This window comes from Panthera onca, chromosome C2, assembly GCF_046562875.1.
Source record: "Panthera onca isolate mPanOnc1 chromosome C2, mPanOnc1 haplotype 2, whole genome shotgun sequence".
Taxonomy (NCBI): Eukaryota; Metazoa; Chordata; class Mammalia; order Carnivora; family Felidae; genus Panthera; species Panthera onca.
In genome coordinates, this window is record NC_138347.1 from 17,891,217 (window position 1) to 17,963,305 (window position 72,089).

General features: G+C 41.8%; 1 protein-coding gene and 1 long non-coding RNA gene across 2 annotated transcripts; one reads left to right on the forward strand and one right to left on the reverse strand.

Moving 5' to 3' along the window:
* Positions 1-4,996: 4,996 nt before the first annotated feature.
* Positions 4,997-11,714, reverse strand: LOC144617402 (uncharacterized). The gene is made up of 3 exons (XR_013557849.1): positions 11,302-11,714; positions 9,308-9,407; positions 4,997-7,589 (listed from the first exon to the last, which is right to left on the reverse strand). It is a non-coding gene; the product is annotated as an uncharacterized LOC144617402 (long non-coding RNA).
* A 119-nt stretch (positions 11,715-11,833) lies between these two features.
* On the forward strand, positions 11,834-20,718 carry ADAMTS1 (ADAM metallopeptidase with thrombospondin type 1 motif 1). The gene is made up of 9 exons (XM_060640335.3): positions 11,834-12,772; positions 14,439-14,785; positions 15,132-15,264; positions 15,553-15,720; positions 16,403-16,689; positions 16,938-17,124; positions 17,215-17,390; positions 18,319-18,494; positions 18,657-20,718. Exons 1-9 carry the CDS (start codon positions 12,088-12,090, stop codon positions 19,354-19,356), a joined length of 2,859 nt encoding a protein of 952 aa, XP_060496318.2. The 5' UTR covers positions 11,834-12,087; the 3' UTR covers positions 19,357-20,718.
* The last annotated feature ends 51,371 nt before the right edge of the window (positions 20,719-72,089 follow it).

Sequence of the window (72,089 nt, forward strand, 5' to 3'; positions counted from 1 at the left end):
AGGTGTCCCGACCCGGCGCTTGTGCTTAACAGGTGTGCTTCTGCCGCTCTCCTGCCACGATCTCTTGGGTTTCACCTGCTTCCTTTCATTTGATCTCTGATTTCGAATAAGAAGTATATATAGCTTGTGCAGTTGCCTGGAGTTCGGATGAACGTCAGTTGCTGAGCAAGTCTGAGCGAGGGTCACATTCTTCTTCTAAGCAGACAAGTCGATTTATCCTAATGAAAAGGTTAGCATAGATGTCTCCCTTCTTAGTTGCAACCTTCCCTTATAAATTGAGGAATGGCTTTTTGGCCAAGTTGTAAGACAAGTGAAATACACAGATCATCGTCTGTGCCTAGTAGTTATACATACTAGAGAGGAGGAGGATGTTGGCGAATTCCAGAAAAACACACTATATTTACATGCTCAGAGTCCAATATACGTACTAAAGAGTTACAAAGTCCTGAAGTCTTTATTTTATATTTCCTACCTCGGGGATACAATATGGGAATTTGGAATGCATTTCTTCTTCCTGATATGTAAATACATATATATATATAAAATATTTACATTTATGCAATGCATATATACATATATATATTATTAAAATATTATATTTTAATTAAATCATATAATCCACAAAGCGTAGCACTGAAGCTTTTTGAAATTACATTCCTTTATGCCATCAGATTCTCCAGTTCTTTCATTGGCTTAATTATGTAAGACAAAATAGTCTTATTCGATGTTTTACTTAATTGGTTCCTGACACTGGTGACAATAATACCATTAGCCACAGGGGCTTCACAGAACAAGAAAAAAGTGCGTCTGGGGCGCCTGGGTGGCGCAGTCGGTTAAGCGTCCGACTTCAGCCAGGTCACGATCTCGCGGTCCGTGAGTTCGAGCCCCGCGTCAGGCTCTGGGCCGATGGCTCGGAGCCTGGAGCCTGTTTCCGATTCTGTGTCTCCCTCTCTCTCTGCCCCTCCCCCGTTCATGCTCTGTCTCTCTCTGTCCCAAAAATAAATAAAAAACGTTGAAAAAAAAAATTTAAAAAAAAAAAAAAAAAAAAAGAAAAAAGTGCGTCTGACTTTCTAATCTGAACAACGTTCTAATCACGCCAAGATTTTATTGAGGAAGAATTACATCATCCAGGACACAGCATATAATAAATTGATTATACAACAGAGCTATACCATTAAAACAAATATACAGCACTTCGGACATCCATTGTCATTCAAAGTACTAAAATTACCTTAAAAGTCACAGAATATTTAAGCCGGCACTGTCTAACCTGCCCATTTTACAGATTTGAAACTAAGTTCTAAACAGCCTGTGATTCAGGTCATTGGGCAAGTGGTTGCACATCTGAAATTGGTTGCTCTCTTATTTTTTAAATTTTTTTAATGTCTATTTTTTTTTTTTTTTGAGAGAGACAGAGACAGAGCACGAGTAGGGGAGGGGCAGAGAGAGAGGGAGACTCGGAATCCGAAGCGGGCTCTGGGCTCTGAGCTGTCAGCACGGGGTTCGCAAACTGCAAGATCGTGACATGAGCCAAAGTTGCACACTGTACCAACTGAACCACCCAGGCACCGTGGTTGCCCTGACTCTTAACCCAGTCCTCTTTCTTGCATAGTCTCACCACCCTTAACAAGTTTTAAATAGAGTTGTATACCTACTGTGCTTGGTTGCATTAAAGGTTAAAAGAACAGATTACCTGACTCTATCAACCATTAGCTGTGTGAACTCGGCCAAATTTCTTAGTTTCCCTGTGCCTCCATTATATCATCTGTGAAACAGAGATAGTAATAACAATAAAATGACATGTGAGGCTTAATTAGCTTATATATGTAAAGTATGCATGGCATACAACGAACACTAAAGAAATAGCAGACATTATTGTCATGGTAAAACTTGAGAAAACATGAATTCAGATATAGTTGCATTTACAATGGGCTCCTTTCTCCTGCCTAGTTTGCTTGAGCAGGCTGGAGTTTTAAATTGAGGAGCGGCATGAAAAAGAAGGCACAGCCTAGCAGGGAACAGCAGGCAGCCACTGCTCAGAAAACAGGGAACTGGATATAGACGAGTCACCCCTCTACACACACACACACACACACACACACACACCCTCAGTGTTTGCCTAGCTCAATCTCCCTAGATCAGATAGGCAAACAAAGTTTTCTGGAATCATTGCTGCTAGCCTAGCCTAGAAATCTCAGACAGATGCCAGACAAGAACCATCTCCACTGATATTAATCCATAGTGGACAACCACAACCAATTCTCATAGAGTACTTGGGACGAGTCTGTTTGGTTATCACTTCCAGATCCCCAGAATTTCTTGCTAGCTAACTGCATATCCTCCAACAGGCCATATTATTAACCTTAAAATAATACAATTGTGCATTTTCTCTGTGGAGTTTTTGTGCACGATGGCAAAATTTTCACAACAGAACGATAAACTGTTCTATAATGTCATAAGAATAACCAAATTGTCTTCTTCTTGTCTTAACCAAATATAATTGGATGGTATTACTGTTAGCAGTGCAGTGCTTTTGACTAACATTGCTTCTACTCTCAGAATTTAGAACATATTTGGGAACCATAATTCGTGTGGCCAGTGTTTCTTCAAAGAATTTCTCCAGGAAATAAGAGGATAGAAATGCAGGAGGTGGGGCAGACGTTAAGGTGGGGAAGGGTCCTTTGGAGAAGCACTTGTCTCTGCTGAGAACTTTAGGGTCTCTTGGCGAGGGCCGGCTGTCGCAGAGAGGTGATATCTGCCTCTGACAATCTGGAGGGCTCAGGAGAATGTGGAAGTTCAAGATACTCAGGCTAATCCCCCCAGATGTCTCCACATCATGTCTCAGGCTCCCACATTTTTCTATTAAGACCCTGACCTTGGCATAGGGCAACTATAAGGTGATGCATTTTCAGATTTTCAGTACCATCTGCCCTCTGGCTGCAGGAGAGAAAGAGAACTTTCACGACATGCAATTAAGACTTAGGAAAAAAAAATCTCTTTAAAATGGTTTTCAAGGCTTCTAAAGCATGGGTTAACAAACTTTTCATAAGGGGGCAGGTAACGATTATTTGGGACTCGCGGGCCACGCGGTCCCTTTTGTACTTGTTCAATTCCACTTTGTCCTGCAAACGCAGTCATAAGCAACACGCGAACAAATGACAGTGGCTTTGTTCCAATAAAACTTGATTTACAAAATAGGTGGTCAGCCCACAGGCTGTAGTTTACCAACCCCTGCTCTGAAGCAACTACCAGAAGCCATCTGATCACACACTCTTTTTTCATTACTCTTTTCCCCATTCTGTTTAAGTGCCCTAACCTCCCCAGGCTACGCCACCCCACTTACCGCCACCAAAGGCTGTTTATCACCGTCTGATCCATGAGCGGACCATCTATCACATCTTCTGATACTCATTGTTTGAGATTTACTTGGGCCCCAGAAAGCAGCCTCAGAAAAACGTTTGTGTGCATGGAGTCCTTGAGGAGGTAGGAAGTGCAAGGAGCCGGTCAGCTAGTTTAGGAAGCAGGGGAGGGAGACAAACAAGAATAAGACGGAGAAGGGCCAAAGCCGATGCAAGGGAGCGTTGGGGACAGCAGGAGCTTAGTTCTAACAGGCCCCTCTGAAGAGACATGGAGAATGGGCTTCTATACTGTCTCCCAAGGAAAAGAAGAAAACTACAGAGAACAAGATGGAGTCACTCATGTCAAGCAGTGGCCTAAGTCAAGCGGTGACTCAAGCAGCTAAGGGCGTTGCAGCCAAGACCCGATATCGCTGGGGCCAGTGGTGGTGGGTAACACAGAACTGATAACCAGCAGAGCAGGGGAGGTCTGTAACGGCCCAAGAAGGATTAAATCCCTTTAAAAGGGGAGGATTTTTGCAGCAAACGGTCAGATTCTCCAGACACTGGCTCCTCCGTGTACGACCATTTCAAAAAGGCAGCTGCCACCAAAGGTTCTGCAGATTGATCTCTGAACGGAACAGAGATCCTCCACTGCTCGCACATAACCAGAGGTAAGTGCCGAGAGACGACCAGGACCGGACGACGGAGCCTCGACTCGACTGAGCGTGCACAAATGGACTTCACATTTGGTTCATTAACTTCCTGACCCCTGTGCTATCCCGTTTGTGCGCGACGTGTGCTTTGCTCCCTGGCATCTGTAACTAGCTAAACACGAAGTGAAGTTAAACACTGGGTTCAGAATCCGGAAACTGCTTTGTCCTGCTATTACGTTAACTTTGCCTTGTGGCTGCGCAGAGCTGACGCTGCGGAAAGACGCAACTTGCGTGCGTGCTTTCATGGTGCGCTCAGGACGAGGACCCATTTCCCACTGGCTCCTTTTCTGGTCGAGGGTTAACCCTGCTAAGCTTCCCAGCTGCACTCACTGCGAGACCGTCATCCTGCAAGTTGGATGGGCCCCAGGTGAGAAAGCATGTGGGACATGGGATGCAGGGAGGTTACACCAGCCCCAGAAGTGTTTAGTGCAGCAATGGCCAGAGTTGAGGGCCCAGAACGAGGGCCAGGAAAATGGGAGGCAGACAGCAATTCTAGGACTTTGAAGATACTCAAGGGGCAGTGACCTTGAGCTACTCATTCGAACTGCCCTAGTGAATTGCCAATAAACCATAGAACTTCACAATCCAGTCACCGGTTATCAATAAATTACAAAGGAGCGTTGTAAAGTCTTAAATCCTTCTTGTAGGAAAAAAAGCTTAGAAACCACCACGTGGCAAAAATCACTTCCAAAATATCTGGACAATTGATTTCTGGCCTTGGCTTCAATAGCTGTAGTTGGGGGGGGGGGGGGGGGCGCGGGAACAACAACAACAACAATAACACAACAACACCACAAACTTTCCATCTCGCTCTCTTTTCTAAATATAATTTATCGTTAAATTGGTTTCCATACAACACCCAGCATTCATCCCAACAGGTGCCCTCCTCAATGCCCATCACCCACTTTCCCCTCTCCCCCACCCCCATCCACAGTTTGTTCTCTGTATTTAAGAGTCTCTTGTGGTTCGCCTCCCTCCCTCTCTGTTTGTAACCCTTTTTCCCCCTCCCCTCCCCCCATGGTCTTCTGTTAAGTTTTTCAAGATCCACACATGAGTGAAAACATAGATATCTGTCTTCTCTCACTGACTTATTTCACTCAGCATAGTACCTTCCAGTTCCATCCACGTTACTGCAAATGGTCAGACTGCATTCTTTCTCCTTGCCAGTAGTATTCCATTGGATATATAAACCACATCTTCTTTAACCATTCATCAGTTGATGGACAGTTAGGCTCCTTCCATAATTTGGCTATTGTTGAAAGTGCTTCTATAAATATTGGGGTACATGCACCCCTATGCATCAACACTCCTGTATCCCTTGGGTACATTTCTAGCAGTGCTATTGCTGGGTTGAAGGGTAGTTCCATTTTTAATTTTTTGAGGAAGCTCCACACTGTCTTCCGGAGCGGCTGCACCAGTTTGCATTCCCACCAACAGTGCAAGAGGGTTCCCCTTTCTCCACATCCTCACCAGCATCTGTAGTCTCCTGACTTGTTCACCATCAGGTGAACCGTGAGGTGTGAGGTGACATCTCACTGTGGCTTTGATTTGTATGTCCCGGAGGATGAGTGACATTGAGTATCTTTTCATGTGTCTGTTGGCCATCAACCCTAAAATTTGTATGGAACCACAAAAGACCCCGAATAGCCAAAGTAATGTTCAAGAAGAAGACCAAAGGGGGAGGCATCACAATCCCAGACGTTAGCCTCTACTACAAAGCTGTAATCATCAAGACAGTATGGTATTGGCACAAAAACAGACACATGGGCCAATGGAATAGAAAAATGAACCCAGAATTGGACCCACAAATGTACGGCCAACTAATCTTTGACAAAGCAGGAAAGAGCATGCCATGGAAAAAAGACAGTCTCTTTAGCAAATGGTGCTGGGAGAACTGGACAGTGTCATGCAGAAGAATGAAACTAGACCACTTTCTTACACCATACACAAAAATAAACTCAAAATGGATGGAAATACCTAAACGTGAGACCGGAAACTATCAAAATCCTAGAGGAGAAAGCAGGCAACAACGTCTTTGACCTCAGACGCAGCAATTTCGTACTCGACACATCTCCAAAAGGCAAGAGAATTAAAAGCAAAATTGAACTATGGGGACCTCATCAAGATAAAACACTTTTGCACTGCAAAGGAAATAATCAACAAAACTAAAAGGCAACCGATGAAATGGGAAAAGATATTTGCAAATGACATATCAGATAAAGGGTGAGTATCCAAAAATCTATATATAAAGAATTTACCAAACTCAACACCCAAAGAACAAATAATCCAGTGAAGAAAAGGGCAGAAGACATGAATAGACACTTTTCCAAAAAGCTTCAATCTCAATCATCTAATCAATAAATTGTGAGCTGAGTGGGGAAAAATATTTAGTTTAAAATTTCTTATTCTGTGGTCTCATGTGCCTCCTGCTGACTAAAATTGTCTGCTTCTAATTCCAGAATTTATTAAACTAGAAATATTATGTTAATATTAATTTATTTCAAGTCATAAAAGATCCTCATAATACAATTCTAAATTTATGTGACATTTGGAAGTCACTTGTATTTGGGGTAGTCAAACATTTGCTTGAAGTACTCACACTTGAGTGATTTTAAATGTTATCGTTTATCACCACCTGGTGGTAGAACATTTTCTTATTTTCTTAGACTTTTGCACTTGACGTTCTTTTTTGTTGCCAAGGAAAATCTCTAAACGAAGCAAATGAGTTAACTTTAGCATTTAACTTTAGCAAGTATTCGACTTTAGTATTGATAGTCAAGTATTAACGTATACTGACCAGACTTAGGCACTTAACTTTTGCTTAATGAATAAATGAATTTTTATTTTAGTAAATTGCAATGTCTACGCTCTTTTCATTTGAACTGAAAAAAGTCCTCAAATGTGATGAATGAAAGTGACCTATGGTATTATCTTCTCAGAAGTAGTTTTCTTTTTTTAAAGGCTAATTGGTTTTTGGTTTAAGCTAATAGAGCTACATTGATTAAAAAGCCATTAAAAGCCATTGATTAAAAATAAAAAGGCATTTTATTATTATTTTAAGGATGTAAATACATTTAAGTTACAATATTTAAAAGATATTTTCCATGATGCCAAAAGGTAAGAGAAAATTGTATGAAAAATTATCAAATAGGATTGGAAAGATGTAAAAACTACACATTCCAGCCTTGAACTATTAAGAAAAAAACAAAAAACAAAAAACAAACAAAACAGCTGAAAACATCATTTGTTGTAGAACGTCGCCACCTCGTGGACCAAAAATGAAGTACTAAAGGCCGGGGATCTCTTAAGGTGGAAATTTTTTATTACCAGAAAATTCCTAGTTAGAATGGTTAAAATTTAATCATTGGAAACAACAGCAATCACGGATCTGACAGCATACTTACCTACCAGAGCAACTAGTTGGTTACAATTCCAAAAGGCATTTGATGAAAAATTATGAGCCAGAGTTATTTCTAGGTCCTCAGTTGGCTACAATGTAAGGCCAGTCACTTAACCTCTCGGAGGCAAAGTTCCACATCTGTCAAACAAGGGGAGTGGATTAGACACAGCACACTCTTTTCAGTTCTTGCAAATGCATGGCTTTGAGGTCATAGCTATTTTAAGTCCAAATGCAATTTACAGTAATTTTTCTGTTTTCAATAGTGGTGTATTTCTGGGTATATAACCGGCTTAAAATAGATGTTTTCTATCTATTTTCTCATTTATGATCAACTAAAATATCCATTTGTCCAATATTACTTTAGGCCATATGTTCCCCCCAAAAGCACGAATGCTAAACATCTTTCCTTTTCTACTTGGTAAATCCTGTGGTATGAAAATATGAATAGCATTACATGTTCATGAGCTATGTACATTAATTTTTTCTGTAGACAACATTTCCACTAAAACAATGCTAACAGCTCATGTATTTTACCAGATTCCTTCATTTCATGGCTACTTGTGGAATACTTAATTTGGTATAAACTTCTTGAAAATTATGAATAGACTATTGTGCCTGGGGTACATGAAAAAATGAAATACATACAAACATGGAAAGGATAAATAAAATTAATACTTGTGTATTTCTTTCACTTTAAAATGCACGAAACTTTTTTTTCTCTGTTAATAGAAGACGTGAATGCTTTGAAAAGGTCAAACTGTTAATTGTAAAAAATATTTTTCTGCCAAATATTTTAACTTTTGGGGGTCATCTCTGCAAATAATAAAAACTGGTTAAGGTCTACAAATTAGGACATACCAAGATTTATGTTTCTACAGGCGCATATATATGCTATAAGGACAAAACCAGATATACGGTAAGGGTGAATTCGGTACGTAAGCGTTGGGTGCGTGTTCAAATTAAGGACCAAGCATTTTATGGGTGGCGGTGCAAAGCTTACTGACAAGGAGCCACTATCACATGTCACTTTTACTAATGCCGTGTACAAATTTGATTCCTTTGGTCTTGTTTCTATAGTAAAGTATTTTTTCAATCCACAGTTTTGTTTATAAGCCTGCTTATGGGTTATATGTGCATGTTTGTGTAACACCACAAAGGCCTGAACGGAGTTCTGGTCTTTAAAAACAAAAAAGCAAGTAGATTAAATGTTCTCCTGAGCATGGATGGAGTTTTTCAAGCTTAGTAATTGGCAACATCTACATCCATGCCTCTGTTGAAGCGATTAAAAAAGAATCATTTCCCAGAACTACAGGTGCACAACAGATTGGAGTCATTATGCAAAAGAACAGAAATCTGGAGAGAGACCCAGTGAATAAAAAAGCCATGTTCCTGGCCATTCTTTTGCCGCTAGCTCTCTGTTTTTTCAGCTCTATTTGTATATACAACATGAAATCTGCAAAAATTGTAGTGGATTTGAAGTAAACCATTCAAGATTAGAAATGTATGCCTTGAATTAAACAGACTTCCAACGAGAACCCCACTGGAGGCAGAAAGAAACCAAAGGCCAAACTTGCACAAATATATTTTAAAAGCCAAGTTTTATGTAAGAGAGTTAAAAGTTGGAAATGCATTACATGATTTTTTTATAAAAAAAAAAAAAAAAAGACACATTTCCCATCCTGTCCCAGTTCAAGGGAATCACACTGAACCTGACAGATCTTGTACGTCTTTTATTCCTGGGCCACCTCAAGTATCTGAAATTTTCATCTCAAAACCAGTTTGAGGCCCCACCTTCTGATCACCACATATTGTTTCCAGAACCCTCCTCTATGCAAGGGGTATCAAAATTTACTTACGGCTTTGCCATCATGTTTTCATGATTCCATAGTCAATATCTTGCAAGTGTAAAATGACTTTTCCTCAAATGTTCTCTCAAGTATCTTACCTTTCTTCTGCCTAGAATGAAAGAACGAGTGAATTGAAATCATTAAAAGAGGGCACATTTAAAAACTACTGGAACAGAGGAGGGAAATGTAGGAGAAGAAGAAAGAGAAGAAGGAGAAGAGGAAGAAAGTCTAGACATCAAACCGGGGAGTAGGGATGTTTGCATGGGAAATGATGCCCTGAAGCAGAGTGAAGTGAATTGCTTAGTTCCAAGGTGAACAGAAAGGCTACACAAAGTAGAAACGAATGAGGCCGCTCATGAGTATAGGTGGACACTAACTTTGAAGGAGAAATGGGATGGAGGGAGAGCGGGCTGGGAAGGGAGGCTGGGTGAAAGGAAGCAGCAGGCAGAAAACACTGTCACATTGTTAGCTGGTGGGAAAATAGAAGAGCAAAGACAGGGTGGAAATTGGCCATTGACATACTTTAAGCTGCTAATAAAACATGTAATTCTTGAGTTGACCATTCAGCATGTAACTATGACCCTGACCTTAGGAAAGGAAAATTACATTCCAGAATGCAAACATTCCTAAGGGTGTAGGGCCAGCGGTTATTACCCTCTAAGAGTGAAGTGTTTCTGCTTCTCCTTGCCTTTCTTTCTCATGTGATCTTTCCTAAAGAGTGGCAAGCAGGGTTTTTGTGTTTGTGTTTGCTTTTTTTTTTTTTTTTTTTTTTTTTCCAGCAGGCAATCTAGAACTCGGAGAGTAGAGGAAGTTGGAAAGAATTCTGAAAGCAAAAGTTGGAAGAGGGGTGTGTTGGAGGACTGGGGGGTGGGGGGCGCTTCTGGCTGGGGCAGAATGAAATTGGGAAGGTCTGGGGAGGAGTGAGGAAGGAGCTGACACAAAACTTGGTGAAAATCGAGGGGCAGGGGCGGCCAGACAGGACACCGGGCGAGGAAGTGGGAGCGCGCGCGAGAGGGACACGGGTCTGCCCCGGGACTGCGGCGGCCGTTCTCACCATTGTCCCCTGGTTTTCCGCCTGTGGAAGCATTATGAAACATTTCCTTCCTCTGTGTCATTGAGCCCCTCCCTCCCTCGTTATCGATGGAAGAGAGGCTCAGCTTTTCCTTGGGACCTAAGGAGGTGGAAAGGCTCTGCAGCGCTTGCTTTCAGAACACGAATGCAGCCTGTTCCCTTCCTGGTGGGAAGAGGAGGGAGGGGGTCAGGGAAGAGAGCCAACTTCCTAATTTCCCCACAGCACACTTTGTAGCCCCGGCGGTCCCGCTGGCCCCTGGGTGGAAAAGTGGGGTTCCTTGACGTTTCCGCCAGCCTGGCCTACGTTCTGCAGCAGCTATTAGGGAAAAGAAGGCAGACTGGGCGGGAGTTGATTATTTGTGGAATGAAGAAGAGAAAGCCCAAGTCCCTCCCTAAGGCTCCAGGGAATTGAAACGCGTTCCAGATCACCTATTCCGGAAGTGTGAGCCTGGTCCCCAAAGAGAAGTCGCTAAGGCAGGGGATGGCAGGGTAGAGATAAAGGTCAATGAGAACGCATTTTAAAATCTAGAGCTTGGGAAGTGTCCCCCTGACCCCAGGCATGCTTTCCAGGTTGGCACTGACCCAAACAAGCTTACCCGAGAAATGTTGGGGCGAAGAGAGAGCAAGCTGCATAAACCCGCCCAGGAAGGCCAGGGAGGTGGAGGTGGGGTGAGGTATTTTTCTAGAAAGGGCAGTCCCGGCTCATCGTACAAACTGGGAGTAATGGGCTGCGGGAGGGGTTGGCAAAGGGAGGCGGCCCAGTGACAGCCCCCGGGCAGGGAAATCTTGGAGAAGGGACTCTGCCCTCCACCCCCACCGTCCCTTCTGGGAACTGCAGCCCAGCGCGCGAGCTGCGCTCCCGCACAAGGGCAGCGAGAAGGGAGGGTGGTCCGGGAAGCTAGCGAGGGGGAAGGCGCAATGGAAGGGAGTACCATCTCCCCGCAGCAACCCCAGACGCACAAAGTGCTGGTCACAGCGCCCCTCCTGCGTCTTCCGCCCCCAGATTGACGAGCCCTTGGCGCCCAGCCAACGCGGAGGCAGTCCCCCTCCCCCGCCCCGGCCCGCGGCGCTGAGCGCGGTTTAGCACCGACAGAGTTTAGGGGGCGGTGTCTCTGGGATGGAAAGGCGGCCAAGAGGGAGGAAGAAGGGGGAAGGGAGGTGGAGACATGTTGGAGACTATAAAAGGGCAACCCGGGTTGCCTGGTTCTTGCACTCGCTGGAGAGCGGCTCCAAGTCAGGGGCCACTGCAAAGCCAGGGCGCGCTGTAGGGCCGAGAGGACCTTGTGGTGCGCAGAGCCAAGCCCCGCGGCCAAGGCAGAGACCGAAGAGGGGCTCCAGGCACCGGTCCTCGCGTTGCCCGTTGCCCCCCTGGCCCGGAGGCGTCCCGGGGCACTTCTTGTCCCTGCAGCAGCCTCCCGGCCAGCCCCTGCCGCGCGGTGCCTCCAACTCTGCGCTAGAAGAAAAACTTCCCGCGCGCCCGCAGAACTGCAGCGCCTCCTTCCCGGGGACTCCGGGAGTCCTGTCCACCGCCGGCTCTGCGCTCCCTTTCAAAGAATAACAGTCACTGTAACAACCCAGAGCGAAGCCAGCAAGGCTCCGCGCTCCCGACCCGAACAATAGCCCTCTCTCTCCGTCCACTGAGGCGCGCGGTGCCTCCCGGGACTCGGGTGCAGCGAGCCGTCCCCGCGGGGTTCCGAAGGCGCACGGGAGGCAGCGACATGGGGAACGCGAAGCTGGCGCGGCGGCCTCGGGGCGCCCAGCCTGCGCCCGCGCTGCTACTGCTCGCGGCGGCCTCGGCGCTGCTGCTGCTCTTGCCGGGTGCGCGCGGGCGCCCCGCCGAGGAAGACGAGGAGCTGGTGCTGCCGGACTTGGAGCGCGCGCCGGGACACGCGACCACGCACCTCCGCCTGGACGCCTTCGGCCGGCAGCTGCACCTAGAGCTGCAGCCCGACCGCGGCTTCCTGGCGCCCGGTTTCACGCTGCAGACCGTGGGGCGCAGGCCCGGGCCCGACGCGCTGCGTCCGGACCCCGCCGGCGACCTGACGCACTGCTTCTACTCCGGCACCGTGAACGGCGACTCCGGCTCGGCCGCCGCTCTCAGCCTCTGCGAGGGCGTGAGCGGCGCCTTCTACCTGCAGGGCGAGGAGTACTTCATCCAGCCCGCGCCCGCCGCCGCCACCGTGGGCCTGGCCCCCGCCGCCGCCGCCGCCGCCGGGGAGGAGCCGCCGGAGCGGCCCCAGTTCCATCTCCTGCGGCGGAGGCAGCGGGGCGGCGACGGCGCCAAGTGCGGGGTCACGGACGACGAGACCCAGCTCGCCGGGGGCGCGGGGCCAGAGGACGAGGACTCCGGGACGCAGTGGCCGCCGCGGGACCCCGCGCCGCAGCGGGCGGGACAGCCGACAGGTATCAGTCGCAGAAGAGGTGCTCTCACTCGCCTCTCCATTCATCCCCCTCTCCCCACTGTCTCTGAGCGGCGCGTGTGGAGGGTCAACTCCTGTTCGCAGGCAGGAACATGCGTCTGCGGACTGGACGCGGGCCTGGTGTGGAGGAATGTGGCTTCAGGTTTGGGTTGGTGAACGAATCCAACCCGGCTAGAACCGAATCCCGTTGGCCCGAATAATGAATGGTCAAGAGAGGCCGGGCAGAGCAGCGATTTTCTGCTAAGGCGAAGCGTCTCGACGGGGAAGGGAAGAGTTGGTAACCCAACTCCTTTCCACCTTAGTCTAGAGTGAGCGTGTGTGACTTCTTTCCGTCCTGATCGTTTCTTTTTAACGACTGTGCATGTGTTCTTTGGTCGGGTTGCAACTTTGCGCTGAGTTTTGCAACCGCTGCCTGTGCGCGCGCCCTGCGCCGGGGGGAGGGCGGAGATGGAGGGTGGAGGAGCGACGGTGACCTAGCAGTGTGCAACCCGCACGCCTGGACAGCTGCGCTGGGATCTCTGTCCTGCTGGCCTCGGCCTGCTCCCCCTTCCCTCTTAAAGAGGCTGACCCCGACCGGCTGGCGGCGGCCCGGCCCCTCTGCAGAACCTGCTTGGGAGGTCTTTGCCCAGCTGGCCCCGCCTCCCCGCGCCTCCCACCCGGCCTCCCAGTTTGCGCTCCCTCTCGCGGCCAAAATTCTGCTCTCTTGCACTCTTGCGTGTTAGTCACTGCTGATCCTTCCTGCTACGCTTCACCCTGGCTCTTGAGTTGTGTGCGGTGCTTACTGTCTCCTTCTCTTCATCCTGTCACTTTGGTGCCTTTTTTCTTCTTCCTTAACTTTCTCACGTGGCTTGTTTTCGAATTTTCCGCTTTCCCCCCTGGACATCTGCTCCTTGAAGCAGTTATGTGGTCTGCGTCCAGTTTGGGACTTCCCTGGGGTCCGGCTTTCCGTCAGGAGTCAGAAGGCTCTTTTCTAAATAATCAAATGTTCCCCCCCCCCCCCCCCCATCAAGGCAGGAACTTATTTCCCTGGGGCAGTGGGAATGGGACGACAGGCTGCTGGGCAGAGTGGGTGGTCCTCGTGCCCGGATTTGGCAAGAGCAGAACACTCCCCCTAACCACCCCCGCCCCCAGGACCCCTGGAATGAGACAGCAGAGCAGCGCAGTTAGCCCTGCCCTGGGCCTTCCACGTGGAGTCCGATGATCTCATTCAGGATTTGAGTCCTGGCCTGTGAAAGAGTGACTCAGGGGCTCTCTGCCTGCTGCCTTTGCTCCAAGTTTTTACTGCAGCTGGGTAGGATGATGTCTATACTGCCTTGTGCAGATTGTAGGACTTCCAGGAGGACAAAAGAAATCCTCCTCTCCGCCCCCCCCCCCCAAAAAAAAGCCTGAACCCTCAGTGGCTCACATGGCCTTTTTTATTTAAGAGGCAGGGGAACAAAAAAGAGAAAGAGAGAAAATAAAGTAAAGGAGAAAGCCTTAAAAATAACATTTGCAGCGAAAAGAGATGCGACTATTTTTGTTATTGTGGTCCCAGGTATATTTTTATTTTGTTTGCTTTGACTGCTTAGGCTTTCCTTATATACTCTGGGATGGTGGCTATTCCCGGCCAGAAGGGCCCTGAGCAAACTACCTTTTCTGTTTCTTTACAGGCGCTGGGAGCGTGAGAAAGAAGCGATTTGTGTCCAGCCACCGCTACGTGGAAACTATGCTGGTGGCCGACCAGTCCATGGCAGAGTTCCACGGCAGTGGTCTGAAGCACTACCTTCTCACCTTGTTCTCGGTAGCAGCCAGGCTGTACAAACACCCCAGCATCCGGAACTCCGTGAGCCTGGTGGTAGTGAAGATCCTGGTCATCTACGAGGAACAGAAGGGGCCCGAGGTGACTTCCAATGCTGCCCTCACTCTGCGGAACTTCTGTAACTGGCAGAAGCAGCACAACCCGCCCAGTGACCGGCACGGGGAGCACTATGACACCGCTATTCTTTTCACCAGACAGGTATGACTGCCCTCCGGGGGGGGGGGAGGGGGCAGCGCATCCCAGAGACGTGGATGAGGCGTTTCGCCAGTGCCCTTGACTTGCATTCTTTTAATTGGCTAACGTGGTCAGTTTTACTTACGGCCTCCGTCATTTTACTACCTCAAGTCCCACAGTCCTGTTTGAATAGCAGTAGAGAAAAATCTTCATAGGAATCCCACAGAGGAGTCCCCAGATTTGGACAGCTCGGTGGCAGCGAATGTAAATGCTCCCAATACGAATGGGAAGATACCTGTTGCCAAAAGTTAGGTCGCAAGGTTCGCGCTCTCTGTTCCTAGGCATAAGGACCTACGTTTGCTTCTTTTAGGACTTGTGTGGGGCGCAGACATGTGACACCCTTGGGATGGCTGATGTCGGAACTATATGTGATCCCACCAGAAGCTGTTCGGTCATAGAAGACGATGGCTTGCAAGCTGCCTTCACCACGGCTCATGAACTAGGTAAGTCATTTCAGGGTGGGAGTTAAGTCCTCTTTTCCCACTCTTCTGAACGTGGCCAGCCTTAACAGATTTCAAAATAAGATAGTATGAGATCCTGACATTTGGAAATTTACCTATTTGTCTGTGCCTTGTAAGACATAGACGTATCGGGCCCAAGCTCGATTGTTTCCAAAATACATTTCTTCTAGAAATAATCACTTCGGGACAAGTGAATCCCTGATGGGGGGTGGGGGGTGCGGGGCGGCGGGAAGTGCTGTATTTTGATGTGGGTTTTGGATTGCTTCTTAGGCCACGTGTTTAACATGCCACACGATGATGCAAAGCAGTGTGCCAGCATGAATGGTGTCGACCAGAATTCCCACATGATGGCGTCAATGCTTTCCAACTTGAACCACAACCAGCCTTGGTCTCCCTGCAGTGCCTACATGATTACGTCATTCCTAGATAATGGTCATGGTAAGATGCTGCAGCTACTCTTTCTAGATGTTATCCAGCCTTCCACATGTAAGATTCTAGTTAAACCAGTCCCTTCTTTCTTATGTTTTTTTTTTTTTTATTTCCCCTTCTTCCAAATTGCTTTCGTTGTCAGGAGCATACATTTTTATTTTACTTTTTATTTTTTTTTAATTTTTATTTATTTTTTGGGCGAGAGGGGGAAGGAGAGCATGAGCAGGGCAGACAGAGAAGAGGGAGGCGCGGAATCCGAAGCGGGCTCCAGGCTCTGAGCTGTCAGCACAGAGCCCGACGCCGGGCTCGAACTCACGAACTGTGAGATCAGGACCTGAGCCGAAGTCGGGTGCTTAACCGACTGAGCCACCCAGGCGCCCCACGAGCATACATTTTTGGATCTTAATTCCCAGTAAATGACAGTGCTTCTGGCCGAGTAGCTCCTAAAAGTGCATTAATTTGAGCTTTTTAGCAGAACAGTAATTTCCTGTCACTGTTAATGCAGAAATCCTCTTTGGAGGACAGTATCTTACAAATTATTTAACTCTCGCTGGCATTTTCCCCAGCAGCTCTAGTTTTCAAATCACTCTGCTCTGTGTGATTTCTTACGGTAACCGTGTTCTGAAACTGATCTACCTTCTGTCTGTTTGCAGTCACTGCTCTTTAATATTGGTCGGCATTTCCTTTGCAGGGGAATGTTTGATGGACAAGCCCCAGAGCCCCCTCCAGCTTCCCTCCGATCTCCCGGGGACCTTGTACGATGCCAACCGGCAGTGCCAGTTTACATTTGGGGAAGAGTCCAAGCACTGCCTGGATGCAGCCAGCACTTGTACGACCCTGTGGTGCACAGGCACCTCTGGCGGGTTGCTGGTGTGCCAAACGAAACACTTCCCTTGGGCGGACGGCACCAGCTGTGGAGAAGGGAAATGGTGTCTGAACGGCAAGTGTGTGAACAAGACGGACAAGATGCATTTCCATGTGAGTTTTGCCTGTCCCAGCATGCGCATACGCCTTTAAGATTCGGAATTGGAAGGAGCAGTCCGATGCTAAAACATCTGATTGCACGATAGGCACCCCTGTCTGTGTCCTTTGATGGGGGCGGGGGTGGGGGGGACACAAGACAGATGGTTTTTACAACGGATTCTTCATCTCTTACTTTTCTTGCTCGTTGCCTAAAAAGAGTTCCGTAAAGAGTTCTAATGCTGATCATTTGTGTCCCCATGCAGACTCCTATTCATGGAAGCTGGGGGCCGTGGGGACCCTGGGGAGACTGTTCGAGAACCTGTGGCGGAGGAGTTCAGTACACCATGAGGGAATGTGACAACCCGGTCCCCAAAAACGGAGGGAAGTACTGTGAAGGCAAACGTGTGCGCTACAGGTCCTGTAACATCGAAGACTGTCCCGATAACAACGGTGAGTAGAAGCGGGTCGCAAGTGATGCGCCCACGAGCAGGCAGGCGAGGGTTGAAAACCGATGACGTCATGATATCATTTTCTTCCCAGGAAAAACATTTAGAGAGGAACAGTGTGAGGCACACAACGAGTTTTCTAAGGTTTCCTTCGGGAGCGGGCCCGCGGTGGAGTGGACACCCAAGTATGCCGGAGTCTCGCCAAAGGACAGATGCAAGCTCATCTGTCAAGCCAAAGGCATTGGCTTCTTCTTCGTTCTGCAGCCTAAGGTACTTACTTCCATCCATACTTGTTGCCCAAGAAACGAGGGCTTGGACTGCAACCTTTTCATGCAGCCTGTGATGCAGTTGCATGAATTCACGTCCCAACGTGTTCGATTTTCGAATCGGATCTCCTTTTGGTTCTAGACATGTTGCCCACCGCCTTATTTTGAGTGTGGCATCGTTTCCAGTTATGAACGAAGCCCGAATCAGGCACTTAGGATTCTTAGCATTGCTTGTTATGACTCTGATATGCAGAGAAAAGGCCTTTATGGTCAGATAAATGGCATATTAGCATGGCAGCCTGACAGCGCTTTTGGAAAATAGCATTAGCATGGAGCACAGTTCTTGTTACCGGTGATTAGCGGTAACGTTTGCAAATGGACTCATTAAAAGGAAGTCTGACGTCGATAACACTTGTGTTTGAGAACGTACGTTGAACTAGTAGAAGCATCGTTTTGCTGTTTTGCTGCGAGGATAAATCTGGTTCTGAGATTTAAGAACAACGAAACGAATGATGCTTGGATTATCATGTGCCATGATCACCGTAGGCTGTGAAAATATTTCCCGGTTGCGGCTTCAATGGGCAACAGCTGACTTACTCAGCATCTGCAATTGGCGGGAATTATTCTAGGCACTGAGCGTACCGCAGTATGCAGATGGACCGGCTCTGCTTTCATTGCCCTGACCTAGACGTGAGACAGGTCAATAAACAAGTAATCAAAATGTATAGTATTTTCGGACGCCTATATCTACTGTAGTGAAAACGCCACCCAGAAGGGTCGCGTGGGCCACGTGTAGAGCACTCCTCTCGTTACGATGGTCAGGAAAGCAGAGGCATTATGTTCGTGAGAAAATCTCCCCTAATTATCGCAACATCATCTCTTTCCCGAGTTGACTCACGTGTGACACCAGATACGTGTTCTCCCTCCTCCAGGTGGTCGATGGTACCCCGTGTAGCCCCGATTCCACCTCTGTCTGCGTGCAAGGACAGTGTGTCAAAGCTGGCTGCGATCGTATCATAGACTCCAAGAAGAAGTTTGACAAATGTGGTATTTGTGGAGGAAACGGATCTACGTGCAAGAAGACCTCAGGATCGGTTACTAGTGCCAAGTGAGTCTTGAAACGTCATACCCCCAAAGATCTTGTTACGTAGAGGTAACTTGGCAGGTCTGGGAGAGCTGACGTTCCAAACGATCCGCGTGTTTTCCAGCTGAGTGTTATAATTAGCCAGCGACCGAGAGAGTTTTATATCTGTTTTTTTCTTGCCCGCAGACCTGGATATCATGACATCGTCACGATTCCTGCCGGAGCCACAAACATTGAGGTGAAACAACGGAATCACCGGGGGTCCAGGAATAATGGCAGCTATCTTGCCATCAAAGCCGCTGACGGCACATATATCCTGAACGGCGACTTCACTCTGTCCACTTTAGAGCAAGACATTACCTACAAAGGTACCGTCTTGAGGTACAGTGGTTCCTCCGCCGCGTTGGAAAGAATCCGCAGCTTTAGCCCGCTCAAAGAGCCGATAACCATCCAGGTCCTCACCGTGGGCAACGCCCTTCGCCCGAAAATTAAATACACCTATTTTGTGAAGAAGAAGAAGGAACCTTTCAACGCCATCCCTACCTTCTCAGAATGGGTCATTGAAGAGTGGGGCGAATGTTCCAAGTCATGCGGACTGGGTTGGCAGAGGAGAGTGGTGGAGTGCCGAGACATCAATGGGCAGCCCGCCTCGGAGTGTGCGAAGGAGGTGAAGCCAGCCAGCACCCGACCCTGCGCGGACGTGCCTTGCCCCCACTGGCAGCTGGGGGATTGGTCACCATGCTCCAAGACTTGCGGGAAAGGTTACAAAAAGAGAACCTTGCAGTGTCTGTCCCACGACGGGGGGATGTTGTCTCACGAGAGCTGCGATCCCTTCAAGAAACCGAAGCATTACATAGATTTCTGTACGATGGCAGAATGCAGTTAAGCAGGGGAGCGTCGAGGGGAGGATGAGGTGTGGAAGGGCTGGTGCACTGATACCAAGAAGGCTGGAGGGATCCAGTGTACCTTGCCGGTGACGAACAGAGAGGGTAAGGAGTTGGGAGTGTGGAGGTAGGTAGAAAAGAAGTTAGATCGGCAGAATATCCTGCCAGTTACGAATCTGATAGGGTAGCTAATGAGGGTTATTAATCTCTGAGCAATGATATAGCATGATAAAGCCCCGGGGCATTATTATTATTCCTTTTGTTACATCTATGACAAGTGTAAGAAACAAATAGACGCAGTTGTCACAATTAGTTTAAGGAGTACACGATCCCCGTGCTGTGGTGCCGATTAAATGATTAAATACTTTGTGCCGTGCGGGTTGGGAACTGAAAAGCAGGAGAAAGAGGAGACTTTCAGTTGCAGACAGGGCTTGCTTTACCTCGCGAACCACGGAGGGAGAAAGGAGGGCCCGTAGCATCTTCAGCCAGCGCTGATTGATCGCGGCTGCTACGATTTCGGAGAACACTTCTGCCGTCGTCTCTACTGAGAGTTAAGAATGCAAGACTGTCCTCTGTGAGAGAAATGCTTCGCAACATAAAGTGACTGAAAACGAACGCCGTCTTCGCTGTCCTGTGCCACTTCTGGGTCTTCATCCGTGACGTCATTTTGACAAAGAAACCATTCCACGTGTTTGTGAAAATGCGTTAAGTCTATAAGGAGTTAGAAAGAAAAAAAAAAGGCAGCAATGAATCAGACGCTAGTGAAAGTCAGAGGAGACAGGATAAGCTCAAAGCTTCCACCTTTCCTCCTCATGTAAGCCTACTTTTGGAATGTGGGTGGAAAACACAAACAGAAAACAAAAACCGGTTCACGGCTCAAGAAGGACCGGGTGATCTCACACACACACACACACACACACACAAAAGGATGTAATGCCAGTATAAGGATGGGGCGTGTAGAGTGGGATCCCCAGTGTTTGGGGACATGGAGATCACTAGTCTCGCAGTGGGGAGGCTCCTGAGGGGTAGCAGGCCCACCCCCAGCAGCTGGCCCAACAGTCATATCCTGGTGAATGTCTGTTCAGCTCTTCTACTATGAAAGAGAATAGGACTTTTTTTTTTTTTTCCCATATGTATATAGTAAAATATGTTACTATAAATTCTATGTACTTCATAAGTATTTGTGTGTTCCTTCTAAGAAGGACTATAGTTGGTAATAAATGCCTATAATAACATATTTATTTTTATACATTTCTTTCTAATGATAAAACTTTTAAGTTATATCGCTTTTGTAAAAGGGCATATAAAAATAGAGTATTTATACAATATATGTTACTAGAAATAATAAAAGAACACTTTTTGAATGTGCGCGTGTCTATTTTGTTTAAATGAGAATTCGCTCCCGGGAAGGACATCCGAGGCACAAAATAAATTCTGTAGAAATAAGATTTCGTCCTAATAAAATGTACCTGATGGATCCTTGATGTGTGTGGTTGCTACAAAAAAAAAAAAAAAGAAAAGAAAAAAAGAAAGAAAGAAAGAAAGACCCTATTCTATCTTCAGTGATTGATAGGTTTTGCTACTGATGCAATAACATACACAGATGGTGAGCGAATGTTTTCTGTGAAGAGCCAGATCATCTCTGTCACAACTACTTTCCTGTGCTCTTGTAGCGTGAAAACAGCCATAGACAATAACATAAACGAATGGGCATGGTGGTGCTCTAATAAACCTTTATTTACAAAAACTGGGCCAAATTTGTTCTGTGGGCAGTTTTGCGACCTCTGATGTGTAACATAAATAAGGGGCGCCTGGGTGGCTCAGTCGGGTTAAGCGTCGGACTTCGGCTCGGGTCATGATCTCGCGGACCGTGAGTTCGCGCCCCGGGTGGGACTCTGCTGACAGCTCAGAGCCTGGAGCCTGCTTCCAATTCTGTGACTCCTTCTCTCTCTGGCCCTCCCCCATTCGTGCTCTGTCTCTCTCTGTCTCAAAAAATAAATAAACGTTAAAAAAAATTATAAATGAGGCCAGGTAGTGTTCTAAAAGCATTTTGAATTTGTGTCTCTTTGATTATACCATGTGAGTAAAATTTGTGAAAGTAAGCTACTGAGTAGAAAATGATGCTTCAGAAGTTACATTTGGGCTACACATGCGTGGTGAGCCAAGCTCTCCAAATGTTCCACTTGCTGTTCAGGAATGCATGAGGTGTTTTGGAGAAAGCCTGGAACATCCAGACCACTCTGGGTGGCCTTTTGTAAATCACTGTAATTTAAATACTAAATGGCACATCAATGACTTTAAAAGTTGAAACCACTTCCAAAATAACTACATTTCTCTCAGGAAATGGCTTATTTACTAGGAGACTCCGATTATGTGGTTAACCACAGACAATTCCAACATTACATTTTCATCCTTTTTTTCACCTTCCTTAGTTTTCTCAAATAGTTCTATATAACATGCTAATTTCAGATTCAGATGATAATTTCCCATTTGCCCTCAAGAATTACTCAGTGCTCTTTCTTCCCCTGAGCAAACTGAATATAAGATTCTCGGGGGCCAGGTGCATAGGTCAGAAAGTAGGGCAGGGGAGGGGAGAGTCATGTCTTCTCTGGTTTAGTTTTTTCCTACCTACTGGCCACTGAACTGAAAGGTGAAAGTCCAGTCTTCTTACGTGGGGAACCAGTCCTGTTCCCATAGAACTCAGTTAAACATAGAATTTGGCCACGCAGTTCAATGGCCTAACACGCTCATTGCACCAACTTCCATCATTATTTACTTGCCTAGATTATTACTATGGCGCAAATTCCCAGAGTGAGTGAGGTGGGGGGTGCACACACACAAGAAATGCCCTTACCCTCAATTACTGTATAAGCTATTTGATACAATACTATAAATATACCTAAAGTGACGACCCGTAATATAAAGAAGTCATTTGTAGATCTTGCCGAATTCACCAGTGAGGTTTTTTTCTTTTCAAAAGCTTGCATTAGGGGTGCCTGGGTGGTGCCAGAGGTTGACCGTCTAACTCTTGATTGGGGCTTAGGTCAATCTCAAGGTTGTGGGATCGAGCCCCGCTTTGGGCTCCGCACTGAGCATGAAGCCTGCTTAAGATTCTCTTTCTCTCTCTCTGTCTGCCCTTCTCCTCTGCACTTTTGCTCTCTCTGTCTCTCTCTAAAAAAAAAAAAAAAAAGGCTTACATTGATTGGATGTGATAAACAGAAGGCTGAAATTCAGGACATGAAGATAAAAACCGCCAAGAGACTTTCCAGAATTCTCTTTATTGTCCAACGCAATGCCAAACAACTGTGTAGGCTGCCACATTATTTTTTTCAGCCCTCTGCTGGTAAGATTTTCTTTTTATCAATAAAACGAGCAGTTTAAGATACTCCATTTGGGCAGCAAAGAGAGTTTGGTTTAAAACATGCATCTAGTTCCCATGAGTTTGACCAGGCACCTGCTGAAAAGGAGGAAACTTTGCGCTCACTCACGTTGCAGGTGTAAATGATGAGCCAGCATGATGTTCAATACTAATCCAAGCACCTAATTTTCAAAGCATTCAAGGGGCACTTTCTCTTTCTAGCATGTCAATAACCACCGTGCGAGCACAACATTTGGATCAGAGCTTTCACTTAAAAATTGGCAAAAATCGTTTCCAACTTTTGCTCTTTGTTTAATTTGTCACAGATCTTCATGTGACTGAGGAAGAATGCACAACACAATTTGCTAATCTCATTGGTTTTCCAAAAGAAAGAAAAACAAACATTATTAATGTAAGGAAGGGTTGGTGGTGCTCGACCTGTCAAGGAAATTGACCAAAGCTACCTCACTATAGAAGTGTGGCCTGTTTGCCATACACATACTTCTGTGACACGGACGAGTTCACTGGCGTGAGCAGAAATGGGAACGGGGCGGGCGGGGGGCGCCTGGGTGGCTTAGTCGGTTGGGCGCCCAACTTCCGCTCAGGTCATGATCTCCCAGTTTGTGACTTCGAACCCCGCGTCGGGCTCTGTGCTGACGGCTCAGAGCCTGGAGCCTGCTTTGAATTCTGTGTCTTCCTCTCTCTGCCCCTCCCCTGCTTGAGCACAGAACCACGCACAGTGCCTGCTCACTCTACTTGTCTCCATTTGGTCTCAGTCTTGGAAGTTCTTAATGTGGTGTTTGTTTGTTCAGTGTGCTCCAGTCTCCGTAATTCAGAAGCCTGAACCTTTCCTTACAGCTGCCTCGTATTAGTCAGATTGCCTAAGGGTAAATGTCTGTAATTACTATACAATGATTTGTTTCTAATTTTGCATTTTTTGGGGGCTATGGTAGTTTCTTTTTCCTTAGGATTACTATCGTTTTATGTTTTACTACTCTTAAGAGAAAGTATAAAACATTCACTTGCTGGGATGGGAAGGAGGTGGAGTGTGATGTTATGTTGACTAAACCAGGAGAGCTTTTTCAATAAGGAGATATTTGGGAAGAAATCAGAGGGAGAGGAGGAGATAATTCTTCGAGGGATGAGATTTTACAATAGAGAGGTGGCCACCACATGTGACAGCTCAGCTTCTTGGAGGGAACAGTAAAACGCCCCTGTGGCTGGAATAATGGGCAAAGGGGAAGGAGGGGAGATTGGTGGAGGACAGAGAGCTAGTTCCCGGGGAGTAGGAAGTATGCTTGGGTGTTGCTTTAAACCGAAGGGGAAGGACTTGAGGAACTGAGCAGAGGAGAGACACGGTTTGACTTAACATTTTAACGTGAAAGGGGACCAGATAGGAGTCAGATGGAGAGATTATTGCGATGAACACGATGAAGGATAATGATAAGCTAAATGATAACAGAGCTGAGAAAAAAAGGTCAAATTCTGCAGGTCAAGACTTTGAGGTTTGCAGATGGATATAGATGTGAAAATGGAAGAAAAAAAACCATCATGGATGAATCCAAGTTTTTTGTTTCTTTTTTGTCTGTTTTTTTTGGGGAGAGGGGTGGTGGAGAGGATGTTCTTTGCAACAGGGATGTTGTCTCCTACATTCTAAAGACAAACAGAAATTAAAAATACGAGATTTTCAGTACATATTGAAACCAGTTTTAAACATACAGCTAAATATTGTTGAAAATATGCTTTTCAAATTAACAGAAAATATAAAAAAATAATAGTTAAAAGAGACGGTATATAATGTAGAATATGTTAATAATAATAATTCAAGTGTGAAATCCTATGTCATATTGACCAAATCATAACAGCTGGATAGAAATGTTCATGTCGACGTATCAAAGGACATCATTTTCTTTTTGAATTTTATAATTAGACCAATACAGATGAATGATGTTTCCTGAAAAACAAATTTCTAAAAATGTCTCTGTGGAGAGAGGATGCACGTAAAACACAACCCATAAAGGAAAGAATGGCAAGCAAAAAATAAGGTGTCAGAATACCAACTACATTATCACAATACATTGTTTAAGCTGTCCTGTTAAAAGACAGATATCTTCAGTACCTGTTTAAAAATAAAACCCAGTGGCATGATAAATTAAAGGGAACTGTCTAAATCAAACTGACATTTCTTCAGAGAAGTCCAAATATTTATCAGGCAAACAGTAGGAAAAAATAAGACTAGAATAGAATATCAGCCAAAATTATATTTACGATGGAAAAACACAGTAAGCAACATAGAGAATAATGTTTCTTGTGGATTAAAGATAGAATCTACAATAAACTATGTGCCCCAAATAATAAAATCCCTAGATGTGATTTAAAAACTGTTAACAATATAAAGGATGATCAAAAGGTAGGAACTATTCTGGTTGTCTTTAAAACCTCTCTCTAGGTAAAGCAGACTAAATATGTAAGAAAAAAACTACAAAACTTTAGAAAGACATAGGAAAAGACTTGAAGATAACAAGAGATGTACATTTATCTTTTTTTTAATTTTTGTTTTGTTTTGTTTTGAGAAGGAGAGAGAGGGCATGAGCAGGGAGGGGCAGAGAGAGAGGGAGACAGAGAATCCCAGGCAGGCTCTGTGCCATCAACATGGACCCTGGGGCGGGGCTCAATCTGACAAACCTAGAGATCATGGCCTGAGCTGAAATAGAGTCAGACACTTAAGCGACGAAGCCATCCAGGTGCCCCAAGGCATACATTTATTTTATTCTAAATCATAAACATTTTCTTTTCTCCCACAATGAGTAGATTTATTATAAAATTCCAATCATTAGCCATTCATTAAGTTTTGGAAATGGGTTAACATGATTCTAAAGTTCATCTGAAGAAATAAATTTGGTGAAGATACAGAGAAACGCAACCAAAAACCAAAGCGTAATATACGATACTTGCTAGACTTGATTTGAAAATGCACCATATATTATAATGGTGTTGCTTAGTGATAGATGGTGGCTATACTTGTGAGCGTAGCATAACTTCCAGAGTTGTAGAATCACTATGTTACCCCTGAAACTGATAGAACATTGTGTATCAACTACACTTCACTAAAAAAAAATATATATATATATATATATTAGTGCATAAAATTACAATTAGAAGAAAGTGATACGTACAGGATTATTGATAAGCTTATCAGTGGGCGAGGAAGATAGCTCAGAAATAAACCTCAGTAACCATTACCACAAAACATTAGTATATGATGAAGTCAGTAACAAGTCTGTGAGCAAATAAGGATCATTCCAAACATTACCTTAAAAAAAATAGAAAATAAACAAAGAAAACAAGAGACCAAAAAAACCCACCAACAAACAGACTCTTAACTATGGAGAACAAACTGGTGGTTACCAGAGGGGGAGGTAGGTGGGGAGGTGGGTGAAACAGGAGAAGAGGAAAAAAAGTAGAAATTCATTTGGAAGAAAAAAATTTAGAACCTTCTATCGGACCATTCATCAACTTAAATTCCAGATTCATAAAAAGTGAAAACATGTATTTATTTTTTAATGTTTATTGATTTATTTATTTTGAGAGAGAGGACATGAGTGCATGGGGGGTTGCAGAGAGAGGGGAGAGAGAGAATCCCAAGCAGGCTCCACACTGAGCACAGAGCCCGATAAGGGGCTTGATTTCCCCAACCATGAGACCATGCATGACCTGAGCTGAAATCAAGAGTCAGGTGCTCAACCAACTAAACCACCCAGGAGCCCCTAAAAAGTTAAAACATTTAAATGGAACCTTAAGAAGTGCTAGAAAATATAGACAAATATTTATGTGATATCTCAACAATGGAAGACAATACACAGCCAACATGCACACACACATGCACACACACACACACACACACACACACACACACCCTTACAGGTGTTGATGTGATTGGCTTAAAAACTTTAAGCTTCTGTGTTTCAGAAGAATCCTGGAAAAAAATTTAAGCGTATTTTCAATAAACACAAAAGACATCCAAGCTCATATCAGAGCTTTCCCACAGGCCATTGATTTCTCCCCATGATTCCACATGGCCATCCAGTTAACAGCTAATCAACCTTCAGATGTCAAACTAAATGTCACTTTTCCAGGGAAACCCTTCTAAAACCCCTAGGTTAGGTTACACTCTAAAAACACTCTATACCTTCCCTTCTTGTCACTTTTCGCAAAAATCCTCTACTCTTCTGGCTCTGGGTCTGTTTTGCTCACTATTATTTCCCCAGTTCCTAGAATTTTGCCTGTGTGATCTTTCCTGTTCACTGAATAACCCCTAAAAATAGTCAAACTACTGGACATAGAAATTTCTACTCTGTATGTATTTGTGCTAAATAACCAAAAAGTTTCACAAAAATTTAGATATGAATGTTACATACATTGGAGCACAGGCAACGAAGAAGTATGCTGAGGACATTTTATGACATAACAAAATGTGAATCACGGGTAGATATAATGACGCCCAACGTTCCTGGAAGTTATTTATGTGTTTTATATAAATTAGTTCAGTTATGACCAACCACACCAAAAAAAAACCCCCAAACTCTGATGTAGATATTATTATTTATATCTTATAGATAAGGAAACAAGCAAAGACAGATTGAACTACCTGATTGAGGCAGAACAGTTACCAAGCACCTGAGCAAGGATTCCAACTTTAGGCATCCAAGCTTGAAAGGCTGTTCCTTCTTTACTTTCAAGCATTAAACCCTATTACTGCTCCCAAGTTGTACATACAAACACATGTACACACTTGCACTTAATGCGTAGACACAAAAATAACCTAAATGGCTATTTTTATTTTCTTCTCAGTACCTTTATGCACTTTCCAAATTTTCTAGCAAAACACAACTGTATCTTTTCTATCATCATGAGAAAAGTTATTTTGAAAGGGTAGGAAACCCCTAATTGGAGTGATTTTCATTGCGTGAATTCATTCGAGGCAGTCATTTATAGACAGGTAAGTATTATCTGGTTTTGTTTTGATTGCCCCCAGGAAGAACCCTTTAAAAGTTGAAACATTTTTGCAATGCCGTAATATTAAGGCAAGTCAGTTTCGTTGGTAGGTGGGTGGTGTTGTCTACGCCAGATATGGAGGCAAAAATCAAGATAGATATATTGCTGGGGCACCTGGGTGGCTCAGTTGGTGTTGTGACCAACTCTGGATTTCAGCTCAGGTCATGATCGCAGGGGCATGGAATCAAGCCCTGCACTAGGAGCCTGCTTAGGATTCTCTCTCTCTCTCTCTCTCTCTCTCTCTCTCTCTCTCTCTCTCTGTCTCTCTTTGCCCCTCTCCCCTGCTTATGCACTCTCTCTCTGTTTCTCAAATAAAAAAAAAAAAGATAAATTGGTCAGTTTATTACTAAATGACTTCATGTTGTAACTTCAGTATATATGTTATTTTCCAAAGAGATGTATACTATATATCACTAAAAAATTTTTTTAAATCATTTTTCAAATTCCAGTCTGTTTGGGTATGTATTCCTCCATTTTATATGGTTCCTCCTCTCTGTCCATATTTATCATTGAAGAGAATGAGTGAACAGTAAATCCCCAAGAATCTAGAATTACTGACACTTTAATTTAAAATAAAATTGTGTACCTATCAGCCAGAGGAGATCCAGGAGACTCAAACTCATAATTCCTATCAGGCATAAAATCCACATGGCTTGTATATCTGTGGGTGTGAGTTTCACTGTTTTATGAAGAAGTGCTTTAGTTCCAAAGCTGTCCAGGGTGCACAACTAGCCAGGTGTTAGCATTAAGTAAAAAGCTGGCCTCAAGATCCACATTGACATGACCAATTATCCAAGATTACCTGTGAAGCAAAAGAATTCATCCAAAGTTAAGAGCAAAAGAATAAAGTACAATTTTCCACATAGACATGTGCTTAAAGAGTAAAGCCAAGGTGTGATGACGATCTTCCTCTTTATTTACAAAAATTTGTGAAAATAACTTACACAATCCCTTAAACTATCTTTTTTTAATGGACACTCTCAGAGGGGCAGAGAACTTTTTTCTCCTTTAGCAGTAGAAGAAAAGAATGTCCAAGAAGCACTAACAGTAACATGTTAAGATGGAATAATGGCCTTTTAATTCAGTGGTGTTTATTGCCTTGAACAACACATCAGTGGAAAGGTCCTATCATCTCATAACCAAGGAGATATTTCCAAATTATCTCGTTTCGAAAACTAAACTAAGTCCTTCAGTAAAATGATATGTCTGGAATTTCCTTTTAAAATTTCTAGCAAAAATAGAAAAGGCGGGGATAGATGAAACTAGATCAGCAAAATGGTGATAATTGTTGATGCTGAGTGATAGATAGAGACCCATTATACTTTGTCCTCTACTTTTGTGAACTAATTTTTTTCTGTGATCAAAAGTAAAAAAATAAAAACCAAAAAACTATGGAGAAGTTATACTTCTTTTGTCCAATTTACAAATCAAGTCAATTTTGAAGTAATTTAAGATATATATTAGTCTCTTTTTCTACTCTTTAGCTTGTTTTGAGGGGAGAATAGATGTATTTAAAGTATATCCGCTTAAAAACAGAGAAACACTGTCTAAAACCAATTTGGTAGAGAGCCAAGAAGAAATCATGTGGTAAAATTGAGGGAAAGAAAGGAAAGGAAAGGAAAGGAAAGGAAAGGAAAGGAAAGGAAAAAGAAAGAAAGAAAGGAGGAAAGAAAGAAAGAAAGAAAGAAGGAAGGAAAAAGAAAAAAAGAAAAATGAAGGAAGAAAGGAGAGAGAGAGACATTCTTCTTACTTGTAACACTGCAAAACACAGAGCACTTAAGTGAGGTCTGTGTTCATAGGCTGTGAATTTATCACTTTTCTAGCGAGGCCTGATTTAAATATGATCAGAGTCTATAAAAAAATTCACTATTCTATATTACAGATTTTGCATCCAGAGGAAGAAAAACAAGTCAAGAGAATGAAAATAGAAAGTCACTTTTCTGTATAAATATATATGAAAGAAAAGCTGAGGAGGGGGAGGAGAACGAATATGAAGAACCTCAGAAGGACTCTCAGTTCCCAAATGTGAGGGAGGCAAGGCCACCCTTGGTGAAGCAGGAACACAAAGGTGGGCAGACAAAGGGCACATTTGGCAACCTTGAAGTTGCGGACGAGGGAACGAAGATCCAAGATCTCCGATTTCTAACTGAAGCTCTTCACCAGCTGTATTAGATTAGTTGTGTGCAAAGCTTTTTTTCCTGTTTCCATCTTCCAAGTGGGCTAAGCCTTTACCAGTAACCTGTTGCATCTCGCATACAAGCAGGGAAGGGCACCAAATAAAGACCCCAAGAGCCAAGCGGCCCCCTGAGATGAGGGACATTATTATACTGCTCTGGCTTTTCACTCATTTCAACTTGGTTTACTCAGTTCTGAATGTTCCAGAACCGTTCACCTTTAAAATTTTCACTAAAGTTGTTAACTAGAAGAGAAGCAACCGGCTTGGCTTTTGTCCCCTCTCTCGTCAGAGCATGCCAGAGGTAATGGAGAAAACAGGACTCACTCCAGAGGATAATGGAGAGGAAAGGGAAAAAGAGTTGGGGCATACCCCATCCATCCAGCTTGATAAACAAATTCTGAATAAATGGAAGTCAGCTGGAGGCCTTCATCTCAAACAATAAGGTCACGGAATCGCAAATGCTAGATCTTCGAGTCCATGGGCAGGGCTCTCTCCTCTTAAAGATCCATAGAGACGATATGTAGTTATCAAAGTACAAAATATTCTGGAATGTTCTCTATAACACTAGGACAATTTCTTTTAGAAGTGTGAAGTTAGTTAAACCCTGTGTCTTTCTAATTAAAATACTCTTACACTAATACTGCTATTCTAATAACATACATTGTTAATATCTTATTTGTAGGTAGTAGTGATAACAGAATTCCCTTGTATAGACCATGAGTAAGACTTTAGGTTGGACCCCTACATTGAACAAACAACTGTGCAAGACTGCTAAAGAAATTCAGTTTTGGCCTCTCTTTTTTTAAAACAAAGGCTCTTGGTTTCTCTCCTAAAAGTCATTATAGCATTGCATTTGATTTTCTTTAACAACCACGTGCGTGCAAAACACTTAAAAGATTAAAATGTAAACAAAGTTGAACACCTGGCAAAGCTTTGATCCCATACAGTGGCAAACATGTCTAAAATCATCACTTTGGACTACACTAAAAATTGCAGGCACAGTGGAAACACAGTAATATTCCATTCTAGCATGACTGGGAGAAGGCAAAAGGTATCATTCCACAGTAGAGTTGAGAGTCCAGAATTAGAGAACTAAACATTTATTTTTCTAGGGGATTCTGCCATCCACAGTTGTGGAATTTCAGGTAGAAAAGTACCATACCATTAATTCTTTCTAACATATCTTATCTAAATTATCATAGCCACAAAAAAGATACTATCTAAAATGTGAAGTTTTGTTAATTACAGGGCACCAATAACAATAAAGTTGTTTGCCTACAGATTATGGGATATCACACTTACTTTATTTAGATTCCAAAGAAGGTAGGATATTAACACTGCTAAAACAAATGCTTGCTTTTAAGTAATATTTTGACAGAGGCTGCTGAAAAATCAAATTGTCAACCCCAAAGGTTTAATGGAGCAAAAGAAGACTCATTACATTTAATGTCACTTGTTAACAAGGTAGGGTCATTCTTGCCAATATATTGGGCCTTGATCACTTTGAACAAATACAAAATGTTTAATTCAGACTGCCTTTCCCCAAAATATAACTACACATCTTTCAAGAAGGATATGCTGAAGACACAAAAGAAAGGGAAAAAAAAATCAACTCTCTTAAGGAAATTATAATAAAGAGGATAAATCTGTAGGGCAGGCCATTAGATGATCATTCCACTGCTATCACTGAGCCCCTATTTTGTACAAAGTCCTGTCCTAGGAACCCAGAAGGATCCCACAAGAAAAAGAAAGTGAGAGAGAAAGATAAGAGGATGAAAGAGAGGGAGGAAGGGAGAGAGACAATCTTGCCTTCAGTCTTACAATACAGCTCACTAAATAAAAGGGATGCCAGTGAAAAGTTAATTAACAATACAAGGAAGTGAGGCCAATGAGTTGTACGCATAATATAAGCTCAGAGATCTGGGAGAGAGAAATCGGTGCAGGTCAGAGGGTCAAAAATAATTTCAGGGAAGAAGTGGAGATATAAACATGACACTTCACATTGATTAGAACTGAAAAATTCGCAGGGGGCGATGTCTCCGTCAGTTCAGCCTGATGTCATGAAGCACGAAAGACTAGGCGGCTTATAAACAAAAGCCATTTATTTCCCACAGTTCTGGAGGCTGGAAATCCTAGATTTCAGGGTCCGGTGAGTGCTCTCCCAGGTTACACACGGCCAGCTTCTTGGCGTATCCTCACGTGGCAGGAAGGAGGCAAGAGCCCTCTCTAGGATCCCTTTTATACAGGCGCTAATCCCATCCAGGTATTCTTCCCCAGCTTCTCCTAGTAACCAGTGGAATGCATAGATAATGCCACCAGTTGGACTGGAGACACAGGGAATCCCTTCTGGCATGGAGCAAAGAATAAAAACTATGCGTAGGAGACCCAGAAACGGGGCGCCTGAGTGGCTCAGGCGGTTAGGCATCTGACTCTTGATTTCAGCTCAGGTGGTGATCTCAGGGTTCCCGCGACCGAGCCCCATGTCTGACTCTGAGCTGACACCGAGGAGCCTGCTGGGGATTCTCTCTCTCCCCCTCCCCTGCTCTACCCCTCCCCCACTCATTCTCTCTCTTTCTCTCTCTCAAAATAAATAAATAAATTTAAAACAGACAGAGAGAGACCCCGAGAACATAATTTCTGCCTTGGTGGCTTCAACCCAACTCACTCACCTAGATAGGCCAACTTAATTTGCCAAAAAGTTACCTAGAGGAATTATTGAATATTTGGGTGGTATAATTTTTTTTACATAAATAAACAAAAGTCTCAGAGGCAAGTGATGCGACCTTTGAAGATAAATATGCCGAAACTCACATATCTAAATTAACAACCCCTCCCCCAAGCGTAATGACTCTGGACTGTCAGTCATGATGCCAAGAGCAGCCATTTCTTCAAAGACTGGAGTTCTTCCTTGAAACAGTCCTAGAGCCAACTCAGAGAAGCAACCTGTTTCACTGCCTCCCAGCCATGTTTCATTTTTGACCAAAAATGGCATCACCCAGCTTAGACACCCACTTTAGTCATCACACTTGGCTGCAAAGACCCTTATTTGTATCCAAAATAAAATCCTCCTTCAAAGAGAGATTTGCCACCACAGGGGATATTCAAAGAATGAGCTGCAGGCTCCAAAGGCGATTTCAATGGATCCATTCCAAAAATATTGAAGAAGCGGCAGCATTACCAGGAAAGGTGTATGCACTTCCCGAATGACAACCTTAAAAGGGCCAGAGTGCTTTTGAATGTGCGTTTTGGTTTGTCCGTTGTAATTAATTATACTCTGATGCTAGAATTCAACTCACAAAGTTGCACATAAAGGCCAATTTCCCCCAGGCAATTTCCTTTAAAACGTTCCATATTTTTTTCAGTTTCCCCCCATTATACTGTCATTTTAACTCTTTGCTAAAACAGAAACACCAGAATTGGTTTAAATGACCTTTACTTAGCCCAGAGTCACTTGAAGAGTTTCACTTTTGACGGTATCGTTTTTCACATGCTAAGCCCTCAAGCAGGTATGCATTTCCCATAAAAGTGTTCATCTGGATTTTAAGCTCTTTTTGCTGTCTCTATGAGTGGATTTTATTTTTCTTAATAATAAAACCACATTTTTTTTTAATAGCTCTCCCTCTTGTGGAGTTCCTAGAGTTGTAGTTCAACACACAGGAGAAACTCAATAAAAGTTTTATTTATTGACAAACACGGGCTTCCTTCAAAGAGCAGCTATGATTTCAAACAATTCCCAGTAGCTAAGGATGAAGTAATTTTGCAGGGGAATCTGTGCTCTTAGAGGCGCTGAAGCCCACAGCTCTGTGCTTGTAAATTTCCTTGGAAGCTTGCAAATTACTTAATCTCTTGAGTTTCAGGTCCTTCTTTGTAAATAACAATCTACCTAAAGGATTGTTCTAAAATAAATGATATATTCTACGTAAATAACTATTGTTATTGAGACCAATCTCTGATGCGGGCGGCCCTCAATCCCACTGTGATGTATGGACATGTCAACTCAGCTACTTTAGAAGGTTTCTCAGTAATAAGAACTGACCTGAATTAAATTGGCCTTCCCCTTCAGAAACTTCTAGAAGCTTACAAGTTTATCAGTTCCAACAAAAGCATAGACAAATTAGTTATCCATGCCCTTGAGGGTGCTACAAAAGAACAAGCTGTCTGAGTGGGGCTCCTGGGTGGCTCAGTGGGTTCAGCAGTTGACTTTTGGTTTGGGCTCAGGTCATGAACTGAGTTCGTGCATTCAAGCCCCACATGGGGCTCCACGCTGTCAGCATCAAGCCTGCTTGGAATTCTCTCCCTGCCTTTCTCTCTCTCTCTGTGTGCGTCTCTGTCTCTCTCAAAATCAATACACTTAAAAGTTTTTTAAAAAAAGAACAAGCTATCTGAGTGGTAAATCCTACTACACATCATAAATCTATTTCTCCAAGTATTAAGAGTAAGAATAATTTTTCAACGATGACACTTAACCAATTCCCAACTTTATAAATGTCCTTTTAAGAAATTTTATTTTCACTGTAATTGAGACCAGGTGATGATGGGGATGGCTATCCTAGATGACCAAGGTCCCGGACTACCACTTTACTGTCTAAGAGCTCTAAATCAAAATTCCATGTTTCCCCTTTCCTTGATTCACATTGCAGAATAAATTATGAAATAAATAGCATACCCTGTTGATCAATCAGTTTAATGATGGAAAGTCAGAGCTTCTAGAAATATCAAATCATAATTACAAGAAAGAATGAGCCTGTAGGCGTTTTTTTTTTTTTTTAAGTTGGCACAAACTACACTTTTCACTTATTGTGATCTTTTTTTCACATGAAGAAACACATTGTCATCTTTATTTCTTCAGATACACAGAGTATCGCGACTTTTTAAAAAACATTTCTTGACATTAAAAAACAAAAAAAAAAAGGCGGGGGATGTTGCCTGGGTGGCTCAGCTGGTTAGGTGTCCAACTTCGATTCAGGTCATGATCTCGCGGTTTGTGAGTCGGAGCCCCACGTCAAGCTCTGTGCTGACAGCTCAGAGCCTGGGTCCTTTCTCTCTGTGCCCCTCCCCCACTCACGTGCTCTCCCTCTCTCTCTCCCTCTCTCTCTCTCTCTCTCAAAAATGAATAAACATTTTAAAAAAAATTTTAGGGGCGCCTGGGTGGCACAGTCGGTTGGGCGTCCGACTTCAGCCAGGTCGCGATCTCGCGGTCCGTGAGTTTGAGCCCCGCGTCAGGCTCTGGGCTGATGGCTCGGAGCCTGGAGCCTGTTTCCGATTCTGTGTCTCCCTCTCTCTCTGCCCCTCCCCTGTTCATGCTCTGTCTCTCTCTGTCCCAAAAATAAATAAAAAACGTTGAAAAAAAAATTAAAAAAAAAATTTTAAACATTTTTTAAATGTTGAATGTTACTGTAGGAAGAAATGTGCAACAAAAGTTTAAACATTGGGAAAAAGTAGTAGGACTTGTTCTTATTTATGGTGGATTCTAATAAGCACTGTTACTCTCATGGTAATTGTTCTTTTGAGCAATATTTTGCTATCAGGGAATCCACAACAGCAGTATCTTAACTTTCCCAGAAAAAAAAATAATGATAATATAAACTGAGACATCTAGTGGGGCCAAATGGGAATGTTCCGCTGTGGCTTATTTTAACCTCAGGACAGATTCTTCCCTAAACCATGGAGGGCTTTCAATAGCTTTTAAAACCTACCCATTTACCCCTTGAACAGTTAGTAATATGTCATTCTATCTTTAGATTAAGTACTTAACGGTGCCAATGAAGGTATAGAAGTTTGAAAAACAGTTGATCTGACTGTAAATGCTTTCGGGAATTTAACCCACAGTCTGAAAACTAAAACATCAGGTTGGATGGAAAGCTCTTTTATTCCCTAGTGAAATGACTCACTGAGATTTTGTGCTCTGGGAATGAAGTGCACACTGGGGGTCTGGAATCCTGTAGCGTCGATGATGCAGAGGCTAAAAATACTTGACATTTTTAGTTGTTTGACGTGCTGCTACATGAAAGCAGTGTTGCAGTGCCCTATCACAGTCCTAGCCCCAAACAAAGTGATAAATGCTGCCGTGTACCCCCTGAAATATAAGACCAACTTGAAAAGGGGAAATGGCTACAGGAAGGTTATACCAAATATTAATAACAGGACTGTGAACAGTACCTAAATGTCTGCACAGATTTAAACAGCTGTGCATGAGTGTGACGAAAAAAAAATAATTTCTATCATATGTTTTCCATGTCCTTTAATTTATGGTTTTATTTATTTGCATTGTAGAACAAAAACCAGATTGAGTCTGTAAAGAGGATCCCTAAGGTACCATTTATAGATAACTCTGGTTGGAGATTGTCCAAGAGGAATGACACTATTCGGCTTGCTGAATAGTGGGTTCAAATGAAACAGCTCTGAATTCGGTTGGGAAAAAAAATGTTCATAAGGTAACGTTTTGACATGATCATTAAAATGCCCGTAGTTCAAAATGAAAAACGTTGTTCCCAAAGTCATACATAAACATAAAGTCAAAAACACTTGCCCAACACGCCTACACTCACCACAACCCCAAGGTAAAGCTTGGAAATGGACGGGAGTGATCTTATACAGAGCAGGATCACAGTATGTTTTATTCAATTCATTGTTTGGAAAATAAGTACTAATTAACTCCGTATAGAGAAGGGTGAGGCAGATAAAAGAATGAATTCCTCCGCACTTGCATTCTCCTTTGGGAGGTCAACCTCAGATGAAAGGACAAACCACCACAGGCGGTATATGCCTTACTACCAGCAGTTAAGTTACAGATCAAATGGGCCCTAGAGTGAACAGAGAGTAATATAGACTTGGATTCTGGAAAAGACTTTGTGGAGGAAAAGGAATGTGAACTATGTCCTAAACAATGGGCGGGATTGGGATAGGCTAAGAAAGGCATTCCTAGAGGTATGACAGGAACTGAAACAAAATCTTAGAGGTAGATATGAGCTTAGGACAGGAGTTTCTTTTAGCAAATCATGCAGAAAAGTGTTCTAAAGAAAAAAAAGAAGAAGAAGAAGGCTCGTTGCACCCCCTCGGACCTGGGATAGAATGGAGATAATAACTATAAGCCACCGGGATTCCCTGAAAACCCGATGAATTCTATAGGAGGTATGTTGGTGATGCCGGGAAGGAAGTCAGCGATAACTTGAAGCTTCAGAGGATGAGTATCAGTATGGCCTAAACACTGACTTTCCTCTCGGTGCTAGAACAGGTGATATTGGTAGGATATTAAAAAATATAAATCTTGACTTAAGCTTTAAGGAAAATGTAAGCCAATCATCAGGATAAAATTTGTGTTCAAACATATTTGGAAACACATACAAATAACTTATGAGTAATATAGAACGTGATGAATGGCTAAGATAAATCAGAGGGTAAAAAATAAGAAACCAAAATTTGCAGAACTTAAGCTTTCTGTAAATTCATCCCTTTTTAAAAGGAAGTACATTATTATGATGGTTGATTTTATGTGTCACCTTGTGCAGGCCACGGTTCTCAGATACTTGATCAAACGCGCTTAGATGTTGCTATGAAACTATTTTTTAGATGAGATTAATATTGGAGTCAATAGACTTTGAGTAAAGCAGATTACTCTCTGTAATATGGTGAGCCTCATCCAATCAGTTGAAGGCCCCCCAGAAAAGACTGATCTCCGTCAAGGAAGAGGGTAGTTGGCCTACAGACCATCTTTGGACTTTAACTACAAGATGAGCTTTTCCTTAGGTCTCCAGCCTGCTGGCCTACCCTGCAGATTTTGGACTTGCCAGCCTCCACAATCACATGAACCACTTCCTTAAAATCAGTTTTTGTCTCTGTCTCTCTTTACACACACACACACATAGATGGAAGCAGCAAAGAAATCTCTGCACATAGAGAACTTTATCAGATGTTCAAATGTGTTTTATAGGGCCGTTACCTGTATTGTCTTTTCCTCGGAATGGGAAATTCATTTCAAAGCATGATCGGAAACGAAGTTAATTAAGAGTAGAAAGCGGTGAGAAAATGCTCTTCTATTATAACACGGGTAGTGTTGAACTGGTCCAGAGTCATATGATTAATGTTAAGTATTAACATAACATGAATGAGGGGCGCCTGGGTGGCGCAGTCGGTTAAGCGTCCGACTTCAGCCAGGTCATGATCTCGCGGTCGGTGAGTTCGAGCCCCGCGTCAGGCTCTGGGCTGATGGCTCGGAGCCTGGAGCCTGTTTCCGATTCTGTGTCTCCCTCTCTCTCTGCCCCTCCCCCGTTCATGCTCTGTCTCTCTCTGTCCCAAAAATAAATAAAAAATGTTGAAAAAAAAAAAAATTTCAAAAACATAACATGAATGAAATGTGGCCATTAGGAAAAATTATAATTATATATAATGTATATGTAAATATGTAATTAAAATAATATATAATATATATGTAAATATATAATATATGCAAATATATAATATATGTAAATATTTATTATATATACTTATATAATTTTTTATATCACCAAATAATATATTTACTGGGAGGATACTCCCCCTTCAAAGTACCCTTTTTCCAGTATGGCAGTTCCTCAAAGAGCTAAACACAGAACTGTAATGTGATCCAGCAATTCTACTTCTAAGCATACACCCAAAAGAAGTGAAAGCAGGGACTCACGCAGATCTTTGTACACAAATATTCACAACGTTGCTTGCGGTAGCCGAAAAGTAGAAATGACCCAAATGTCCATCAGTGAATGAGTGAATGAACAAATGGCGTATATACATGTGAGAGAATATTACTCAGCCACAAAAAGGAATGAAATTCTGATGTATGCTACAATACGAGTGAACTTTGAAAACATTATGCTAAGAGAAATAAACCAGAGACTAATGGTCAAATATGAAGGATTCCACTTACAGGTACTTAGGCTACTCAAATGCATACAGGTAGAAAGTTGAATGGTAGTTACTAAGGGCTGAGGGAAGGAGGGATTGGAAGCTCGTGCTTAGCGAGGACAGAGTTTGTGTTTGAGATGATGAAAGGTTCTGGAGCGGGATGGTGGTGATGGTTGGACAACAGTGTCAATGCCCCTGCCCTGTGTACAGTAAAACCTTGCTTCGGGAGCATAATTCATTCCAGAAACATGCTTGTAATCCAAAACACTTGTATATCAAAGAGAATTTCAAGAGCCTTCGGCTCAGTTGTGATCATGTGACATTCGGAATCACGTACTACTCACATTGCAAGACATCTCTTGTTTGTCAAATTAAAATTAATTAGAAATGTTTGCTCATCTTGCGGGACATTCACAGAATAAGTTATTCGCAATCCAAGGTTTTACCGTACTAAAAAATGGCTACAACGGTCAATTCTGTGCTGTATATTTTACTACAATAAATGTCTCTTTTCTAGGCAGGCGAGTAAGCCTGCCAAGGGGGCTGAAAAAAATTAGTAGCTATCAGAGTTTGGCAGAGACACCCTGAGTTTAGGAAGAGAAAGATAATTAGGTTGGGACCGACACTGGAAAGAGACAAAGAAATCTGCTGAATGTGAACTTGAGGGTCTCAAGACAATGATGGTGTCTGTATCTTGAGCCAGTACAAATTGAATGAGCCAAAGTACACATAGTAGTGAGTAGCACGAGCCCCTCAGAGGATACACTCCCACACAAAAACACACGCAAGAACTTTCCATCTAAATATTTATTCATGAATAATAGGGGTGATGCAAACAATCCTGAATTTGTTCTTGAAACATTCATATAATTAAAGTTCAAAAAAAACCAAAAAACATTTATTGAGCTTCAACTGAACCCAGTAAGAACATGTGTTATATGGGTTTCCCATTTGTCACCATTTCTCATTTCATGTGGATAAATTTAATATATTATAATCATTTCCTACTTCTTTACGAGACGAGTCTTAATTTCATTAAAAATACTCAAAAGGTCATCCACGACCCGGAAGTTGATGCTCACTGACAGCGAGGAGTTCATCTGAGCCTGTGGGTTGATTCCTTCCATGTGCCTCTTCATATGGCTCCAATCCCAAATTGCTTGGGCTTCCTCACAAGGTGGTAGTCAGATTAGGAGAGCAGTGGTCCCAAGAGAATGGCTTTTTAGAATGTAGCCTTGGAAGTCACACAGCATCACCTCTAATATAAATTGGCTCTAGTCTTAGGTTTACCTACATCAGATTCAAAGAGGGAGGAAGGGACATAACTTCCCCCTCCCCTCTCAATGGGATAAGTGTCAATACCATAGTGTAAGCACAGCATATGAAATAGATATTATTGCAGTCATTTTGGGAAAATACAGTCTACCACACTGGAAATGATAAAGGAGAACCACAGCCAAATACTAATTTAAAAATTTTAGTTTAGTTAAATCTAAGATGAATACCATACTTACATACCTGGGATCTCCTAAAAGCGGTATTAGGAAGTTGTTTACTTTTGGCACCTTATCAGTTTACCAGTCCCTCCTTCTACTCCCCTACTCTCCTTGAGGCCTCGATTCTTCTAAATGTCAATTCTAGAAGCTTCGTTATCTCTGCCACTGAAGGTGGCCTTTCTGATAATCATGACTGATAGTATTTTGTTATTCTTCCCTTATCATTATTTCCCTGATACTTATTTTGAACCTCATCTTAAACCTATCAAATAATTGTCATAGTAAATGAGTCATCCAATATAGAAAACTCACAGAGAGCTTGAGATATATATATGTATCTAAATGCTATGTATATATATATACATATATATGTGTGTGTGTGTGTGTGTGTGTATATATATGTATATATATCTGTTGATGGACAAATTTTAAAAGAAGATAAAATTATGCTTCCTATACAAATATACAATGGATATTTTATTAAATGTTTCCTTTAACTTAACTAACGAGTGAACAAATGAGATGTTATGACAGGTTTGAAGAACTCAAAGGACTGCATATTTATGGTAGAAATGCTGAAATGAATTTATAAATGCATGCAAAACCGACCAAACTGCTCAATATCCACAGGGTGATGATCATCTGTTATGATCTCCAAGGGACACAATTCACAATTTCACAGACAGGAACTATTTCCATTTCTATCCATTTCTACAAGTTAGCTTCTGTCCCTAGAGAGTTGTAAAAGAACCTCATCCAAGATAAAGGCACACCTCCTCCCCACCCCCCCACCCCAGAGGATAACTTGATCTCCAAAGCCTCTTGCATTTTACTGAAAGGATATTCAATAATCTCTTCTACCCATGTCAAAATCTAACATGGATCTTCCCTAAGTCTTAAAGAATCATCATTATTGACTTAACCAGTCAGGCCCCCATTCGTTTTCTAAAATTTTAGTGGTAGAAATAATAAGACCATAAAATCAGGCAGAGGGAACAGAAGGAGCGGGCAACAAGGTGTTCATTTCTAGATTGTTCATTTCCAGATCCTTTCATCTCGACCTCCTCATTCATATGCACACTGGCTTTCCTGACATACACATTCTTTTCCGTCAAGACAGCAGTCTGGAAAATGAATGCCTACTATAGTGCAGTTCAATGTATGCAGTGAGAAGAAGAGAATTCCAACCGATGAACTTCCAGATGGCTGTTGGGCCTTAAAGAGGACCATATTTCCACCCGTGCCCAGAGACAAACAGGAGACCATTGTGGAACTCCCAACTCGGCTGTTCGGGACTTAAGATGAACTCCTCTGCAGAAGCCAAGTCCTACATAAACAGGATTTCTGGGTGGTCATCCTGGCAGTGTGTCGTATGATTCACTGAAGAAGGGAGTATTAAAGATGACAGAGGCACAGATGACCCCTACGAGGTTCAAATTAGAGAGAATCCAGGAGCAATAACAAATCCAAAGAGAAATTGAAGCTGAATATTATTTTGTCCAAATTCAAACTACTCTCTCAGCGGGGAACACAGCCCATCAACAAACATCTCTTCATTTTATTGGGCTTAACACCAAACCAGATTTCCTCATTCAGCTCTCTGTTATGCTCAGGCTTCATGCCGGAATTAACATGCAGTGTTTGTCTTATTTATTCCTGACTCTCTCACTGGGAATTCAATATTTGGATTACATTACCCATGACAATGAGAGTTCTGGTGGTAAAAACGTGGTCACAATCAGCGGCCAAGCTCATCAGTTACAACGTTGCATGCCAGGCACACACATTTGCTTCATGCGTTGGTATTCGTGTTTTAAGTTTTCTCCACAGGTTTCCTTTAAAAAAATTTTTTTATTTTACCCTCATAATAAGTTCTAAGATAAGTAAAGCAGATACTATCATCATATATAATAGCACAAGTGGGGGAGGGGCAGAGAGAGAGAGAGAGAGAGAGAGACAGAGAGAGAGAGAGAGGGAATCCCAAGCAAGCTCCGGGTTGTCAGCACTGAGCCCAGGTTCCACTTCCCAAACCCTGAGATCATGACCCGAGCTGAAATCAAGACTTGGACGCTTAACCAACTGAGCCACCCAGGCGCCCCTAAATTTGTTTTTTATATCATACAAGATAGCAGTGATGAATTCTTGGGCAAAAATCACATGTGCACATGACAGGGGCTAGAAGTAAACATTGAGACATGACACTTTGCCCACAATTTATATGAATAACAAATGACAAGTTCAGAGCACAGCTGGGGAGAAGGGCCAGTGTCAGCCAGATGCTTTCAACACAAATCTCAAGCTCTCGAAATGGTTTATTCAGGTTGGTTTAGGTTTTTTGGCCATTGGTTTTGGAGTTTCAAAGTGGATTTGACCTCGGACATACAGATAAGTGGAGTTGAAAGGCAATTTCTACAGCATACAATAACACTGATTCATCTGCTGTCTTCCCACCATATTTTGCCTTTTAAAGAACTTATAAATGGAAGAGTAGTCTGAGACTATCTGAAGAATACATATGAAGAGTGAAGGAAATACTTTGATGTTGAATGTCTGTCACAGAAAATTCCTTACGACCTTCTAAGCAGAGCACTATTATTAGAGGTTATCAACTTAGATATAAAAACAACTGCTACATCTAATAAATATTTCTTGCTGACCTATCTCATATTGTGCCAGCATAAGATGCATGTACAGAAATTAAATCATGTGTCTTTATTCCTCACCCACTTTATTTCATGGTATGAGCAAGTGACTTTCAGTACCGTGGATGATTAAGCAGGTCAAAGAAATATTGCTACTTCGACGTGCATTTAATTCAATTTAATTTAATTTTTAACATGAAATTAATTGTCAAATTGGCTTCCATACAACACCCAGTGTTCATCCCAACAGGTGCCCTACTCAATGCCCATCACCCACTTTCCCCTCTCCCCCACCCCCATCCACAGTTTGTTCTCTGTATTTAAGAGTCTCTTGTGGTTTACCTCCCTCCCTCTCTGTTTGTAACTATTTTTTCCCCTTCCCCTCCCCCATGGTCTTCTGTTAAGTTTCTCAGGATCCACATAAGAATGAAAACATACGGTATCTTTCTCTGTATGACTTATTTCACTTAGCATAACACTCTCCAGTTCCATCCACGTTGCTACAAAAGGCCATATTTCATTCTTTCTCATTGCCAAGTAGTATTCCATTGTGTATATAAACCACAATTTCTTTATCCATTCATCAGTTGATGGACATTTAGGCTCTTTCCATAATTTGGCTATTGTTGAAAGTGCTGCTATAAACATTGGGGTACAAGTGCCCCTATGCATCAGCACTCCTGTATCCCTTGGGTAAATTCCTAGCAGTGCTATTGCTGAGTCATAGGATAGATCTATTCTTAATATTTTGAGGAACCTCCACACTGTTTTCCAGAGTGGCTGCACCAGTTTGCATTCCCACCAACAGTGCAAGAGGGTTCCCGTTTCTCCACATCCTCGCCAGCATCTATAGTCTCCTGATTCGTTCATTCTAGCCACTCTGACCAGCGTGAGGTGGTATCTCAGTGTGGTTTTGATTTGTAGTTCCCTGATGAGGAGTGACGTTGAGCATCTTTTCATGTGCCTGTTGGCCATCTGGATGTCTTCTTTAGAGAAGCGTCTGTTCATGTTTTCTACTCATTTCTTCACTGGATTATTTGTTTTTCGGGTGTGGAGTTTGGTGAGTTCTTTATAGATTTTGGATACTAGCTCTATGTGCATTTTAAACTTCAGTTTAGAAAGTGGAAGGTTTACAAGTAAGTTTGTTTACCCAATTAAAATCCAATTTAACATCTGGGGCGCCTGGGTGGCTCAGTCGGTTGGGCATCTGACATTGGCTCAGGTCATGATCTCACGATTTGTGAGTTCGAGCCCCAGGTCGGGGCTCAGAGCCGGGAGCCTGCCGTGGATTCTGTGTCTCCCTCCCTCTCTGCTCCTCCCCTGCTCACACTCTGTGTTTTCCTCTCTCTCTCAAAAATAAATAAATACTAAAAAAATTTTAAATTCAATGTAACATCTAATAGGTATAGGCCAAAAAAATCTGAACACAAAGTTGGTTTTTTTGCTTCTTTGTTTGTTCGGCTTTTGAACTAAGTGGGACTTTCTAATAGGGCCATAGGTATGTAGGCTCAGATCCTAACTGGTTATGGCCCGAACAGCACTATCTCAGTAGCAAGGCTAATGGCAAATGAATTTCAGGCACTTTTTTCATCAGTTAAAAAAAAAAAAAAAACTATTGTAATTTTCCTCTTAGTTTTAAAATCTGGAGATTAATGAATCTTTCATAAATAGATTTGGACAGGAAAAGCCTGTCAGGACAGCATCATCTAGGTAAGTTCAAGAAAGTTTTGTTTCTGATGTAGATGATGTATTTTTCCATCCAATTTTGATGGTCTCAAAATTGAATATTGAAAAAAAAAAGTGAAAGAAAGCTTCTGGTCAAAAGCAGGAATTATAACCAAGCCGTGTAGAATTTTGCGGTAGTTTTGCAAAGTAAGAATATTCTCTACTACCAAATCAGGAACTGATGATCCCTCCAAAGGCATAAAAACCCTTTGATGATGAAAGCGAACTCCCAGGACAATTTGATTCCTTTTTTCCAAAGTGAGCCTCCACCCTGAATTTCCAACCATAATACTTAATTTGGCAAGGGGGACAGTAGCATAAAAATGCATTTTGTTCATGAATTATATTTTTTCCTGTTCTCCATGACATTTATGCACGCCAGATATAAGTGACCACACATGTATTAAGTAACAAAGGTGTCTTTCCTTTCCAGTAGCACACATTTTATTAATAAGGACTTGACCCAATAGTCAGAGTAAAGAGAAAATTTAAACTGATTTCTGGAAATAAATGGCAGAGCCCATCTGAGGTGAATTATCTCTTCCAAAGTTCCAGTTCCTTTTAGCATCTCCGAAAGTCACTTGCCAAAAAAAGAAAAGCCATTTCTTGGAAGAAATAATTTACTTCAGGCGGAAATGGAGCAAAGGTATAGCTCTTGACTCAGCAAGGTCTCCAACCCAGGCTTGGGATCCGGATTACTGAATGGACCTCAACAGTCCAATACTGAAATCACATTGTAAGGTCTAAAGCCATTGCTTTCTATTTATAGTGTTCTATTTGAAGACTCTTCTGATTCTAAAAAGGGCTAGTTTAAAAAGCGTTAGCCTAAAACGCACACCCTCACAAAACTCAACGTTGGCACACTTTCCCAGATCACACACATTATCTGATCTTTCTGGAGGTAATCGTTTATGGAGACGAAACACTCAGCTTACTCAAGGGTATTTATTGGTATGGTCAGTTTAAAACTATTATCTCAGCGCGCCTGCGTGGCTCAGTCGGCTGAGCGTCTAACTTTGGCTCAGGTCACGATCTCAAGGTTGGTGAGTTCAAGCCTCATGGCAGGCTGGCTGCTGTCAGCGTGGAGCCTGCTTGGGAGCCTCTGACCGCCCCCCCCTCCCCTTGTCCCTCCCCCATTTGCATGCACTCTCTCTCTCTCTCTCTTAAAAAATAATAAATAAGCTTCAAAAAAAGGAAATAAAAGTATTATCTCATTTGTTCTCATTCTAGGTATAAATTCTTCTCAAGTAGCTTCCTTTGTGCCAGAAAACCTGAAAATCTAATTTCAGCACGGATGTGGGTGTTTTCTGAATGTTGTGCTGATCACTGACATTGTTCTCCTTGTATCCAGTTTGCTTCTTATGTGTATTTTAACTTCATTTTAGATTCCCATGTCTGGATTTAATGTGCTGTAAGGAGTTCGCTTTCAGCGTTAATCTTCACCAGCCCTTTTACAGTCATGCCCCACGTTGCCTTAGGTACAGCTGCACTCTAGTTTCTATTTGCCTTTCTTTCTCATCGCTGAAGGACAAGCTTTGACTCCACGACACTTTGTCCCCACCCCAAGCAGAATCTCATCCGGGACTTCAAATTCCAGATTTGGGGATAGGAGGAGGAACAAGGATGTAGTTAGTTTCTCTTTGTCACTGATATTCCCTAGTGGGAGCTCCTGGCGCTGGCTTGAAGGAGGTTTTCCAAAACGAACATGATCTGCGTAGCTCATCAAATTTCTTCTGCACGCAGGGGGGCGTAAACATATCAAAAACAGTGAACTGTGATTTTCTGCATAAACTGAACATTTGGTGACATGTTGGGCTCCTAATTTCAAGAGGATAAGTATATTGACTGGACATAAGGAGCACAAATACAAATACACGTGGCATTTGGAGTTTGAAGAATGAAGTTAAGATAAGAAGGGGATACACGGCGGGGCGCCTGGGTGGCTCAGTCCGGTAAGTGCCTGACTTCGGCTCAGGTGATAGTCTCATGGCTTGTGAGTTTGAGCCCTGCATCAGGCTCTGTGCAGACAGCTCAGAGCCTGGAGCCTGCTTCAAATTCTGTGTCTCCACTCTCTCTCCCACTCCCATGCGCTCTCTCTCTCTCTCTCTCTCAAAAATAATAAACATTAAAAAAGAGAAGAAAGGTATATTGCGCTCAGCATTTATTAAATAATAATTTTTTACATAAATAGAAATTATTTATTAAAGGTAATAAATCCCAGTTTGGCAACGTAAATTGAATTTACCCCTTGATTTGGATAAATCAGAGGGACTCAATGTCTGGGAGGTTTGCATGAAGTTTATGAGAGCTCCCTGGGATGAAAAAGCACACACGGAGGAAAGTTGAGGCCTATGAAGTTGGACCTGGAAAATGATCCCAAGAATCAAAGGGAGAATGAATCTGAATATGGCGGGCTGTCTGCTCCTTGTATGGTCCCACGGCCAACTTTATGCAATTTCACTTGAGCTCTATGGAATGATCCAAACGAGAAACAGAAAGAATGCATCCAACTGAAACTCTGCAAGGAACTAAGAGCGCAAAGGAGGAAGACATGACGTGTGGAACTCACAGGTGATGAGAGGCTACTCACCATTTCCGAGTTATGTCTTCCCCACATGGACTCCCAAGGAAAACAGTAACTGTTAGCTGGATTACGGGTTTGAACGCTGGGGGATGGCTTCTGCAGAGGCTGCACAGGACACTCTTGTCAATGACAGCAGTGATAAGAAACAGTAGGACACAGTGGCATGGGCCCTGGCTTGTGGCACCTGTAGAAACATCAGACAACATCTGATTGCTCTGCGAAGCCAGTGTAAGACACAAGGAAAATGGACATGCTTGGTATATTTCAGAGCTGAGTTTGTGTGTCCTCACAAGACATCCTCTGGAGACATCCAGAAATATCTAGGAGGGACGATGTAGGTTTCCTGTAGGTCTGGAAGGGGGAGAAGTCAGAGGACACTCAAGGAGACTTACCATGACCCATATTTTTGCCCTGAAACCTGTACAGTCTGAGAAAACACATGCTGTACCCTTAAAGAGCTGCCTATGTTGGTCGGAAGAATATGCAGTGGATACTGTGAGCCAGCTTATTCAACTTCTGTTCATTCCTGCCTACCAGAATTGAAAATAAAACTTTCCTTCTTGCTTGCTATTAAGGAGTCCCAGCAATGGCCAATGAGACTGGCAGAATTCCTCTCAAATGATAATGGCAAAACCTTGTGAGAAGAAAGCTTTGGCCATTTACACTTGCCTTCTTCTTCCTGTCTGGAATGAGGATTGTGATGGCTGGAGTTGCAAGAATCATTTTGTGATCATGAGGTCAAAGGCAGTACGAGACAACCGAGGGAGCCTGGTTCCTCAGTGGCGTAGTTGACATTGGCAAAAACACTAGGCTATCCCTTTCTGGACTTTTTGGCATATGAGAAAACAAGTCACTTACTTAAGCTACTATTTGGTTGCCTGTTCACATGTAGTCTATCGGCTTCTAAATTGTTTTGTTTGGTACATATTCTACTATTCTAAATAAGCTGTTCCTCAGCTGATACAAACTAAACTTGCTGTTTTATGGTTAGTCAGAATGACATAAAAAAAGAGCTCCCAACATTTGTTGGATCATCCTGTTGGTACAGAACAGAGATCAGATACTCATTAATTACTTGGGATCCTTTGAAGGCAAAGTGTTCATTCAAAACACCAAACACCATATCTGCTTTTATTGTCTTTTATTTCTTTTCATTTTTATAGCAGGGCAATAGAAATGGAGGTAAAAATATCCCAACCCATGAATTGATTGGCAAGGGATAAATGTTAGCTTTCATCTTTTATCTAAGTTGTAAATAAAAGAGTCAAAATTCCATGGCTTTAGTGATATTAAACTAAAAACACCAAGAAACTATTTTGATACTCCACTCTTCTGTTCCTGTTTGCCTGTACTTTCGCATTTATTATCGTTAATCAAAGTTGTTTATTCTATATGAACACAAAAATCTGCGGTTCGCCAGCTTGAGCTGAAGGCTTTTCCAGATTATGGAATTATCTCCCAAAGTGAAGGCTTTTGTGGTGAGCTGTAGTCCCGTCTCCTCTGCAGGCCTAACACACATAAATGGGGACAGCAGTTTTCAGACATATGTGCCATTTGGAGAAAAATAAAATTTATTGCAGTTTTATTTTTTAATTTCAGTAAAACCATCAAATACCCATTCAGCAGAGATAAAAGAAAGAGAGCGGTAAAATAAAAGGAAAATCTCGTCCAAGAATCAGTGAGCCCGACTCTCCAGTGGAAATAGTGTCTGCACCTTGAATGCTCCACACACTGATTAGGATAATATGATCCAGATGGCCACACCAAGACGAATCCTTTCATGAGGAAAGTTCTGGGTGGGGTGGCTTATTGTGATCAATGGAATAAACTGCAGCTGGATGAACTCTGGGTTACCTTTGAGAATTGCTAAATTAATGATGATTACATAGATTCTGACAAATTTCCCCGGAATTTTTCTAAGATGGCTGGTTGAAAAGAGGAGAGGAGAGGAGAGGAGAGGAGAGGAGAGGAGAGGAGAGGAGGAAAGAGAAGGGAAGGGAAGGGAAGGGAAGGGAAGGGAAGGGAAGGGAAGGGAAGGGAAGGAAAGGAAAGGAAAGGAAAGGAAAGGAAAGGAAATGTGTTTAGGGGCTAGATCTTCTCATGGCAAGAAAGGGCAGCCTCTTAGAGACTGTGAGGGACCCAGAAGGATTTGAGATCGCGGGACTTGGACATGGCCAAGCGCAGCAGGGAAGCCCCACTACAGCTCTCACGTGGTTCATAGCCATCACCAATGCTGACTGGTTGGGGCGCTCCCTGTACCAACTGATAAATATTTTGAATAACACCCCTGATTTTTATCCGGAATTTTTGGCGTGGATTCAATTTCCAGGGTAAACCAAAGGTGGGTCAAATCTATAAACCGAAAACATCTCAAATGGGATGGGAATAGAGATGAATTTCGTCCATTAAATGCTCATGGAATGCTCACCACACAGAGCTTTGTAGGAGCTCTCTATGTAGGAGGTACTACATATTCAGTTAATAATACTTCATTTTGTATCACCCAAGAACTTAGGCTCTCTCGTGCCAGAACCACTTAGATGTGCCCCTAAATTATTCCCATGACTAGTTCTGAATCAGTTCATTCGTTTGGTATTCATGTAATGAGCCCTTCCTACCAGGTTGATATTCAACCAGGGACTAAAGTTGAATGAGTTAGGTAGGTGACGACTGGGTACCTTAATTCTTTTAAACCATTCTATTTTAGAATACTTAGCAGTAATTTGCTTAACTAAATAGACTTCTTTTTTTAATTTTTTTAGTGTTTATTTATTTTTGAGAGAGAGAGAGAGAGACAGGCAGACAGACCGTGAGCAGGGGAGGGGCAGAGAGAGAAGGAGACACCGAATCTGAAATAGGCTCCAGGCTCCAAGCTGTCAGTACAGAGCTTGAGGCGGGGCTCAAACCCATGAACCACGAGATCACGACCTGAGCTGAAGTCGGGTGTTCAACCGACTGAGCCACCCAGGGGCCCCAATAACTAAATAGACTTCTTAACTGTGTGACTTAGGACCTTAGCTTCCCACTATAAGGAAGGAAGCCAAAAAGGTGGAGGCATAATTTCCCACCTTAGGGTCTGTGAAAAGACTTTTGGGTGGCATCAAAAGTCCACAGGGTAACTCTTGATTTGGTCATTTTGGAGAAAAAGTGCCATAGATGTCATATTTGAAATAAATGGAAAGAATGGATCCTAAAAATCGGAAGAAAAAAAATCTCAGACGTTATACTTACAGAGAAAAGAAATATTTGACTGGAATATACACCTCTAAAACTCATTATTCTCCTTTTCCTTTATGGTTTTTCTCCTATGAGATATTCTTTGCTAAGTTGGGGGAGACTTCTTGTGGAAAAGTGTGAAATGGTAAAGTAAGGCAGTGTGGGAAAAGAAAAGAAAGAGAATCCCTGTACTATTACCAAAGCAACTTCTAGAATACATTCACAGAGGAGTAAGGGCAGAGAACTGCCTAAAATATTATCCAGTTGAGCACATATTTGTTCGCTTCACCATGAATAACAATGTTAATACTAAATATAAAAACCAAGTGACTACACTCATCATGGTGAGCGCTGAGTAGAGAATGGTTGAGTTAGTACATTGTACATCTGAAACTAATATAACGTTTATAACATTGCATGTCAATTCAATAAATAAATAATTAAAATACTAACATAAGTTGAAGGGCAAAAATAGCACACAAATTCATAACATCAAAACTCAGATTCCATTGCCAATTTTATGTTAAATGATACTTCATTTCTACAAAGAAATGAGGGGCGCCTGGGTGGCTCACTTGCTTGAGTGTCTGACTTCAGCTCAGGTCATGATCTCATGGTTTGTGAGTTCGAGCCCCGCATGAGGCTGGCTGATGTTAGTGGGAGCCTGCTTTGGATCCTCTGGCCTCCTTTTCCTCTCCTCCTCCCTCACTTACGCTCTCTCAAAAAATAAATAAACATTAAAAAAATTAAAAAAAAAAAAAGAAATGATAACCCCTCGAGAAGAATCTTCCCACTTATAAACAGCATTACCCACTAATCTTTAATCTAGTTTCTAACAAAAACATGCCTTCAGTCCAGAAGGATCTGTGATTGGGCCTTCCTGGTACCCAAGACCTGGCTGATTGGTAATTGATCCAATCTTTCAATTTTCATTCCTAGCGGTTAGTGTGTTAAATAGTCTAATTTGGAAAAGAAATCAAATGCACCTGCGAGATTGAAATCTATGGAATATTCACCAAAGATAAATCAATATGTGTCCATCACATGGTTCTGCTTCTGAATCTGGCATGCATCCATGTTAAGAGATGAATTCTTTTTTTTTTTTTTTTTTAATTTTTTAATGTTTATTTTTGAGACAGAGACGGAGCGTGAGCAGTGGTGAAACAGAGAGAGAGGGAGACACAGAATCCGAAGCAGGCTCCAGGCTCTGAGCTGTCAGCACAGAGCCTGACGCGGGGCTCGAACTCACGAACTGTGAGATCGTGACCTGAGCTGACGTTGGATGCCTAACCGACTGAGCCACGCAGGCGCCCCAACGGATAAATTCTTATTGGAAATATTGGTACTTTAGAAAATTTAGTTGGTGAGTAAAAGTCAATAAACAAATAAAATGAAATAACAATGCTTGTGATGATGATAATGTGCAAGAACTGATTATTAAAAACACATTTGAGACCCTGGTGAAATCGTCATAGAATCAAAGTTGCTATGATTCCATAATACTAACTGCCTGAGTATGGAAAGGACCAAAAACCAGAAACGAAAACAAAAGCAAACAAAAACAAAAACACACACTCTTTCCAGTATTCATCCAGTTGCTTAGAAACATAAATGTGGTGAAGATGTCTAACAACATCCCTTGAAATATAATCCTTTCTCTCACCCACTTAAATAAACCCAGATCCCCACTTAATGGCTGTGAATTTGCATATGTCGATCTTTCTGCTCATTTGCTACTGGGAACACTGGACACAAATAATAAAAACCATAGAGTACAGCGCAACTCTCTTCTCGTGTCACATTTTTTTGGTATTTCGAGCCTAAGGTACATTATTCATGTGCTTGATTTAAGCAAGTCTTTGACTTCTTAGATTTAGCTGACCAGCATGAAATCCACAGCATACACACAGCAAATGAAGACAGATGAGGGTGAAAGGAAAGCCCTTTCCTGGTTCTCATAAAACCTCTCAAGTTGCAGGCTGATGGTATTTTCTCCTTAAAAGGTATCAAAAGTTACAATTCTGAAAGCTTGCACGGTGGGAAATTGCTTAATTCTCCCCACCAGCGTCTGTAAAAAGACTCATAATTTTCTCTCTCTTTTGCTAATCTCTAGTTTGCCAAGGCGTTCGCTTTCACTTGAGATCCTGGTGGTTGTTGTTTTTTATTTTACTTCTATTTCAGATCAAGAAGTGAACATGTAGGAAAAAGTGTTTTAAAATTTAACACCGTAGCGTTTTCTTCTGAAAAGTTTTGTCTCTCACATGGAACATGTGAAGGGTAATGAATCACCAGAGAGTTCCATGATGTCCTGAGGCTGTGGTGTGCAGGACGCTAAATTAATCATTGTAACTGCTTTTAATTTTAGAGAATTGCAACCTTGCTTCGCAGTAGTTTTCTCCCGAATTCTCTCTCTGGCTCTTAGCAGATGTTGTGATGTTTGAAACTTGTTCAAATGCATTTCTTCTCCAGGGCCCCGTCCTGAGAAGGCCACTAATGAGGAAACAGAATTTGAACAGAGCGTGGGACCTTGACCTGGCCGTGTACCATTTGCGCAGATCCATATTCTGTGGATTATAAAACTAGATGACGTTGAGTAAACTCCCGAATTAGCATTTTGTCTTTCCCAGTCTTCTGGAAACTCTCCAGATGGATTAAAGTGAAAGTAACGTCATGCCTGACCACGTGACCCCAGAGACAGAAGAAAGATAGTAAAAAGAGATCACATATAGTGGTCCCAACTCCTTTATAAAAATGAATTCATCCAATATGGACTCTCAGTTCCTAATTTAAAAATTCAGGATATAACCCATCTTTTGATTTTCATAACACTGTAGAGTCATGGCTTCTACAAACTGTTTTCGTCGTCTTCAACTAGGTCATTAGAAACCAAGCTCTCGCTTGACAATAATCATCTAACTTTCCTTGTCACCCTCATTCTGTCTGTTCCTGATAGCAGTCCAGTGAATTTTAAGTCATAAAATGAATGGACAAAGAACATGGCGTCTGCTCATGGCATGTTCAGGAAATGCAAGCAGGTGGGGCTGGCTTTAAGGGGAGGGAGTGATGAGCAAAGGGGTAAAGCCTGAGACTGGGAAGGAGAGACAAGGAAACTCTTCAGTAAAGCAGCAAAAAACTACACACCAAAGCCATAAATGGGCCCAGCTCACAACACCTGTCCTATGAGTATGAGCTCATGAGCCTCCACACCTCTATACAATACATCCCACACTGTCGCCTCCTTCTAGATTTCAACAGGGTTAGCTCTCCAAGAGCCGGAGAGGCTCTTCAAAAGCAGTCAGTTCTGCTGCTGCTTCTGCTCCCAGGCCTGGTGGGGGAAGGGCTGCCCCAAATGAGTGACAGCACCTGGCATGTAAGACAAGAGAAGGGACTCCATGTTCTATCCTCACGCTCTTCTCAGAAATAGAGGGAACTAGGGAGGCATAAGCAATTCAGCCAGTGGGTCTGGAGAGTCTGGGCTGGAGGCATTCCTAAAGGTGAGCCCAGAACAAACCACCCACAGCTGGCCTTGACCTACAGGAATCAAGTGCATTCTCTGAAAGAGGTAATGCTTGTCTCTATTTGTCGCTTTGGGAAAGGGGCAGTGGAAGGGAGTGAGTTTTACTCAGTCTACATAGAAGGATGTGATTTCATTTTCTTCTTGCCTCAGTTTTTTTTTTTTTTAATTTTGTTTTTGTTTGTTTGGTTTTTTTTTTAAATGCAGGATACATAGGTGCTTTACAATGAGTGAAGGTAGATAATGATGGAGGACTACCACAAGGGCAATTTTCCAGGGTCGGAAAAGCAAAGGGGCTTCCAGAGATCATCCTCAGGTTCTGCGTTGTCTACCTCTGACCCTTCCACGCACTCAGTCCCATGGAGAAGCTGCCTGTGCCAAGCGTGGAAACAGAGCAGGAAGATCTTCGACAACCCAAACTGACACCCAGGAGCTGTCGTGCTTAAACTTTGGTGGAGTGTCGACTCCTTTATGAACTGGATAAAGACCACGCACCCTCTCCCCTGCCCTGCTTCCAGATACACCAACGTGCACACCTTGGCATGCACTTGCCAGGAAGTCCCAGGCTCCTGAAGCCACCGCACCGGCCCTAGGTTAAGAACCCTTGTCTAGAGAAGCCTTTGTGGAGCCTCTTGTGGGATGTTTATAATGGCCGGTTTGTTTGAGAGAGGCTGATGTCATAGCTCGTAGCTTTGAATGCTGGTCCGAAATCACGATTTCCTTTTGTGGAGTGGCCTTTCCATGCTAAGCACTTGATAAATATTTGTGGAGTGATTGAAAAAACAAGAAGTAAGTGGGCATATTTGGATCTTATAATTGCGGGTCCTTATCTACTCTCTAGCAAAGGCTAGTTTAAAATAGTTGGCTGTCCCTTTTTGACTGTGATGGTGGCACAGCCCCATGGGGGTGCCTACTCCGTGAAGCATAGACATGCTCACCACAGGGCCTGGCCTACTATCGCATAGTGTTTAAAGGAGGGGGGAATGGATAGAAACATATGAGACAGTCAATGTGCTGAGAATGCATTTTTTTCATTCCGATTTATACTCAGTAACATCTCCCACTGTGGTGAGCAGAAGAATACCCTCCCTCCCCAAGATGTCCATGTCCTAAACCTGCAAGCTCTGAATATGTTACCTTATAAAGCAAAAGAAACTTTGCAGATGTGATTGAGGTTATGGACCTTGAGACTGTTTGGGATTATTCAAGTGGATCCAATGAAATCACGCGAGATTTTAAAAACTCAAGAACCTCTACCAGCTGTGGTCAGATAAAGATGGAGAAGGGGCCAGAGGGACACATTGTTGCTGGCTTGGACGATGAAGAAAGGGCGCCATGAACCATGAACCACAGAATGTGGGTGGTCTCTAGAGCTGAAAAAGGCAAGGAATTGGATTTTCCCCAGAGCCTTTAGAAGGCAAGGCAGCCCTTCTGATACCTTGACTTTAGCCCATGGAGATCCATGTCAGAGTTTTGACCTCTGAAAATGTAAGATAACAACATTTGTGTTGTCTTAAGCAGCTGAGTTTGTCGTGATTTGTGACTGCAACAATACAAAACTAATACACTCCCCAGTGATGGTAGGTAAATTTCTTGAGCGCTGGCTCTGTTCTAAACATTCTCCATGAATTACACCAACCCCTACGAGTTCTTTTGGGCATGTACTCATATTAACAATACATAGCAGAAAATCACAAGGTAGGAACTTTGAACGACCCAGTCTGACTTTGGGGATTACGCACATCCCCAGGGAAGACTTTAGGGAAGATGATGACGACTCCGGCCAGAGAGTTAGACAGGAGTTTTTGAAACCTTACTGTGGAGGGTGTGTACGTGAACGCATGTGGCGAATTTACGTATTTGTGCTTCTGTGAACCGTGTGTTTACCTGTCTAGGCATCTGTGGGTAGGTCTGCGTCAGCTTAGGTTGGTGCTAACTAAGCACAAAAAGAAAAAAAAAAAATGACAACTTGTAAAGCTTAAGGACATGACTTATGGATTCCAAGGTCACTATTTGTTGGAATAGTACATCCCTTTTGGGCAACAGAGCACATCGTGGTAGCAACTGACCGACAAAAAATTAAAAAAAACAAAGAATTAAAAAAAATTCATCAGGCTTTTCAGGGTTTAAAACACACCCTCCCCCCGCTCTTTATTTTTTAGCACGATCTCTAAGGTGGAATTTCAAGCATCAGTTTATAGTTGGGGTGGAAAGAGGCCATAGGAGTCACACTATATTTATAGACTCATATTGCAACTCTGGACAAAGTCAGAGTGGAATTCACTGCCAGTATTTCCTGTGCTTCTTTCCTGGAAAGGACCTTTGCCTCCAACCATTGGAGTCCTTTCTTGAACTTCTGTGTAATTTCAGATTTCCAGTCCTGGCCAAAGAAAGGAAAGGAGTGCACCATCAGCCCTAAATCAGTGAGTGTATCAGTGAGCGCACAGCAGGGTACATCTGTGACTTTTTTCTTCTTAAAATCCAGTATAGTTCTAAGCAAGGATTTCGGGAAAAGAAAGGACACCTTTTGCTTAGCTTGGTAGAAAGAAAGCTATCATTTCAAAACGTCATCCCGTGAAAGCACAGAATAAATGTCAGTAGAAGAAAGCATTTGCGATCATGATTCGATTTCTTATTTGCGCAAATTCCAAGATCTGTTTCTGGCGTAGCGTCACAGAGATTGTCTTAAACAAATGGAAATATATGCCGTATATATTTATAAAGAAAAATTTCAAAATATTCTATAATCTTTGACAAATCCTCTCAGAGAGAGAGAGGGGAAGAGAGAGAGAGGGAGATGGAATACATTGTAGATGATTTTATTAAAAACACAATGTCCATTAGGATATAGTTTGTATATGATTTATTTGAGTGAATAAAAGACATATGTCTTCGTTCAGAAATCTTCAATTAGAAACACCATGTGTTTCACAGATTTAGGAATTAGTTTGATAAGCATTTCCTTGAAAAGTTAAATGCCGGTTTCTGGATATTGCCCATCATTTCATATTAGTTTCTGTTTGTCCTAAGCGTCTGTTGTTTACTTTTTTAAGTTTCCCAAAGAGAATAAAACTTACGATCTTAGGGACTGGCAACCTGGGCCAAATTAGGACTCAGTCCACTGGTTCTTCTACGCTTTCCAAACAACCGAAGCCATCACAGGCCCCTCTCCTACGTAAATAAGGCCTGCCGAGCAAGGTTTACTGCATCACAAAAATGAATCACTGTTTTATTTATTTATGTTCTCTTTCTAGCTATCTCTAGAGAAAGAATTCCTTTGGCAGCCTTCCCACTACTTTCTCATAACCCTCTCCGTCAGCCTCCAACCACGCACGCTCGCCCACACGCAAGGACCTTATGCTAAGTGCGATGTCAAACAAAGGCAAGGGCTGTCTGATATCACTTACGTGTGGAATCGAAGAAAATGGAACTTGTGAAAAGAGAGAGCAGAGTGGTGATCACCAGGGGCAGGAGATGGGAGAACAGGAGAGATGTTGTGTAAGGGCCCAAACTTGCAACTCGTAATAAACTGGTCCTGGAGATCTAGCACACTGCCTAGAGATTACAGACAACAATACTGTGTTATAAGCATCAGGCGTGCTTTGCTTTCTGGCCACTTTTTAAATGCTTAAAACATTTTCACAACAGCTTTAACAATAACCCTTTTTCTGAGGAGAGATTTCTCATCTCTCCAAAGTCCCGAGGTCCACTTTGATGGTTGAGAGGTTGGATAGAAGTCTTTTTTTTTTTTTTGGTCAACCTCATCAAAACATCGCGGTCTTTATTTGACAGTTTTTCTTACAACCAATTAATCAGTAAACTGATGTTGTATAAAGTTTTAGAAATACATTCCATGTTATTTTTACACCAGTTTGACAGTGTGTGTATCATTTACAAACATGTCTAGTTTTCATCGCTCCATCTTTCTATCACCTACGTAGGGAGAAAGAGGGAGAAAGAAGGGTAGGAGAGAGGGAGACAGAGAGACACATGGAGATAGAGGCAGACGTTCAGCAATATATCCCCAGTCATGCTAGGATACTGTACCCATTCCCCATACTCCTCTGGTACATACATTTCTTTAGAAAGTTTTGTTTTCCTGATCTGCATTTCTCCTTCATAGTCAGTGCCAAGAATGCTAATAGTCACATAAAGGACTCACAGGTGTTTGTATGCTTGAACTATTGTAAATTTTATGGCAATATCAAAAGAAATACCAAACAATTGGGAAACAATAATGTCCCAGCGAGTTTTCCATCACATACTGTGACATTTTCTCTTCCTCCTTCCACGTTTATGGCCCATCATGACTACATCTGGCGAATCCTGACAATTAGGCAAAATGTCTCCACCTTAAAGTGAGATAATTATTAACCTTCCTTCTGTGTACAACCTTAATTCTTATTGTCATCTGACCTAACATATTTACATTATGGATGAAAATATTTGGATGTAAGCATCCTAGGTTTTGAGAGTAATTATTTTTATTATAAATCCTATTAACAAAATTTATTCAACATGAACATGGCTCGCTAGCCTTTCTTTTCTTTTTTTTTAAATTTCATCTCTTATTTTTTTTAAATTTACATCCAAATTAGTTAGCACCTAGTGCAACAATGATTTCAGGAGTAGATTCCTTAGTGCCCCTTACGCATTTAGCCCATTCCCCCCTCCACAATCCCTCCAGGAACCCTCAGTTTGTTCTCCATATTTATGAGTCTTTTCTGTTTTGTCCCCCTCCCTGGTTTTATATTATTTTTGTTTCCCTTCCCTTATGTTCATCTGTTTTGTCTCTTAAAGTCCTCATATGAGTGAAGTCATATGATTTTTGTCTTTCTCTGACTAATTTCACTTAGCAGAATTCTCTCCAATTCCATCCACGTGGTTGCAAATGGCAAGATTTCATTCTTTTTGATTGCCGAGTAAGACTCCATTGTATATATATACCACATCTTCTTTATCCATTCATCCATCGATGGACGTTTGGGCTCTTTCCATACTTTGGCTATTGTTGATAGTGCTGCTATAAACATGGGGGTGCACGTATCCCTTCGAAACAGCACACGTGTATCCCGTGGATAAATGCCTAGTAGTGCAATTGCTGGGTCGTAGGGTAGTTCTATTTTTAGTTTTTGAGGAATCTCCATACTGTTTTCCAGAGTGGCTGCACCAGCTTGCATTCCCAAGATAGAAGTCTTGGGGGAAAAAAAAACCCATCCCTCAAAATCATGAGACACTAATGGAGAAGCATTAACCCCAGAGGACAGTTCTTTTCAGGAGAAAGCCATCCTCCTGAGCCAAAATTTGGAAGGTCCCTCATGGAATTGTGAGGGAGAAAGGAGGTCTCACTGTAGCTTCATGCAGCCTTATGAGGCAAATCTACAACAGAAGAGAAGAGAGAGATGCACAGTCAAATTACCTTCATCTTGCAAATCTCTATTCCTCTACCTGACCCTTAATTAAGCACTCTTAGAGACGTGACCCAAAAGACAAGCCAATGATCACTTCATTGTTCCTGTTTTTCTTACTCATCAGGAACAATTTGACACATTCGATCACTCCCCTCTTCTTGAAAGTATGTCTTCACTCGGCTTCCGGAAAACCACACTCCTGATTTTTCTCCTACCTAATGGCTGCCCTTTCTCATTCTCCCATCCCTAGTCTATAAAAATTGTGTCTTTCCTCTTTTGTGTCTTCACTACCTCTCTCCCTGGTTTTATTCTGTCTTCAAATACCATCGTTATGTTGAGGACTCTCAAATTTACATCTGCAGGGCAGAGCTGACCTCTGAACTCCAGACTCCTATATCCAATTACCATTTAGATACTTCCATCTGAATGTCTAAAAGCATTTCCAGCTTAGTGTGTCCAAAACTGAGTTCTTATCTCCTTACCCTCCTCACCACCATCCTTACTTAAAGAAAAAAAAAAAAAAAAGACAAAGACTCCTTGCTCTACAGTCTCCCCATCTCAGAAAATGGCAGTTCCATTTTCCACATCCTCAGTCTAAAATCAACGGAGTCAACTTTCACTTCTCTCTTTTTTCACACACTCCACATGTGATTGATCATCAGCAAATTCTACGTTCGCTGCCTTCAAATGTTTCCATTCCCAACCACAGTTACGATGTATACTGACCCCATTCTGTTCTAAGCCCGCATTCTCTCTCACCCGGATTATGGCAATAGTCTCCAAATGGGGCTCCCTGTCTCTCCCTCTGTTCTTCCTGACTCCCATCAATTCTCAGTTTTGAAATCAGCATGATCCTGTTAAAGCCCAAATCGAATCCTGTCACTTCTTTGTTCAAAATCCTCCTTTCTGATTCATTCAGAGGAAAAGCCAAAGTTCTTATAATACCTAACAAGGCTTCTCCTGATTTGATCAGAATTCTCATCACTCTTCTAACCTCACCTTCTGTACTTTGTCTCCTTATTCACTTCGCTACCACTTTAGTTTCTCTTCCTTTAAGGAGCCAAGCATGTTCCTCCCTCAGGTCTTTTGCCCCTGCTTCTTCCTCTATCACCCCCAGATATCTGCATGACTAATTCCTTCACTTCTTTAGTTCTTTGTTTATATGCCATGTTCTCAGTTATCTTAACTAGCGTTATGAAATCCCTCCTCCGTGCCCTACTTTGTGCTTTTGTATTTTCTTTAGCAATCATTGCCATTAAGAATTATATGCTCAAACTACCTTAAAATGTATTCATTAGAGAATACACTTTTAGTGTTTATTTGTTTATTGGAGAGAGGTGGGCAGAAAGAGAAGGAGACAGAGAATCCCACACAAGGCTCTGCACTGTCAGCACAGAGCCCAATGCCAGGATCTAATTCGTGAAATGTGCGATGTGACCCAAGTAGAAATCAAGAGTCAGATGCCTAACTGCTTGAGCCACCCAGGTGCCCCAAGAATACACTTTTGACTCTCATGGACTGTTGTACTCTAAATTTTGCGCTGGTCCCATTACCTGGTTCATTTACAAACCATTTTGATAGGAACTCAAAAATATTCATTGAGTGTTGAGAAAAACAAACAAATCAGGAAACAAGATTAGCACACACGTACTACTTCTGGATAGAATGTATGATTTATCCTCCCCCCCCTTATATTTTTGCTTCTCAACCCGATGAACAGGCTACAGAGGACAATGGTTAATTATAAAAATATCTTTGTTTAAAGGCTAGATGGTATTCAAGCATGGAGAACCAGTTCTTGTACCCCTTGCCCCACATCCCGCCATGCCCTAAAGAATTCTGTTAAGACAAGAGTCCTCTTGTGCCCAAAGCAAACATAACTCCACCTTACCACACCAGGGACAGAACAGAGCTGAGCAGGAACACACCTTTATCTTGCCTCTTCTTCCAACATGGCACCTGAAGCTCTGCACCTAACTGTGTTAAACTCCATTTAATCTTTGATTCTTGTAAGAGACCATCATCCTCATTACATATGGGAACACGTGTAAGCTTACGTCAACAGGAAACTCATCACCGGAGCTCTTGGGTAGAGCAAGGAAAGAAGTGGACGACAAAACCTGGAAGACAAGAGAAGGAAAAGGAAATGGGCACACCGGGATAAGTGGCTTGGAAATGTAGCGATTAAAATTTCATTGTTTTGAAACTCAAGGCATCAATTTCAAAGTTAAGAGATAATTTGACAGCATTGTGGCTTTCATTTTTCTGAAGTCCCAGAAATTTGTATTAGACAAAATCATCCCAGATGATCAAGTAATTCTTTCCACTCTCAGACAAAATTCCTAACAGAGAGGACTGTAATTCTGATGTCCTTGATCTCACCATCCCATGTCTGGAAAGTGAAATTACATTTTAATTTTGTGCAATGAGCAGGATAGTGACTGAGAGAGGTGTATCCTAGATTTGAGAAAGAACACGATCAAGAGCTAAATAAAATGGCTGTGATCGAAGCCTCCTAAGTTCTGGGATGGCTTGTTACAAAGAAGACCTAATTGATACAAGGATTGTGCCTAAGTGGGGTCTATTATTAGATGTAACATCAGTACAGATGGAAGAAACAGTGACTGAAATTGGAAGTTTGAAGCCAAGAAGCTAATAAAATAAGCAATAATTGCATCACATTAAGGGGGCCAGGGCAAAGTGAACACAGAAAACAAGGGAGGTACAAACAGATCAGAATACTAGTTTGGGGTGCAAGGGAAGTAGGAAGGAATAGAATTGCAACAAGCTTAGTTAAGTGTCCATAGTTGTTAAAGTCACTAACAGGTACATTGAATTCATTACATTAATTTTTCATACGTTGCACGGTTTGAACTCTCCAAAATAAAGAGTTTAAAAACAAGCAAAAGAGTGAGGTTTGCAAAGCAAACCCCCTCAAATGACCATTCATTTCTTCAAGGCAATAAGCTTGTAATTCATATTCCGCCACCAGATAGTGGGTCTTTGGAAAGCGAAGGTTCCTATTATAATCTTTATTTCAGGACTTTTAGCAAACAGTGCATTTAACATACTGCTTCCCTCTAAGAAATATCCAAATGAAATTTTATCATAATTAGCTTCTCTAAAGAAAATAAAATATTGACATCTTTCAACAAAACAAAAAGAAAAGAGCTGTTTGGGAACTAACCACACAATCATTCTTTATGCCCTAAATACCAGGCCAGGTATGGCTGTACATGGACAGGTGATATTGGAGTAGAGATAAAAGAAAAAATATAAGAGCTGTTAGAGAAGTTTAGGATTAGAGATGTATTTTCTGGAGGAATCACCCTCTCCAGACGGGTTTCTGGAGGGATAGAAACAGAAGTGTGAGGGTGAATGAATTGTCATCGTGATGGAAAAGACAAACAGGAATTCTAAAGACTGTGCTTTGTATTACACCTTCCTTGAGGAAGTGGGAGAAAGCAGCAATGGCAATAAGAAATAAAGGGCCATGGCTGAGAGGTAGGAGGCAACCTTGGGAGCTTGGTGTCCTAAAAGTGATTTCAACCAGAAGGGGTCAGTCAACATGGTGGATGTTACAAAGAGGTCAAGGGTGGGAAGTGAGGGGAAGGGACAATAACAGGAGAAAAATGTGTTTTCTTAGCTGCGCTGAACTTTATTCTGATGCCCTAACACCTGTTTAATATCATTATTCCAAAATTGGTATGCTTTTCTTATGGAATGAATCATCCCCCTTTTATATGCACTCCCTGGTTCGGCAAGTGGCAAGAACCATCAGTTTATCCAGTGAGAACTTTTCAAATTAATTGTGAACCAAATTTGCTCTGAATTAGGAAGTCACTGGCAACCATCCAGAATTAAATTTCCAAATATTGCCATTCTAAAAGACTCAAGAAATAGACTTCAAGGAAATAGACAACTTATAAGAAAGACAAGAGAAATTGAACTGGAACTAAAGAGGGCAAAATTTTATTTTCTTTCAGTTGAAATAGTTGTGATCAGGGCCATGCTGAGCCATATTGGAGCCTGAGGCAAAAGGTAAAACCAGTACAAGAGTCTGATATTTTGTGCACCAGAGATGATTTTGGATTAATTTTGATATTTTTAAAAAATGCATTAGAAAATTATTTACCTTGGTTCCTGAATTTTTTGATCCTCCCTTAAATTTTGATCTCAAGCTGAATGTGACACTAGTTAGAAATGTGCACATTTCATGGCAGAGGAGAAAACCACAAATATATGCTCAAAAACCAGCCTGTAAATATTCATAGACCCAAATAAATGAAGCTATTCAATCCTCTTCATGCCCTTAGGTATCGATATTTATCATTTTTTTATTAACTTGTTTTATTTTTTATATTTTTTAATTGACATCCAAATTACTTAGCATCTAGTGCAACAATGATTTCAGAAGAAGGTTCCTTAGTGCCCCTTACCCATTTAGCCCATCCCCCCTCCCACATCCCCTCCCGGAACCCTCAGTTTGTTCTCCATATTTATGAGTCTCTCCTGTTTTGTCCCCCTCCCTGTTTTTATATGATTTTTGTTTCCCTTCCCTTATGTTCATCTGTTTTGTCTCTTAAGGTATCGATATTTATTATTATATAAGCTTCTCCATCTAGCTTATAAGTGGTCGGACTAAAACTGGGTATCAGAGACAAATAATTATCAGGGTAGTTATAGCCTGTGAGGTAATCTGTGACAAAATCTGCTGTCCAATCAGGTATGAATAACATCAGATAGATTCTAATTTTCAAGTATCTGAATTAAGAATGCACAGAGAATCATTTAGTAGCAGTGGGATCCATAAAGGTGAGTCATTGTTGTAAAGAAAAGACCGTGAGTAAGCCCAAGCATTAAGTACAAGTAAGCAGACAGTAGACAGTGAAAGAACCATTTGGTAGAAAGACCTAGAGAAACCAGATGAAGGAGAAGCACAGAGAGACTGGGTGAAGCAAGCTGATGGTGGCACAAGAAAGCAAAGATTCATGGCGTCCTGCCAGGAAGTCATTGTTGCAACCTGCTAACACCTTCCACTTTTCTCTACTTTCATATTATAATGGGCTGCCTTTCCTTTTCTAGAGCTATCCTCATGAATCCTTGTTGGAGCAGCCTTGTTCAAGCAGTCAAATTCCTAATTAAAACTCCAAAGACAAAGCAAAAGGATTTTTTTAAAGGGGACAGTGACAAAGGGGGAGAGCTATAGCCTAGAAGATTCAGGATAGAACACAACCAGAAAGCCAGTGAGTGTTGAGTCATGTTGAAGAAGAAAGACACTTTCACATCTGCAACAGAAAGGAAAATAAATTGAGGATAAAGCCAAGGACAGTTTGTGAGCAAGAGACAAGGGTATGAGAGAATTTCCATTGGATGAAATCAGTCATTTGCTGATGGTAGGGTTGGAAAGGGAACCTAGGAAGACCTTGAATAGGCTTAAAAATACGCTGGAAATACGTAAGAAATGTATAAAATTATCAATTTGTTGCTCTACGTATCTCTTAGAGGTATTTTGTTATAAGGAATTTAACTCATCGTGTAGACTTTCTGTGTTTTAATATCATATCATAATATCTCCTTTAATACATTCATTTGTTTTCTTTGTGAGGCTCCAAGCTTTTTGTTCTGCCAGACAACCCAAAAATAGGCAGACGTTTCCTTTCTTTATTTTCTCTCTCCTCCTTTCCTGTGGTCCAACGTGAGGTACTCCATTTAAACAAACCCTGAGCCAAGTTCTGTTTTCAGTGATTTCCATGCCAAACCCTCCCCCAGACACTCATGCTCAGTTCCATTTGCATCAATGCTGATTTCCACAGCAATTGTGCGTAAGAAAACGAAGGCAGGAACTGACCCCAAAGTTGTGTGTAGCAGTAACTGACGGCCAGAATTTGGCCCAAACTGAGTACATCTACTTTTAGCAGAGTAATTTGTTGATAATATCCTTTGCCAACTTGACTGCTAATGCCAAGGCAACTCAGGTTAGGAACTATTATGTAAATCATGGACTAATTGCAAACGTGAAACAAAATATAAACAAACAAACTGTTCAGACTATGACCATCGTCAAACGACATTAGGGGACAGGTAAAAAACAAGTGAAGGAAATACAAAAATGAGTATGTGTTAGATAGAAAAGGATTTGCAAGGAAAATAAAAAGAAAGCACAGTAGAAGCTTACAGATGATGGTTCAACCCTGTAGATAAATTCAGACAACCTGTTTATTATCAAGTTTGCTAACAATGTGAATAATACATTGCTCAAATTAGTGGTGATGAATTAATGTTAGCAGCTTAAATTAGTGTTAATATGAGACCAGTAAACTTCAAGGCCAGGGAAGAATATTTCTTTTTTTCATGATATTGCTTCATCCCAAGGAAAGGATCTAAGGGGCCCACCGTTGAAAAATTTTAAAAATTCAAAAATTACATTTCTAAAATATTGCCTGTAAGGGATACCTTTATGTAAAGTTACCTGTGAAGTAGAATAATTCATAAGAAAGAAATGACAAAATCAAAACAATGTGAGAGTCTGCCACACAGAAGACTAAAATCTGAATTTATTAACATCATGGGAACCGCCCTTATCTCTTAAGGGCACATCTCATTAACTTTACGTTTTGTTCAGCAATAACAACGTACATCCTAAGTAATTTATTATTCCATTTGTTGTAGCGAAGCCAATAGAATAGGCTATTATATTCTTTAAGATTAGCTTTGTTATATTTAGACTAAACTAAACAAGTACTCACATCTCAAAAAGAAATCATTTTCATAAAACAATGGATGAGCCATTCATGTCTCATGTTACATCAGTAAAGATAAAAATAATATGGTAGATGTTTTACATTGGACAAAGCCTATGCTGGATGTTTTTAAAAGGAGAAATACCAAAACCATGTAGAGTATTTTAATATTATGCAAGCTCTTAAATTATAAAATATTAGATTTAGGCATGTGATGTACTTCAAATACTTAATTAGGAAATTTACCCTTAAAAACAAATATGTATTTTGTTCCCCACGAATGTTTTCCTATTGTTGACCTTTAGCTTAATTTTTCTTCTCAATATGTGAAATAGAATTTAGACACACAATGTGTCTGAAGAAATTATAAGTCTTTATATTTCTAGTTTTTATTTATTGAAACTTCTACAAGCATTCAGTAAAGGGGAATTTTATAGAGAATAGAATATATGTGAGGAATTATCTTGGATAAAATGTACTACGATTATTCTGGATTGGCCAAGTTAGCAAACTTTAAACTAAATAGAGAAATTTAGTGCTCAGTCCAATGAAAAGCCTTACCAACCAGAACTGTTTCCTGAAGTAGTGAGTTTCTGGAAATGTTCCAGAAAAGGCCATGTGATCATGGTCAAAATGTACAAGAGCAATTTCTGTGTTCATTTCACTTTTTTTAAATTTTTTTTTTTAACGTTTATTTATTTTTGAGACAGAGAGAGAGACAGAGCATGAACGGGGGAGGAGCAGAGAGAGAGGGAGACACAGAATCAGAAGCAGGCTCCAGGCTCTGAGCCATCAGCCCAGAGCCGGATGCAGGGCTCGAACTCACAGACCGCGAGATCGGGAGATCGTGACCTGAACTGAAGTCGGACGCTCAACCGACTGAGCCACCCAGGCGCCCCTGTTCATTTCACTTTTAAATGCCTCTTCAAACATTAGAATTCTTTTGTTTTATAGCCTCTGCATTCACAACATTAAAAGATTCTATAATACTGAGAATATTTATGTACATTTTAGCAACTGATTGCTCAGTGTGTTCAGAGAGGTAAGTTACTACTCAAACCTTGATTGTAATTACTTGATTTTGAATCTAATGCCTATAAAATCAGCATTCAATGGATTATGCTTCTAAGGGGAAAACTGGACGAAATTAGATTTGAAAAATTTTTAAAAAGTCTGCAGCGATTTTTCAAAAAGAACTAGTGAGGGGAAACACTTTTAAAGTATAAGTCAAGATCACATAACACGTAAGCAAATAAAAGAAATTGAGGTGTGAAATGGGTGGTATCTAATTTCTTTAGAAATTTCATTTTATGTTCCTGTAAAATACTTAGAGAAACTGAATTCCATCCACTTTTAAGCTTCCTATGGATTGAAAAAGACATTCTAGTGTAAGTAGTTATTGTTCTCAGCATAAAGTGGAATTTTGTAGCTCTGTTTCCCTAAGAAAATGTTTAGAGAGTCGCAAAAATTTGGCAATTACTCAGGTGTCTGAGTTGCCTGAGTGGCTATAATTGCACACATAAATCATCTAAGTGGATACATGTTTCTCTATTCATGTGTATTTTTTTCTTCAAATGTAAGCTCAGTGTTATCATTCTGACATCTAATAAGTCTTGGGTATGGAGTATGCTGCTAAAGGGGAATGGTCTGATTCCAGTTGGAATGGCTGCTCATTTTGCAGCTGGGAGATGGACATCACAAAGGTTGAGGAAACTTTCCAAACAGTTTTAAAACATGTGGATTTTTAGGATTACATATTCAATGTTATAGAAGTTGAAGAAGCAAAAAAAAATTTTTTTGTGTGTGCAAAGGACAAAATTCCTAGAGAAGAAATCTGAATAGATACATTGAGGCTTAGAGCAGTATGCTAACAAAGAGCACAATCTATAGTTCTCCAAGAGAGCTTTCCAAACACCTATCCCACAACAGTTGTTGTCTGACAGACTTATTCTTTGAAAGTACACCCTAAATGTGTGCAAATCGCTGTGATTGATGGGAAATTATCAAGCACATCATGCAGCTAAGATAGGCGATCTGCATTCCTAATATAAAGTTGTCTAGAAAGTTTAATCTATTTATGTTTGCCCTTTGGTTACTGAATTTGTTACCCGAACGTTGGTAGATAAACCGTTCTTCAGAATCCCTCTCAGCAAAACTCCAAGTTCTAAGTTCTGAAGGTGGAAGATGGTCAGAAGTGGGGGGCCAGCACAGGAAGCAGCCATGGAAAGAATAAGGTTAAAAAGATCATCATAAATGCAAAGAAAAACACTATAAGGAAAAGAGACAGGCTCAGGACTTTTTCTTCTGATTGGTTTCCCTGACAGTTCCGGTCTGCAAAAGCACATTTAATAATATTTTCTTAGCAATAGATTCAAGGACAGAAGATTTTGTAAAGAGAGAGAATTGGGAAGACACAAACCATCTGGGGAAGAGAAAGGATATAAAAGATAAAAAGAATATTTAAAAAAATGACAAAATTGTAGTAGAAAGATGGATGGGTTCAGAAAGTTTTACTTTTAATCTGGAGTTCCCTTTTTGGATTCTTTTTGGTGACCGAGGGAAGGTTGGGCAAGATTTGGAAAAGGTTTTGTATGTGGCAAGTCATGTCCCAAGGGGCTACTCATTCTACGCTAAGTTCAAATCACATGGATTGTCTGGATTGTCCCTGCAGTGACACCCAATCTTGGCTTTGTGAGAATGTCCAGTTCTTCCTAGTTTCTTCCTTTCTTCTTAATTGCAGGGATCTGTCCAGAATTGTAAGTGGCTCTGTGCCATGATGGAGAGTCCATTGGGCCTGTTAGTGAAAGGTAATTCCAAAGATGTGTTCTCAATCCCATCCGTTCTGATTTCATCTGAGAGGCAGGATAGTGTAATGAAAGAGAGAAAAATATTTGGAGAAATAATGCCAAGTGAAATGGCTGCATTACATTGATTGTGTTAACATGGACGCACTACCCAATCTCTGTTCTTAGTTTCCTAATCTGTAAAAGGGAGAGCATAAAAGTACTCCAAGAATTTATTAAATTTATACATGCAACGTGCTTAATACAGTACTTGGATTATAACATGTTTCGTAGAAGTGTTGGTTAATAATACTATCTTAAGGTAGAACAAAGATTACTTTCTTTCTGGAACTATGCACATTCTTGGCTCCATGAGCCCTGCTAAAGTTCCATCATGTGCCCTGTAAACTAGTTTTTCTTTTTTTCTTTTTTTATGTTTATTTTGTAAAGGGTGGTGTTGGGGCAGAGAGAGAAGGATACACAGAATCTGAAGCAGGTTCCAGGCTCTGAGCTGTCAGCACAAAGCCCAACGTGGGGCTTGAGCCCAGGAACCATGAGATCATGCCCTGAGGCAAAGTCGGATGCTTAACTGACTGAGCCACCCAGGCGCCCCTAAAATAGAGTCTTTCTTAAACAATGGCTCTGAGTCTCGCATGTTCTGTAGGGTAGGAAATTGATGGACTCCAAAATCAAAGTGCTTTCTTGAGGGTTACTACTTCTGTTTCTTCCAGGGCTCTGAACTAGGAGGAAGATTTGCCAAACAACAAACAAACAAACAAAACAAACGCAGGTTCCAGATGTTCTTTATTTTGCTCTCATCTCCAAAAGGACAGTTTAACTTTTGAAAATGTCTTGGTAAAACTTGATAGGTAGTGGTTAAGATTATGCTCAATGCACTCACAGTTTTTTTTTCTGGCTAAATCAAAATATATTTCCCCCTATTCAGGCCTCCCACTAGCCAACTCCTAGGATAAGACATAGTTTAAGAAACAAAGAAAGAAACCAAATCAGCATATCTCTATAGTGCTTTAAATAAAATTCCACTGATAAAGTTAAATTCATCTCCAAGCTAGAGTGTATGTTCTTAATACTTATTAAAATCTTTTTGAGAACGTCTCTGTGATTCATTTTGGAATCTTTTCTTAGGTATTTTTCTGACAGGGCCAGGCTTCTTACAGATTGCCTTGAAAAGGAAGTTTTCTGAGTGGTGTTTTCTATAAATTCCCTTCAAAATTTTCCTACCAAGAAAATTCCCTAAGACAATGTTCCTGTGAATAAAATCATACTCTGACTGCCAAGAATCATCATTTTGGAAAAAAAATAAAATCTTAGCAACAATCTTCTTCTAAGTCTTAGAATCTGAGGGAACATTCCAGAATACAGTCAGTATAACATATTTAAGTGGCTTCATTCTTTCTAGTTATGGCAAATGATTAAAGTATACAGTAATACTGTTTTGGAGATTATAAAGTCATTTAAGGGGTAACGCTTTTCTAAGTTTAAAAATGTCCAAATATAATCTGTGTTGTATGCATGTATCTGTGTGTGTGCTCATGTGTCAGTATCTGGTCTATATCTAAGTATACTGACTATTTTAACTCATGCCTGGTCTCTTGAGTCAGACAGAACTGAATTCCAATCTGATCTTGCTACTCAGTATGTTCCTGATTAAGCCACTAAACCCCTGTAACTCTTAGCTTTTTCATCTGCAAAATGGTACCCCTGAGCAAAGTTATTTGATTTATGGTTATGATTATGATAAAATATATGAAGTCTCCCTATGTAGTGCCTCTCCTATAATAAGTACAAATGTGAGCTAGCTGTTTATTTATTGCTAAATAATTCACTTCAAACAGAATCAGAAAAATACTCTTTTGAATGACTTTAGTAAAGAACGTTGTGTAAAAAAACTGTCACTTAGAGGAGAAGAAGTTTTATTTCAGCCTTTAAATTTATTGAGGTCTTAACTGAAAACAGACCAGTTTTGATTAAACACAAATATCATTTCAATTGCGTGTCCTTACTTTGGATATTAAATTATACATTCATGGTGTTTATGTACAGTACAAAAGCCATTCTATCAAAAATTCACCCCCAAATTTCAATCTTTAAAAATATTATAAGCACTTTCCCATTTAAAGGAACAATGCCCTATTCAAAATCATTCTATCAGGCATGAAATTGTTGAATTAGCTGTACAAGTCAGGCCAGATAAATGCGGGAAGAAGGTGATCAGATTGAGCAGTTCATTAGCTCATGAGAAAGAGCAGTTAATGTTGTCATGTCTGGGCTGAGACAAAGTTGGTCAGATTGTCCTGCCAAAGAAATGTCGTGGGGAGGAATTATATTGTCCGGGAAAGAGTCCTAAGAGGAATGTTCCTTTAAAGTCCATGCTAAAATCTGCTATTTTGGGTATTAAGACTGTACTCTACTAAAAAGAAACTGTTACAGCTGTGACATTTTACCAATAAAAGCCATTGCGCTCTCCCACTAGTGACATGCTCTGGTTTGATCATAGCTAGCCTGAAAATGTCAAGGGCAATGAATGTTGGCATCAATTATTTCTAATTTCCATGTAATTAGTCTCCCCCAAACTTAGAATTTGGGATCTCTACTGGTCTGTCCTGGAATTTTCCCTGAAGTATTCTCCACCAGCTGCCCAAGAAACTCTGGATGAGCTCTTGGAAAGTTATGGAATTGGACTCCCAGAGATGGGATCGGTCTGGGATTTGGCTGCTCTTTAGTGGACTGAGTCCAAAGAGTTTCAGCCTTTTGGGTGTGACAGTGACTGCAGTTCGTCAGTGGATATAGGCACTTTGAGTTTCTGGAGCTGGAGTTGATGGAGGTCCATTCTTGGATTGCCTAAGGAGTAATCTCCCAAATCCTTGAGAAGTAGCAGCTGCTTCATGGCAAACTCACACACTGAGGGTGAAGAAAGAAATTAGGGAACCCCGACGGTTGGTCCAGTGTATTCATCCTCCTGAGAGACGCCATTGTGAACTGAAGTTGAGAATTAGCTTTTGGAAAGTGACAAGAATCTTATTCGGGGGTGACTGGAGAGGAATTGTGATAGAAGCTCCTTATGAAATAGATCTGCTTGTGTGAGAGGGGGCAAGTCATAAGCTTCACACGACTCTGTAAGACAAAGGATAGTA

Coding starts and splice junctions, on each gene's coding strand:
- ADAMTS1 (XM_060640335.3), top strand. CDS start 12,088: ATGGGGAACGCGAAGCTGGCGCGGCGGCCTCGGGGCGCCCAGCCTGCG. Junction 14,786..15,131: donor CTATTCTTTTCACCAGACAG/GTATGACTGCCC, acceptor TGCTTCTTTTAG/GACTTGTGTGGGGCGCAGAC. Junction 15,265..15,552: donor CACCACGGCTCATGAACTAG/GTAAGTCATTTC, acceptor ATTGCTTCTTAG/GCCACGTGTTTAACATGCCA.